Source organism: Poecilia reticulata, linkage group LG5, assembly GCF_000633615.1.
Source record: "Poecilia reticulata strain Guanapo linkage group LG5, Guppy_female_1.0+MT, whole genome shotgun sequence".
Lineage (NCBI taxonomy): Eukaryota > Metazoa > Chordata > Actinopteri > Cyprinodontiformes > Poeciliidae > Poecilia > Poecilia reticulata.
Window position 1 is genome coordinate 13,751,074 of NC_024335.1, and position 71,135 is coordinate 13,822,208.

General features: G+C 35.8%; 7 protein-coding genes and 1 long non-coding RNA gene across 12 annotated transcripts in view; 1 reads left to right on the top strand and 7 right to left on the bottom strand.

Moving 5' to 3' along the window:
• The window catches only part of draxina (dorsal inhibitory axon guidance protein a), a 19,245-nt gene extending 10,481 nt beyond the window's left edge, over positions 1 to 8,764 (bottom strand). For 2 of the 4 annotated variants that reach the window (XM_008409129.2, XM_008409125.2), the window contains exons 1-2: positions 8,577 to 8,762; positions 8,089 to 8,342 (exon numbers count right to left, since the gene is read on the bottom strand). The gene's annotated coding sequence lies outside the window, so the exon portion shown is untranslated. Of the gene's footprint in view, positions 1 to 8,088; positions 8,343 to 8,576 lie in introns of those variants that run through there. The other 2 variants (XM_008409126.2, XM_017305033.1) reach the window with 2 other exon arrangements.
• A 4,242-nt stretch (positions 8,765 to 13,006) lies between these two features.
• On the bottom strand, positions 13,007 to 27,404 carry pank4 (pantothenate kinase 4 (inactive)). Of its 2 annotated transcripts, XM_008409130.2 has the most exons (20): positions 27,245 to 27,404; positions 26,822 to 26,904; positions 26,511 to 26,719; positions 24,624 to 24,807; positions 22,959 to 23,051; positions 22,700 to 22,853; positions 21,248 to 21,429; positions 21,074 to 21,155; positions 20,440 to 20,540; positions 20,264 to 20,269; positions 18,779 to 18,934; positions 18,303 to 18,415; positions 17,791 to 17,878; positions 17,385 to 17,536; positions 16,250 to 16,305; positions 15,229 to 15,278; positions 14,959 to 15,063; positions 14,761 to 14,861; positions 14,612 to 14,680; positions 13,007 to 14,500 (listed from the first exon to the last, which is right to left on the bottom strand). In XM_008409130.2, exons 1-20 carry the CDS (start codon positions 27,366 to 27,368, stop codon positions 14,272 to 14,274), a joined length of 2,337 nt encoding a protein of 778 aa, XP_008407352.1. In that variant the 5' UTR covers positions 27,369 to 27,404; the 3' UTR covers positions 13,007 to 14,271. The 2 variants fall into 2 exon arrangements, with proteins under 2 accessions (XP_008407352.1, XP_008407353.1); XM_008409131.2 differs by lacking the exon at positions 20,264 to 20,269.
• A 5,458-nt stretch (positions 27,405 to 32,862) lies between these two features.
• On the top strand, positions 32,863 to 34,037 carry LOC103464779 (transcription factor HES-5-like). The gene is made up of 2 exons (XM_008409132.2): positions 32,863 to 32,952; positions 33,056 to 34,037. Exons 1-2 carry the CDS (start codon positions 32,890 to 32,892, stop codon positions 33,470 to 33,472), a joined length of 480 nt encoding a protein of 159 aa, XP_008407354.1. The 5' UTR covers positions 32,863 to 32,889; the 3' UTR covers positions 33,473 to 34,037.
• A 6,901-nt stretch (positions 34,038 to 40,938) lies between these two features.
• Positions 40,939 to 42,473, bottom strand: LOC103464780 (transcription factor HES-5-like). The gene is made up of 2 exons (XM_017304675.1): positions 42,369 to 42,473; positions 40,939 to 42,259 (listed from the first exon to the last, which is right to left on the bottom strand). The coding sequence occupies exons 1-2, from the start codon at positions 42,429 to 42,431 to the stop codon at positions 41,834 to 41,836; spliced, it is 489 nt and encodes a 162-aa protein (XP_017160164.1). The 5' UTR covers positions 42,432 to 42,473; the 3' UTR covers positions 40,939 to 41,833.
• A 2,911-nt stretch (positions 42,474 to 45,384) lies between these two features.
• LOC103464781 (transcription factor HES-5-like) lies at positions 45,385 to 46,612 on the bottom strand. Its single transcript, XM_008409133.2, has 2 exons — positions 46,529 to 46,612; positions 45,385 to 46,427 (listed from the first exon to the last, which is right to left on the bottom strand). The coding sequence occupies exons 1-2, from the start codon at positions 46,589 to 46,591 to the stop codon at positions 46,113 to 46,115; spliced, it is 378 nt and encodes a 125-aa protein (XP_008407355.2). The 5' UTR covers positions 46,592 to 46,612; the 3' UTR covers positions 45,385 to 46,112.
• A 1,653-nt stretch (positions 46,613 to 48,265) lies between these two features.
• Positions 48,266 to 49,971, bottom strand: LOC103464782 (transcription factor HES-5-like). The gene is made up of 2 exons (XM_008409135.2): positions 49,860 to 49,971; positions 48,266 to 49,753 (listed from the first exon to the last, which is right to left on the bottom strand). The coding sequence occupies exons 1-2, from the start codon at positions 49,920 to 49,922 to the stop codon at positions 49,430 to 49,432; spliced, it is 387 nt and encodes a 128-aa protein (XP_008407357.1). The 5' UTR covers positions 49,923 to 49,971; the 3' UTR covers positions 48,266 to 49,429.
• Positions 49,972 to 53,820: 3,849 nt separating this feature from the next.
• On the bottom strand, positions 53,821 to 55,248 carry LOC103464783 (transcription factor HES-5-like). Its single transcript, XM_008409136.2, has 2 exons — positions 55,139 to 55,248; positions 53,821 to 55,024 (listed from the first exon to the last, which is right to left on the bottom strand). Exons 1-2 carry the CDS (start codon positions 55,199 to 55,201, stop codon positions 54,593 to 54,595), a joined length of 495 nt encoding a protein of 164 aa, XP_008407358.1. The 5' UTR covers positions 55,202 to 55,248; the 3' UTR covers positions 53,821 to 54,592.
• A 15,205-nt stretch (positions 55,249 to 70,453) lies between these two features.
• The window catches only part of LOC103464784 (uncharacterized), a 1,737-nt gene continuing 1,055 nt past the window's right edge, over positions 70,454 to 71,135 (bottom strand). Inside the window, exon 2 of the long non-coding RNA XR_001776590.1 lies at positions 70,454 to 71,135. This exon is cut by the window's right edge and continues 733 nt beyond it. This is a non-coding gene — a long non-coding RNA (uncharacterized LOC103464784).

Consider the following 71,135-nt stretch of genomic DNA (forward strand, 5'->3'; position numbering starts at 1 on the left):
AGCTGGAGTATGTCAATGGACCTCTGGGAGTTCAACCAGCTGGGCTCTTTGAAAACTAGTGCATGTGGCTCTTTACTGGGGTGAGATCTTTATCTCTAAGTAGGCCTTCGGGGTGTCAAAGGTCAGGGTTATCAGCTGTGTGACATAGTCAGAGCTTAGCCAGAACGGGAATCTGTTTGTTTGACAKAAGAAGTGTTGCTGATGTTGAGTGCTTAACCCTGTAAGACCAAAAGAGGGATACAGTGGACAAATAAACTAACAAATGGACAGAAAATGGCTTAAACATGTATATTATCACGTACCTGTTTGACTTTTTATGCACATTWAAGTGAGACTGCTCTAGAACTGGATGATTATTTTCATGGCTGTTTGAAAAAAATGTTGACCAATTTTAAGATAATTTCAAATTTCTTTTTCACCAACTTCTCTAGTAAAAATATCACTTTTTATACTTTTTGGTCCCACGATAATATTAGATGACTAATGTTGAAGACGAAATTCATTGGCAATTTCTTTAAAATTTTTATTGCAGTGTCTTYTTTTCTGGCCAGCATCTTTAAGTAGATATATTTACTCCAAAGTTATGTCCTAATAATTTTACTTCAGATGCTAGTAACAAACCAGCTGCCTTGTAAAATAATCCAAAAATTGACCAAGTGAGAGCATGTTTGATCACAKCAGGTAGACAAATATTACAGTAATAACAGTTCTGGATATGAGGGATGTGGCGCCACTATCCGTGGACGGGGAACCAACAAAATTAATAAAAAAACAAAACAAGCATGACTAGGAAACTTGAAGTGAGTATTTACAAACAGCATATTATTTTTTGTATTTTGGAACAATTAGCAGTAAAGGAAAATAATGCAGCAGCAAAGTCAATACAGTTGGAAACAAAASACGAGTAAGTAAATAACATTTTTACACAAATCAATGAGATTTTTGGATCTAAATGGTTCAGCGAAATTATGAAATGTTTCTGTTTTGTTGCAAAAATGTTCAATTTGTTCTAAATTAATGCAAAAGTGCCATTTACCWGTAACACGTATTGTAAAGAATCATCCTAACAAGGCARAGACRGTCACTGTGTAAAAGCCGAGAGGTTCAAGTGTCGTTCTCTGCATACATACATAATTTCTTTACAATATGATCTTTGGTTCTTTGTCTGCATCTCCACAGGAGGCAGAAACAGCTGCAGGAGAAAGTCTGAATCCAAGTATAATTTTTTACCTTGAGAACCTAATCTTCTTTTATTGTTTTTCTGTTTTAGTCTCTTTTGATTGTTTAATCACAACTCATAGTTTAATTGTTTTTAGATAGCAAACAAATTTTAAGCGGTTATGGTTGAAAAATGAAAGCGTAAATCTAGCCTCGCACTGTCTTGCATGCTAATGACCAAATGYCAAAGTGATTAGTTAGGGCTGACGCATATCCAATAGCTAAAACAGATCGATACTTTATCCTGAACTGTGTGTCTGCAGCCTGTACATTATCATTGACAGCTCAGTGGTAAACCTGGCTGTAATTATATTCATAGAGGGAACAAAATCAGGCCAATGTCACACGAATACAGGAAGGCTGATGATCACTGTTAGCAAAACTTYGCAATGTATGTGACAATGTTTAGTACATTTTTAAARAGCGTCCTGCTGGTGTCATACTGTAGTAATTTGGGCTGCAAACATTATTTTGACAMGTCACAAAAACTCCAAAATGTATTTCCTAAGACTCTTCTGGGAACAGCAAAAAATGMAAGCTGTTTTAAAATAATTCAAGGTTCAGAACAACCATAAATGTTAGAGAACAACATTCCATTTTTTRTTAAATATAAAATTAGAGYAATATAGGTGTTTGAATATAAATGAAATAAGCACAAAAYGGCAGATTTTACAGCAGTATAAGTTGCCATGTGGTTCCTTTTTTGTATGGCATCATAATATCAAAATCCCACTTTTTAYTGGTACTATAAAGGCAGATGTGCATGCAGACAAGCGTTAAGGAAATTAAATATTCAACACCAATGAAATTCATGTATTGAATYCTTCTCATTAGTCAAAAGGAATCAAAGCTATATGGGAAAAAACATTTTCACTCAAGGAAAAGTGTTAGTGTTTTGCCTATTTTTCAAAAGAAAAATCCYCAATAGGATGTCTGAAAACYTATTAAAAGCAAGATTTCATAACTTGAAACACAGCTTTACAAAGAAATTTTGGCTTTCAGCCTGCAGTAAACATGTTTTACACCAACTGTGTCTTTTAGATAAGAAAAAGAAAAGCAAAAGAAATAAATAAATAAAAATCTTAAAGTGGAACCAGATAGTGGGAGCATTTTTCTTTATTTTTTTATTTTTTATTTTGCTATGCAAGACTCACTGGCTCCATTTTCACAAAGAGCAAAAATCGTCTTTTCAGAAGTATTTATTCTCAACCTGACAAAGATTGTTCTTTTTTTCTCCCTCTTTTGAGTGGAAGAATCAAAGGATAAATGCTCTGTTTGCAGAAACAAGTGCAAATCATAATCACCTGCACAGCAGATAAAAGCAGAAGCTTCACAACAACATGACCCTTCAAAGAAACCAGCTTTCTCAACAAAAAAAGAAAAGAGAAAAATGTGACGCTTACGTAGGAACAGAAGGCCTCCCCATCAAATCTGAGGCCTGAATAGAGCTGTCAGCTGAAAGGGAAAGCGACTGACTATCTCGGCGCAGCAGCGCCCCGTTTGCCTCTCGCAGACTTTCATGTGCTACTAAACAGGTGGCCCTTTGACGAGGCGCGGGGTGAGGGTGATAATGGAGCACTCTGGGTGGCATTCTGGGTTTCAAGCGCGGCATCTAGTGTGTCATAAACAACCACAGCCTCCTGCTGGTGCTATGTATTAAAACAAGCCTGTGTGCTGTTAGTGAAGCACAGCAGGACGAGCATCTGCACCGAGGTGATGGGACGCCACAAACTGGTGGCCTGACAGGTTTCTTTATCAACTTTCCTAAAGGGGATAATCTACCACTCGAATGGCAACCTTTAAATACCAAAAGGAGCTGTCAATAAAGTGTTTCAAGAATCACCTCGGACTTGAGGATGTTAGGAGAGTTCTTATCAAAAGAACTTAATATTCTGTCTAAATCATACTCTACATAGAGGGATTCAAAATGATGTTTGCCAGATTTTCYTTAATGCAGGCACCCTTTCACTGAATGTTAGCTGTTTAAATCAACTACGTACTTCTCAAAGTGCTGCAAAAAGGTMATTTTAATCTCTGTGTGACACAATGTAATCTTTTTTTTTTCTTTGAAAAAGACAAACAATGATGCACTGCTGGATTTCATTATAAACAACRGGAAGTTCCTACAAGATGTTTTATTGGTGACTTTAACTGAATTGCAGTCTTATTTGCTTTGTTTCCGTATATAGAACTATTTGTGATAAAACTGAGCTAAGTTTCAATACATTTGCATTAGGTGCATTGCACCGATTGCAGTTTTCTGACCGATCTCAAGATTATCGATCTTTAAAAAGGCTGACCTGCCGATTCTGATTTTGTCCGATATTTTTGGAAATGTCACAAAATATTGCAAGGAAGTTGCTGAGTTGGCTGAGTGGGATTAGTATTATTATCTGCAAAYGTGCAGACATGACCTGGTGGGCTATCAGTCAAACCTCTCTCACTGGAGAGCAGAAGAGGACATTGGTTGATTTTTAGATGTTTGCTGAGGTAGATAGGGTCAGGGGATAAGATCGGCTCCACATGTAAGTATCGACCAATTGCCAAGCTCCCAAAATAAAAGAAATCAGCACCGATAAATCAGCTGGGTGATAAATTGGTGCACCCCTAATTTGCATGTAAGTCTCTCTTGACAACAATCACATCTACATTGAAGAGTTACACAATTTTAACCTCCACTAAAGGTTTCAAAAACATGCAATATCAGACTTTCAAAGAATGCACTCACTCAAGAATATGTCAATCTAAGCTGGTCATTTATGTAAGACTAGGTTTGCCATTCTTACCTTCATGAAAATCTTTAATTTCTTACTTACTTAAATCTATTTGCCATATCTTGCTTTCATGCATGCATGACATCATTTAAAAAAAAATAAAGTTAAACATCAAGATATCGCAGGTACAGCTCTGTTACTTATAAAAAAAATTAGATTGAAAGCTCAATTTTAAAAAAAGCACACAACAAATTTTTCAATTGAACAATRAAGATGGTATCTTAGATTTTTATAAAATATTTATGTCTAACATTCACTCAAAAATGTGCTGATTTAATCGTTTGTCAAACTCTTTCAAGGCTCTTGTTTGACACATTTTACATTAGATGGCAAAACCTGGCTTGATTTTTATTTCAGCTCAATGAAACWAGAAAATCCTCACAAAGTAACAGGATATCTGCCCTCCTGCTGCTGCTTTTAAACAATGTAAATTTAAATATATATGGAAATACAAATGGTGCTGTATGGTGGACAATATGCACCCTGCATGAAATGTACCTTAAGGCATCATGCAATATAAGGCCASCTCTGGATTTTGTGTATTTAACAAAAGAAATGATGGTTGCGGTTAATAATCAAATAATTCTTTTTGGGGTTTTTCACAAATACATGGATTATTTTCTGTACCAATAAGCAGTACAAATGGATACTTTTATAAAATTAAATATAATTTAATTTTTCTTTAAAAGTATACTTTCCCCCCGCCCCCATAATTTTTTTAATGAAAAAATAATTTTTTTGTGTAGAAGCGTTTTTGTGGTGCTCATATGATCCAAATTTTATATTAAAATTTCAACATCAATTAGCTTACTCTGAACAATTCAGTTGTTGAATCATTGTATCTTCAGTGAAGGTGAGATTATAGCTGTGATTTTTACAGCAGGGGAGTGATAGCTATTTACATTTTGACAGATAAAGAAAAATCCTAAAATAAACATGACACAATTCACACAGATTTGATCTCTTAGACTCAGACTGAATTCTTGATCTGAATCTCAGCTTCTGACCGTCTGATACTGAATGTTTAAACTCGGCACTAGACTGAAGGGAAAAATGCGAGCTCCAATATAAAATGCAATAAAATCTTCAAATCAATTCTATATTTTTCGGAAGCCAGGGCAGGGAGGCCGAAATTGAGCTGTAATAGTTTACATTTGTAGAAAACACAATTTATATGTATGAGCGTGTGTGGTGGGAGCTTTCATAAGCACAGCACATGGCGCGAGATGGCCACCCGGGAGACATGAATCAAAGTAGAGTGTGTAAGTGTAAAATGATTGGTAATCTTGCAACAAATTGCAAAGCGGGCCCTATTGGAGTGCTGGATGATTAAGCTCTGATGAGATCAGAGACCTCTCTCCAGTCTGTGATCAACTGGTCAGTCCCTTAAGCAACGCTGTGCTCCAGTGACAGACTCCTTATAAAAATACACTTAACAGAGCCTGAACCCGGATCCGTGGCAGAGACAGAGAAGGTTGGAAAAAGAGAAGCGACGGGGCGGAACAGGAGGCGACCCTGGTATTAAACTGCTGCATGTGTGCATCTTTCAGCTTCACCTGCTGTGACACCAAACCTCGAGGAGCCATCTGCTCCCGTTGTTTTATCTCTCGGAGGAACCAGCAGGGCCATAAGGACCCAGCAAACAAAGACTCCAGAAACAGGCTGTTCAAGGAGAGCCGTCATGTTACACAGAGACACCTTTGCACCGTTTTGTTTCTGTATATGTGCAAAAAACAAAATTTGTGAATTTAAGATTAAGTATACTTTCATGATAAAATACAATCAASTCAAAAGCCWGCTCTTTTCCAGTCTTTTGAGCTATGCATAATGCGCTAATTTAAAGCAGTCTGTCAAAAAGAAACCACAGGTCACAACGTGGGTGTTGGTTGGCTTCAAGCTAACAAAAAAAATCCCCTTCAAGCTGCGTGGATCACTGAACTGTACACTTAAAACAGACTTAACATATAATGAGAGGGAAAATCTAAAATTAACTGCAGTAATCACAAGGAAAAATTTATGCTGAAAACACAAACAGGCTTTGCTCTGCATAATGCAATATCACTGTGCAATTAAGTAATAATGAAGCATGTTTGATTCATAAACACTTTACCTCTATATCTCTTTGCTTGGCTATAATATGTCTATTTGGTGCAGCATGGGTGATCAGAAATATCACCTCAAWAAAATTGGAGCAAAATWCYGAGATAGTTAATGGCACTGCTCAGTAAACACGTCTGCCAAGCTGCAGCTAACGCCATAAAACTTCATTTCCTCAGGGACCAATTCCACTGACTTCAGCACAATAAAACTGCTTTGTCTGTCAAATCCTCCACAGTCTTTGGTGGGATTCACACATTGACTGGAGGGGATTTCTGTAGCTCATAGGTGTGGAAAGCGAAGGCCATTGGAAGCAGTGATTTAAAAAAAAAAAAAGAGCCATAAGGAAGATCCATCTGTCAGCAACAGAAGATGAACAGAGCAGGGAAGACACAAAACAATTAGGTGGTAATTTGGTTGCAGGTACAACAGATGCAGGATGAAACCAGAACATTGTCTCCGAAGCGGCGCARCAGCAACAACATCTTGTGAAAACTCGTGCCAGTGCAGCAACACTTTAACTCTGCTTAAATCACTGCATGCACACAACTCACAGCAGGGAGACCTCCTCTGACACCCACACAGAGGCATGTTCCAGAAATGTTGCGAGACACAAGCAGCACCAAGAAGCGAAACAAGAGACGACCCACCGAGAGAAGTGAGAACGAGAGAGACAAATGGAAGGGGGAGGAGGAGGAGAGGGTGAGAAACTGGGAGGAAAATGAGAAAATGAGATGCAACACAGAAAGAGTAGAGGTGGCAAAGAAATAGAAATTGAGGGTTTATCTCATTTAAGTAAAGTGTCTAAGACACCAATTTATTTATAGCAGGAAGGAACACCAACTGAGTCTACTCAAACACAACGAAGCTTTGGCTGCTTCAGCCACCAACAAAACTTGTTCCTTCTGCTGACCCCTGAAATGTGGACACCTGTGTCTSTATGTGGACATTCCACGTGGGAACGGTTTGACCCACCAGCAGGGGGGAAACGCTYCTGTTTGGACATTATGAAGTGAAGCATGCAAACTAATTATATGAACCCCAAATTTTCTCTTCCCCTCGGCTTCACCTCCTCCTCCTTTTCACGGAGCGAGCAACACTCGCAGACGGATGCAGCCACATTTGGCAGCACTCAACACAATCAACAATGATCTCGCTCAGGATGAAACGTAGCAGGAGTGCAGCTCGTGCTGAGACCAAATGCAAAATTTCGAAACAATTTGTGAGATGGAGACAGTTTGAAATCACTGAAATAAGAAGGCTAGAAATAATATTTTTAAAATCCTAAAATAATACTTTGCAGAAACATTTTTTATTGACCCTCAAAAAATAGATTTTTGTGACAAACTTCTTAATTTTCAGAAAAATAACTCAGAAAAAGRACACAGCYTGAAACATAATGTCAGAGTGTCCTTGGGTGATTTTACTTATTCATCTTTCTGAACTGATAATCAGAGTTTCTGTTCACTCAACATTTAAACAGGATTTTTTTTTTGTTTTAGTCTTTTTCTGCTGACTAAATTCCTACAAATTCAGTCAATTTTTTTTGCAATGAACTGGTCACAATTGTTCCAACTCTCACTCAACACACGTCAACACTCTTTGATGTGGAGGACCAACAACAAACGGTGAAGAAGAGATAAGCTTTTCAATTCTTCGTGATTTTTCATGAAATTCCTGCCCCATTTCTTTGTTGTTTTTTTTTGGAAAAGCTATTACTTGAGCCACTTAAGCTTGGTAGTGTGAATCTAAATCGGATGCCTTTTCAAATTTTGATAATTAAGTTACTCCCTTCAAGTCAAACAGTTTTGCGCTGTAATCGGGGGAACTCAGTGGACACATTTCCGTGAATAAAGTTACATGCCACTGTAAACTCTCTCGAGCGTCTAAAAAACGCTTCAAAGCTAGAAAAAAAGCTATTCATTTACATTATAACATGCAAGGTAACAAACATTAACAAAGCATCTGAACGCAACGCCTGTGTTGAGATTGTTCTTACTTTACGTTGGTTTGTCGTTTTCCTTTGATTTGGTCTCGGATTTAAGCGGCAGTTGGGTCATAAGGCTTCAGGTGGGACAGAAACGCAGCGCAGCAGCAGCAGCAGAAACAGAAACAGAAGCAACACYCCGGTGGTCCGCTCTCCAAGATGATGTGCCGAGCATCCGGACACTCTCCTCCCACTTATGGAAGAGAAAAGACGCCAGATCGGGGTGCGCGCTCACGTTTGCGCGTCCGCTGAAGAAGTGAATGTGTCTGTGAGATTGCAGTGACCACAATGGCGTTATTATAGAAATAAGAAGGAAAWGGTTAACTTACAAAGTCAGAAACATATGAACACATAAAAATGTTAAAAAAAAMAATTCTAAATAACTTTCTATTTTCTGTGCGAACCTGAATATAAAGCATAGCTGAAAGGTCATTGCAAATGCATTCTTTAAAAAAYAAAAAAATATACATTGTATGAGTACATTTGTATTATGCACACACCTCAGATTTCAACTACTGCAGCTCTGTTTCCAGATCAAATCATATTATGTTACGTTTCTTTTTTTGTCTTATTAAATATCTCTCAATGATCCTCCCAAGCTCTTGCCTGATTATGGTGCAGCTCCAACTAACACGATATACAACAAACTTATTTTACTTTTTTTTGTTTTAATTGATCTTTCTTAAAATCTTTAATTGAAGTCTTAAAATAAATTTTCAAATTCTGAGAAATACAACTGGCGTGTCCAAAGTCAGTCCTCAAAGGTCAGTATCCTGCATGATGTCTCGCTGGTTCAACACAGCTGGATCAAATGATAGCTTGTTAGCAGCTCTCAGCAGAACATTGACATGCTGAGGAGGAGGAAGTAGCTGTCTCACCAGGGAGAGAACTACAACATGCAGGATACCGACCCCTGAGGACTCACTTTGAACACCCCGGATCTACAACAATGAATCACATGTGGGAATGGAAATAAGTCACCCCTTAGATTGTTTTTAAGGGTTAATTGGTTTATGCATTTATAAAATGCACCCTTTCTTAATATGACCCTCTTGATCATTCATGTTGAATGTCTTCAACAAAAGAGTAAAATTTGGACAAAGTGTTGAGCATCAAAAATGTGCCTCCCTTTTGAAGAACAGGATGTTGCTAGTCAGCCCAAATAACTGCATAAAAAATTAATTAAACAACCTGCAATCAAAACGTTTGCCATAAGAAGAGATCAATGWATTGCTGTCGTAGTTAWTTTGTAAATCTAGAATTATTGGAAGAGCTTAGAATAGTGGAAGAAGCTAAATTTGTTGGTCAAATAATTTTCTGTTTCAACCAAGYGTTTCAGACACTTTGCACCAATATGAAAATAACCACTTAGTAAATGTGCATGCCTGAATCTATGGGTGCGTCTGAATGAGTAATAAATGTTTTCAAAGTCAATAATCAGAGAGAAAATGCGAGAAATACTTCTACTGATATTCAGTAGAGAGTAAGGGTTTTCTACAATAGATATTCTCTGCAGTAAAACCCGGTCACTAAATCTTTCATAGGCTGCTTTTTCTCAAGAAGAGCTGCAGAGAATCCAACCACACTAAATCTGAATTTACACCCTGAGCCTTTTGTGTCCTGGCAGAGTTAAWGCCGTGTATTTGSCAAATAATTGTGCACAATTCACTTTTGGGAATCGGATGACATTTAGAAATGTAGGGTGCTGTTTTGCTTGTGACAAAATGAGCTTGTTAGCTTTATGGGAACAAGTGGAAAAGCTCTGTAGGCATGTAATCTTAACATTGACATAGAATTTGGTTGCAACTAAAGRAGACTGAGTGAGCCTGTTGAAGAAGATAACATAGACTTATAATCCCAGGAATATAAGTCTGTGGGTTTAGTTATCATCACTACAAATACTTAGGTTCTTATACTTTGGTACTTTTTTTTAGGTATGTGCTTATGAGCTGCCTCAAACTTTGCTGTGAGATGAGGAAATTGGTTTTTATCTTGAAGTTCAGAATACCACCTATATTTCTTATTTAAAACAACTGTGCAAAATTGGCAGCTATACAGATAAAAAGGATGACATTTAAAGAGGAACTCCTGCCGAGTGTGTGAYTTCCCTGAGACAAAATGYTTTTTTTAGAGATCATTATGGGAGTCAGTGACACATTTGCAGAAATCAAGAACTGTCTTTGTGAGAACATGTTGTCACACGTCTGTATTTAGCTGTGATATCAGGTCTCACACAGTAACAGAAGTCTTTCCACTTTCTCTTCTCTGCAAAAGCAAAAAAAAAAAAAAAAGTTGTTAGTTTTCTCAATAATTTCCTGCCATGGAAACTTGAGACTTGAAAAGTGCTTTTAGAGGCTGTATGATGACATTTTTAGTTTTTTTTGTTTTTTTTTATATAAAACTTTATATTAAAACTGGATCATAATTTGTGCTGAGGATGTTATTATTGCTCTCACTATTGTCAAGATACCCAATAAGTGTGCTGCTGCAAAATTATTGTATCTCCGTCCTCTACTTCCGACCTCCTTGATAAGATTATAAAGCCATGACATTAGAATAATCTAAATGGTCTATTTATTTCTGCAAATGCTTTTTATGTAAAACATTGTCTTAGATATAAGGACCATTAAGAACCATTTTCAGTATGTGATAAAAAAAAATTAAGTGAAGTATCTTGTWAATGTAATAATACTCCTTTAAATGTTGTTATATTTCAGTTACTAACTTTAACACAAAAATGGGAGGGGGATTTTTATGATAGACAAAGATAAAGTTAAGACCGGCCCAAGCCATAAGCAAACTGAGCGTCTGCTCATATATTATGGTCGAYCTGTCATTGTTTTCCATTACTTTGCCACTGCAGTGTACTGATTTTGCTTGTTTGTTGTTTTACTGTCCTTGCTGAAAATACAAATAAAACACATAAATTACCAGCCTTGCATTTTATGCAGCGTATTTAAGTATGTGAATTCAACTAAATACATAGACAAGTGTCAAATAAAACTAAGCTTTAAAAACTATGCCTATTTTTAATTTGACTTCACAACTATGTTCTATTTTGTGTTAATATATCACACACAACCACAACACATTGAAGTTATAAACTGCTCAAGAAATACACAACAGATGTATTAAATTTATACATTTATAAGTAACGTTGATTCACACTGTATTATTTAGGGGATCTCAATCAATTAAAGTTAATTGTATTGTTCACGAAAGCAACAAAGCTTCAGCTGCAGTGTGCTAAAATCACATCTAAAAAAAGTCCTTTGAAATCTTTGTTTACAGTAACTGCCATAATTAATGTTGTGCAAACAGTTACAGTCAATGCTGCACTGTTTTCTCAGGCCCTGTGGCATCTGTGTGTTTTGGGCCCTGTCTATAATTAGAAGGTTACWGAAACATGCAGAGTCTGGTCTGTATCACTGCAGCTACATTTCCACTGAATGTGACTTGACAGAAAACATCAAACTGTTAGCACAACTGACATAAGTTATATGAATGTTAATGTAATATCTTGATTTATTTTGCTCTCCCTTCATAAAGATTGAACTGAATAGTAGATCACTGCATCTGAACACATTTACAGTCTTGGTTTGAGCTGACTATTGATGTTCCAAAATTTACATTTTCATAATTTACCTATTAAAACTTCTGTGCACAACTCATCCTTCATTCTATAAGTTATTCTTTATGTCTTGTTTGAGAAGGGACACATAAAACAATATTACATCAAAATGTAATTTGTTATCTTATATCTCATTTGTCACGGTTTTTGAGCATGTTCACACAGAGTGATTATAGTAGGTGAAGAATGGAAGTGACTTTTTATGCCTTAGGAATTATGTGTAGATTTCATCCTGGACAGAAAATTAACAAAATAAATGGAAAAATGATCCCACAATGACAGACTTTTGAAACAACTTTTTAACATAAAGGCATACAATGTTCTACTTTTTGGGGTTGATTATTTTCCWACATTATTTGTCTGAAATTTCTGCATTTGCTATTCTTAGCAACAAGACCAGGAAATGGTTCACTCTTCTGTATTTCGACAAATTTAATGAATGGATGAGCTCAACTCAGCTTTTGTGTAAAATATTATCATGGGCCAATTTACTGTCAAATTAAATTGGAAGAAAAAAAAATGTGATTAATAAAGGACAAAGACTACGTTCTGCAACCAACATATTCTATCTAACACGTCAGTGAGAATCTTTCCATGAATAAAAAAAATGGTCAGGGCCACACAAAATCATTCCAATGGCCTTGGGCCCTTGATCTAACAAAAACAGATTAAATTATGAAGTTATGAATTATAAAAGTTATTAAATCTTGAATGTAAAACCACATCGTAGTATCCATCTGAATCAAAGGTTATTTTGTTTGTTTTAAAATGATCACTTAWAGTATGCATTGAAACATTTTAGCTTTGCCACATGTCTRGCATMAATCACACTGGGGCACAACAAAACTTGTAAAGCTGCAATACGGCAGTGTTGTGTTAGTAACCTATTGCCTGGAGGTCCACTCATAAATGGGTAAGGGCAGCATTGTTTCTGTCGAAGCGAAAAAAAAAATACTAGCAATGAAACAGATAGTGGAACCTAAACAAGGGGAGACAGGTTTCACAAAAATGGGGCCGATGGGGTATTAATAGGATCTGGTGGAGTACAATTTTAGTAGTCAGAAAGATAAGTGYGAGGAAAAGCAGGAGGACCCCCTGCTGATGCAGCTCATGCAATATCTGCTCGGAGCTCCCCAGCAGGCGCCAAGCACCCCATACCAGAGTGTCGAGCTTTGATTCTGCCAGGAACACGTTCGCTTTTCTAATAAGGGGGCAGATCATCTTATTTCTCCCCAGAYACAACCACAAATATAAATGAACACAAAGGCACACGGAAAAAAACCCACACACACTCTAAAATCAATGTTTTCACAATTTAATTAAAACTGATTGTCAGAAGAATAATACTCAAAATCTGTGCTTTGTGTGGCTAAGTGAAGAGATACAGCTGGATTTTATATAATATGTATATATTTACACACACACACTCACACTTGTATATCACATATGTACAAAAGAAGAAATAAAGCATTGAAACATGAGTCCAAGAGTTTTTGTGGAGATATTTCCACATTGGTGCTTTTCTAATCTATTTACACCACAAATCATACCTTTTTTTTTTTTTTTAATGAAGTTATACACCCACTAACTTCACTATGACAATATCGACCAGGTGCTGCAGTATTATTGCATCAAACTCTGATTATTTGTTTTTGGAAAAAATGGAATATGGAGTGTATTCTAGCATGCTAGTGAACTGCTGAAAATAAATGACATTTTCTCAGTATTGTGATGCTCRCAGAACGCTTGACCTGAATTATGCAGTGTTAATTTTGACACCAAGCACCTTGGGAAGGATTTGATCAAGATAAATATCTACACAGTAGAATACTGCCACCAAGTGGAGGAAACCATGCCGGTGCCTTTAACTAAAGTGGTAAAGTGCAGCTTCTTCCCCACTCTGATGAAATATTTTCCCTGACTCTTAACCTCTAAACAAATGTCAGAGACGATACTCAATTCCTTAATCTCCAATTAATTGCTGGCAGTCAAGTAGTGATTTGTTTTCTTTCCTTAATGTGCAACAAACATGAGCTGGACCAAAGCAGTTAAACTTGCAACAAGAATGAAACACAATCTGAGTGAAAGATGTTTGTATCACATCAAGCTTAAGGCACATTAAATACATTTCATGGCATCAATAAAGTGTGCTACATGGACAAGAAATGTTAATGATCCAGCTGCTCGTTTCCGTGGCAATCTATGCACCAACCAGAGGCTTCTATTTTTTTTTTTTTAAACAGAGGTTTCAGAATACATTTTAACTTCTGCAACAGTTTTCTAAACACAGACAGTTTTGATTYCTCAGGTGATGAATGAGATGAACGGGCAGTGATGACTGAACACACAGCTAGACAGGAACTTGGGAAGGGGAAGAGGGAGAACCATGAAACAGTAAAACCAAAAACGCGAGAAAAAAAAAAAATCTTCTATAAAATGATCACCCTTAAAAACAAACATTCATCCAAATAGAATTTACAATCCCAGTCAATACATTCGGTGATCCAGTCAAACTGATTCTGCGTTTAATTTAAACTTTTTTATGGCGTCAGAGCTGCAGTGTCCTAATGGGGCTTTCCGGCTCCAGCTGGAACCTCGTATTTAAAGACCACACTGAAGAGTTTTCCTCCCAGTCGGTCGGCCAACCATGAGTTCTTGATGACGGCCATCTTAAGGCTCTCACAGCTGAGCATGGCGTAGTAGTTGGTATGGATGGCTCGACCCATTCCCTCGATGATCACCAGGTCGGTCTGCCGCTCCCTCACCAACATCGCCAGCACCTTGTCCAGGCGGCTGAGGAACCACAGAGGAGTCAGTTTTGAAATTATGACTTTACTGCCATGAGGATGTCTCCAATTTTTGTTCTTAAATGGGATATTTGCAGCACCAATACTATCCACCCACCTCAGATCCAAACAGGGAGAACTAGAACCATTCTGGACTAATGTCAGCCTGTCCTCCCTGAGGGCCGAGCTACACAGACAAAAAAATGCAATTTAGTGCAATGCATGAAATAATTACTGATGTAAATTAAATCCTGAAATCCCTCATACTCAATCACAGGATCCATTGCTGCGATTCTTTCTGTCAGAATCTGGAGTTCGCTGTTTGTTACGTCATTTAAAGCGGGACCGGAATTACTGGCTAACACAACCTGTAATGTGAACACATATTACAAATTACATATTACAAATTTTAAGACACATTTCATAAAATGTAGCATTTCTGTCMTTGTGTCTTCAGTTCCTCACCTCTGTTCCCCGAGAGAGAAGCTCTCTGACAAAGGGCATCACCCCTAAAATGATGTCTACTCCACTGTTATCCACAAAAAACAAGGCACACCGATGAGGAGGTCCCTGCAACAGAGAACCAGGATGAACTGCATTGAAGCATTAATCACAAAGGGCATGAAGCACAAAAAAACATCTGTCAAGAAGGAGTGTTGTGACATTTGTTGAGTTTCCACTTGAAGAAGCTCAAATGAACTATGTTTTAACGAGCAGGCAGTGAAAATGTCTGACCTTTAATCTCTCGAGCCACTGATCAAAAGAATCAACGAGCCATGGCCGATCTGAGGAAAAACAAAACATAAAAATCACTTTGAGTGAAAAAAGACTTTTGCTGAAGTATTTGTTCCTACCAGTTTAAAGTAAGAATATGGAACACAGTCCTATCTGATAAATGTACATATTGGATAGAAGTGCACAGACTGAGAGGGATATAAAAGCTGTTTTTACAGCTTGTTGCATCAGGCAAATGTAGGCTTACATCCTTCAGTGAGATTCGTTTTGGATATTTGTGTAAGGGAAGACAGGCAAAGCTATTTACAAAAGCCATAATCACTTTACTCTTCGCAATGCAAAAGTATTAGTAAGCCTGGAAGTCCTTCACATTTTTTTGACAAACCATGTTTATTCAATCACTTCAACTTTTAAAAGTAGTGCTGTTATGTGTTCCCAGGCACATAGTGCACAATAAAGTAACTATGTTACCTTCAGTTGTTATAAAAATGCTGCACATATTAAACATGACTTAAAATAAATCTGACTTTGTAATTTTACGCCTTGAAATTGACTTCTGTCTCTGTGAGGAGCTCCTGCTCTTTCCGACTCTCTGCCTTCAGCAAATCATCACAACAATCTCTCATCATTACAACGTCGATTGGATTACAGTCCAGTGATTTCTTTGGAKCGTTGGACTGAAATGGTCTGTATTTTAATGGTTTCCTACATTTATATCCATATTTATAGGTTTRTGGTTAATAGCTGACACAAGGTTAAAAATTTAAAGAGTTTGAAAGACTAGCAAACTGGACAATAAGCTATGTATGTTTTATTTCTTCTTGCTCAACCCAAAAGCACAAAAAACAATGTCTACTCCAGATAAGAGATTATTAGAGAGGCTACATTGTCACTGAACCCAGATGCAAACTCAAAGTGGATGTTAAATATTTTTTGATTCAGAGATAAATGCTGCTACTGTAATATTATGYTGTTTTTGTTCCTGATTAACAGACAGAATTAAACAGAAACCTTTGGATACCTTCTAACCGTCGTTTAGCTTCTTCAAACCCAAACTCAGGGTTAGATTCCAGGACCCTGTATGTATAAAAACAAAAGTATGAGAAAACAGTTTGAAACAAACTTAAGAATGATTCCAATGGATCACAGTATTCCGATGAAAAAATGCAAAGTTCCAAATAAAATAAAAAAGGATTAGGACTGAACTGCATTCAGTCTAAACATTGTAGATTACAATGTTAGACTGTAATCTACAATGTTAGATTACAGTCYAACATTGTAATCTAACATTACAATGTTAGTTTACAACACCAGAAAGAGGAGCAAAGTTTATTTGAAAATTTGCCATGGTCATAGGAGTGAAACTAATTGTTTAGTTTCAYTCCTACTTTAAAATATTTGGAGATTACCAATGTACGGGTTGACTAAAGTTGAGAACACACTAAAATTTTAAAAGCAGTTTTACATTTGATTACCAATCAGGAAAAGTATGCGATTGTAGGAGCCASTTGGTCAATCAAGTTGGGCCAATAAATATGTTGGCGAGAGAGGATGGAAACTGAATTCTGCAAGTATGCGAGTGAGATATCCAACCCATTTCCATCACAGCCAAAACATATTGAAAAATTTTTGAGCAGAATTTCTTTGAGTTTGAACTAATTCCAAATTCAGTTTCTTAAAAAAAACTATTTGTTATTTATAAAACGGTATCAGCTGATTTTGCCAACTGTACTAACAAAAGTTAGTACAGTTATCTAAAAAAAGAAAAACTGGCATATAAAAATATGCCAGTTTTTCTTTTTTTAGATAACTGTACTAACTTTTGTTTATACTTTTGTTCATATCTAAATGCTACAATTTTGTTTAAGATGTAAATTTTTTTTTTGAATAAATCCAGCTTTGATTTAAGAAATTAATTTGTGGAATAAATTATATCATGAACGTTAACTCAGGGTTTCCACCATAGTTCAAAATGTTCAGTTTGCTGTAGTTGGTTTGGTAAATCATGTCCTCTGTGACCCTGTAGCAGGTGAGCAGCTGTTAGTATAAACTTCTCTTTTAAAATCTATAAACACTGTGAAAGCTGTGTAAACCATAATGTATGAAAGAAAAAAAAAACACAATCTCAAAATATGTACTTTATATAGTAACCTTACTCTGACACGGCCTTGGCTCCCCAGTCAAAAACATTCCCAGCCAACACGCCCCTAACCAGAGCAAACTGTCTGTCCTCCCAGCTCAGCTCCTCCAAGGACTTCACCGCTTTCTCGTAGTACTTGAGAGCAATGTCGTTTTCCCTTTCTTTAATCTGAAACGGAACAAAACGCAAGATTGCAGTCAATACATTAAACCAGAACCAGGCTTAAGTAAGTCACACTTGCAATTGCAAGAATGATTAAACTATGACAGTGCTTTGTTTAATTTTAACACATGGGAATCATTTGTGTCGCTGTAAGACTGCACAAGACTAAAYGAGTGACAGTATGGATCAGTGAGGACCGTACTAGTGTAGAGCACAAACATAACAAGGAGAGTAACAGATTAGACAGGTTTCACTCAGACCTTAGAGTAGGGATCAGGAAAGTTGAACTCGTTTAAACAGTGTTCCCTCGTGTCTAACAGACTTCTGACAGTGAGGGATCCATAAGCACTAGGTGAGAAGAGAAGCACTCTACATTAGCCAAAGAAAAACATAAACAGACAACAGAGCTGGGATGGAAGCACGTTTTTCTCGCAGATTRTTTGCAACAGACTGAATTTATAGAAACTGAAACTCTAAGTTTGACATCAATGATTGTTTTCCCAAATCACATACCCAGACATTCAGCATCAACAAACTAAATTACAAAATTACAAAATTTAATTACAACTAATGCACACTTACTTAGCACAGCTCACTCCTAAAACCCAAATAATAGATAGAATTAACATTAAACATTCCTTTGAAATGAGGAGGCAGTAGAAGCAAGTATGAAGGCATGAAGCTAATGCAGGCAATGAGAAGGTTTTTAGTTTGGATTTAAAGGCAACCTCTAGGTTAAGCTGAAGCAGACAGGACATGCAAGAACCCTTACAATGGCTGATGGCGCAGAGTTTGGAGTTTGTGTAGATACTTCTGACGAAACTTCTCAGCTCGCTCGGCTGCCTCCGGTATGTCCGGCTGGCTCGCTACAGCTCTCTTCACCACCTGCTCCAAGAAAGAAGAGCCGCCTTCAGCCCTGTTCACAGCCTGGCTGGACTACATTTTTAGGGCTACGACTGTCACATGGCGAACATACGGAAGAGGCCATGGGAGAAAAAAGTTTGAATTCGGACTTTAATCTAATACTGTGTTGAGATTTGTTTTAATAAATATTTCAAAACATAMAATCTTTCAGATAACCTAACTTCAAAAGTTAAAATCTTCTTAAACGGCTCGGAGAGAGTAATCCTAACTGAAAAAATAAGACATAGATCTAACGGTAACAGTTCTTGTTTTTYTTTATTTAGATTTTGAAAATATTTTTGCAACTGCTCACTAGTTTGTCTGAATTAATTTCAGTTATCTTACCCCATCTAAAGCTTCTTCAAAGCAGGATAGCCAGTATTCCCGGGCCTGAGCGTCCTCTGTGAGGTCGACTGTGTCGGGGATGTAGGAGGAAGGATCCTGGAGTAGAGGCAAATTCACCAGCTGTCTATCCAGACGGTCCATCTCTAACATGTCAAACTGGAAACAGCAAAGTGATATCAATCAACGCAAACTGTAAGTTTTTGCTCAAAAACAAAAAAAAAAAACTACAAACATTTGAACTGTTGAAAATCACTAAACCTCAGCACACATACATTAGAAGTAACTTGAAAGTACTTCTTGCAGCACTGGMAGTTTTTTCTCATGTTAGTAATTTTCCTCCAATTTGGCACAAAGAAGGGTTGGAGCGACAAGTTAAGAATAAGCAGCGAGTTACAGCAGGAGTTAATCCTAAAAGCCACTAACAAGACAATTCTCCCAGCTAAACCGTGAATCTCTGCAACTTTTCCAAAGTTACCACCAGCATCTAGGTTGCCACTTTCATCAATGCTCTCTCTGCCGGGCCGGTCAGGTTAGGTATTAGGTCAAGTTGTGGCATACTGCTGTCATTTTCAGATTATGGATAGAACAATGTGTGATGCTCAAAGCACAACTCCACTTATTCAAAATCTCATACCTGATCTTTCTGGTGTGCTCCTTGGTCTTTGTGATGATGTTTGTTCACCAGTTTTCTCTRGCAAATTTCTCAGAAAAATGAGTGTCTATAGTAAGACTAAATTACACACAGGCGGACTATCTACTAATGAGGTGATTAAAAGGCATTAACTGTACTTATTGCATTTGATTGTATTAGTATTTGATTGTATTTAAGAGAAAAAAACAGGCTAAATACAAATGGAAGTCATTTAATTTCAGACATTTAATTTAAAGGCTTTTGAACAATATATAAAATAATTCTCCTTCTACTTCACAATTACTATTTTATGTTCTTCAATCACATACTATGTCAAAAAAGCATATCAAAATGCAAAATCTATGGCTATAATGGTTCAAGATACTTTTGCGATGGATACTTTTGTAAGTTATTGCATACAAACTTTTCTGAACTGCATGAAAAACAACTGATCTAAAATATCATCTATGATGAATTTATTCCTAAATGGATGCAAAAAAAAAAAACATTCCTAGGGCATCTAAGAGTGAAGGAATATTCGTTTCTATTTTTCTACAGAAGAATAAAGCTTCGAAGCACCACATCAGGACACGAAAAAGCACARTACAACACTGTTATTGACCACTGGAAACACCAAACAAGTCATTTTAAATCATCCGGTTAGAAAATAACTTGGTTAGAAACAAATTAGAAGCAGGTGATTTAGAGCTAAGCAGCCTTACGTCAAATGGAGCAAACATGGTTTCTGCCAAGGTTTGAGAGTTAAGCTTTCACGCTATGCAACAAGGAACTGTGAGCAGAGGCAGTGCGTCAGTAAAGCAAGGAAAACACACGAAGCAGGAGGAGATACTTACAGGAAACTGAAGGAAAGAGTTAGGTGAACAGAAGAATGTGTGGAAAGGAAATGGATGATTACAATGATTATGGTTTTAAATAAAGAATTTTAAAAAATGAGAAAATTATATTGAAAAAAAAAACAGAAAATGGATGCCTTTGTGTGATAAATAGGCCAAAGGATCATATGACTTACTGTTCCACTGCGAGCACGCTGCATTGGATTCATGTCAGGAGAGACACTCATCAAACCAGAGCTTCCTGCATAATTTTCACCCCAGCTGTACTGGTTTGGATCTAAAGAAGAAAAACAACCTCATAATTACATCCATTAACATGTTGATGACATTGTAATAACATGATTTTTTGATCTTTTAAATCTGGCAAAACAAGAAGATATAAAATCTAATGACACTATTTAGTTAAATCCAGTCACATGAGCTGCCGGTATGACATTGAAACAGGCGATTCAGTCATTTCAGTCCTGAGGCCATCTCTCCTCTGATTATGATGCAATCACTGAAACTGGAATATGAGAATGGTTGCAACAGCACTAGCAGTTTGTGGGTGTGTAAAATGCGTCACTACATTTTTTTCCTGTGATTTGTATTGCTATTTATGCTGGTTAAGCATACTCGTATGATATCACTGAAATGTTAACATTTCTGCATGGCAAGCTGTAAAATAGCAGGATTCAGCTAAGATTTTCCTCAGCACCTCCACCGCCCTACATTCCTGTGCAGAAATTCAAGCTCTTACAATTTTCTATTTAGCTCTTTTTTTTGTACTCCGTCCTGATGGGAGAATATACCAGACTAATATGTCCTTACTATCTTCCTCTGCTCCTTTGAGGAAAGCTCCAATGGCTCCAAGATAGCCTTCATGTCTCAAAAACAAAGCCTGAACTTCACCCTGCAATCACAGAACATGAGGGGGCTCAACATATGAGCAACACATAGAGCAGATGACAGAATTTCTGTGTCATAAAAGTAAATAAATCTTACCTTTGTAAAGAAATTGATGCTATAAGTTATTGTGTGCATGGTGACAGGGTGTCCTCTGATAAAGAAGCCTCCAAAGTACACTCTGGACAGGTTGTGGAGTTTGGCGTACAGACAGGCTAGCTGACCGATGTCATTGCTGATCATATGGAGTAAACTCTTGGCCATGTCTTCGTCAGAGAACTCTACAATTCAAAAACAAATTATATGAGAAAACGGTCTTCTATATGAGGAAACATATGGTCCCCTGCAAATGTAGTCGTATCACTTATGACTGCCGTGTTACAACCAAACGTTTTAATACTGTGCTGCATGAGGCATCTAAAGCTTGATATACTGTTTTATACCCTAACCTTGCTTTAAACTTTGCTGCAGTTGTGTCCCTTGACTGTTTGCTCTGTTTCTTTACCTTCATGATGCTCTTTGTTCATTACTGTTCTCTCACAAACTAGATAACTTCTGAAGGCCGTTGTCTTCATTAGATTTTAATTGTGAGTATTACACTAAAGGGGGTGGAACAGAAATGCACACCACACTTTTCATAATGTTTGGGGAAAAAATGGAAATCATGTATAATTTCCTTTCCCAATTACAAACCTGCATTACTTTATTGTTGGGGGTGAAAAAATTAAAACCTAAATTGTTTTGTCACAGGTTAAATGCTTTAGATCGTGAAAATATATTAGACAAAGATAACCTCAGGCAAAATTAAATCCAGAATCCTCGAAGATCCTGGTTTACTTTTTGACAGAACTGCACTGGAATAAAAAAAGAATCATCTAAGTCTGTGGTGTTGTGACAAAAGGGGATACACTGAAAAAGTACTGCAAGCCAAAAAAGGATTTGTATCTATTAATAATATTGGAATTCGGAATAAAGATGAATAAACTACAACAGCAGTTGCTCAACAGCAGCAGCTTTGCTGCAGTTTCATTTCCTAACATTTGAAATATCAGCAATGGGTGAAAGGCAAACATTTTCATTCTTCATTATGACTAAATGAACCCTGTGTTAATGAAATAACGCAATGTACATAATGTATTTAAATAACACAATTATGTGTGTTTTAGATTTTAACACAATAATATGTTTAAAAAGGTTGTAGCTACTGAGTTATATCTTTAAAGACCCCACTAACTTTCACTAATGGTGGTTAAAATTGAGTTTGGTTGCCAATGTATTGAAATCTAAAATATGCAGGTCATGAAAAAACAGAAACCAAAGTCTAGATTTTCACTAAAAATTATGTTAATGAATTTTAAGTAGCTAATACACCACACTGCAGCTGCTATCAATTCAAATTGATGGTTCTTTAAAAAAATGATCCACACTGTATTTAGTTTTGTAATATCAATAAACTGCATATCCAAAATAATAATAATTCTTGCAGTCATCTGGGAAAATACGTATGCTCAAAATATATTTCAACATGACATCCGTTTGTCTGTGTATCACCTTTGTCAGCTGTTGCTGACTTCCCAAAACTACTTGCTATTAGATCTCCAGTCAACCCCAAACATGCGTAAGATCCTCCGTAGATGTCTTTGACAAGCATATCGACGCTCGAATGCTGTCCTTTAGAGGCCAACTGTAGTAACTCATCAAATCTCTGCACAAGAGAAAGATAAATGCAGTTCAAGGTGACTGAGATGCACCGAGATGGCAGTACAATAAACGAAATAAAGTAACAACTACAGAACTTTATTAGAGATACCTTTGTTTTGGTGAGCAACGCTCCAAGGCCCCAGAATGTCCCACCGCCTATTGAGCTTCCACCTATTCGCTCAAATTTGTCCTCTGATTCAACCTGTCAAAACCACACAAAGATGTGCATAAGAGGTTAAATATGTCAAAATAAGCAACATTTTCATCTAAAATCTTTCCTACATCTTCAAATACATCTTAAAGAAACGTTTTCAGATTCCTGTGTCGCTTCAGTCACCTGAAATCAATCTATTTCTGAAGGAAGGAACATTCAGAAACTTTTAATCATGTTATTTAAGACTATAAAGCCATGGGAATCAACATAATATTGGTTCCTGGATTGAGCTGTAACACATATCAGATGTACATTAAGATATGCCGTCAGGTCTTCTTAGCAGACATAGTTGTGCAGTAGAAATAGCTGCAGTGGATAGAATCAGCTCCAGATATCCATTTTCTTCTTGTTTAAGCTTTCAGTAAGGACCACAGATGGGGTTCTATCGTATTAAGAAAAACACAGTCTTTTCCATAAAGTTTACTTTGATAGTGCTAATAAAAACTATTAGTTTATTACAGCTCTCAAAACTGAACATAAAATATGAACACTCTAGTCAATCATTAAACATAAAATAAAAATAAATAAATAAAAAAATCAGCGGACATAATGGCTTTAAGTCAGTTTTCTCTTTTTAGCTCAGATGCTCAACATACAGTATTTATTAGGGGACGCAGTTGAAACCAGAGAACCTCTGAACAGCAGTGTTATTTATGTAGGATGGAAGCAGTGAATGTTCACCGCCTGGCAGGATTTAACCAGCTCCGACATGTTCTCGTCTGCTTTTCTTTTGTGTTTTTGTGTGTCAGTTTATTTCCCGCCTCTAAGCAACTGAGCCTCTGCTTTCCATTTTTATTGCAGGAAGTTTATGTCAACTGTTTGTCTTTTGTCATACAATATGCATTTGTAGATGCATAATGGAAAACACATCCATTCTGGTCAATCTGTGTATAGCCTCCAGCAGCTTGAGATGCAAATACCTGACTGAGATTAAGAATAAGAGAAAGTCCTTCCACGAATAGACTGCTTCGTAGCAAGATGTGAACACATTGATTTGTTGATAAATTATAACCGAATATCAGCATATGGCTAATAGGACACCACTACAATTTTAAACACACTGATTTTATCTTCTTATATGCATGCCATTCTCAGAGTCAAAACCTAAAATAAATAAAAGGTGCTGAAAATTCATGCTCACATCCAGTCTGACTGTCTGTGAGCAGTTTGGCAAAACAAACTACCTTTTGTGTTTTCCTGTTTTGCTTTCTAGATGAGCAAAACAGGAAAACACAAACAGACATAAGACTTACACCTGAAGGTCTTCAAAGAAATGACTTAAGGGGAAAAATGTAAATGCGTGCAACACTTTCAGGTTTTACTTGTAAAATCTTTCTGCTGCATAACTTTGCATGACTTTGTGTTGGTCTATCACATTAAATCTACTGAAGTTAATGGTAGAAAGAACAATAAATACAGTATCTTGACCTTATAAGAGAAGTAATTGACAACACTATTCAATTAGTAGTTTGTTCACAAATGGAAATGAAAATACAGCCAAAAGCTCAGAAGCTCCTATTTTATACATAAGTTACATAAATTTAAGTTCTCTATAATTACCTTGACTATTGAGACCCCTGAGCCGATGTTCACAAGCAGGTAGGGGAAGATGTCAGGATTAGTGGTCTGAAAGCGGAACTCTGAGTCGGCATGTTTGGCATAAACGAAAGCCTCATGAGGGATGTTCTTCAGCACAAAATTACAGCCCTTGATGAGACAGGTCATCTCGTCCTCTTTGTCCACTCTGCCACAGTGCAACACACAAACAAATATAAGATGATCTCATCGCTCTGTTAATTATCACCAGGAATCTGATTTTCCTACAGTGCTGCTAAGAGGACAAACATTTCAAAAAGCAGACTCAAAGCAGATCTACTTCATAGCTATACAGGCAGATTTTAAAAATAAATATCATCTGAACTTTTAAACTTCTACATATGCAGCTTCTAGAACAGTCAGGCTTTTCAATTTAATCTGTTTTGTTAGCTGGAAAATTAACTCTCACAACAGCAGAAATTATAAAGAGAAACAAAATGCTACTAAACTCTCAAAACTTATATCCTTAAAAACAGAAATACAAAAAGTCCATTCCACAACACAAACTCATATTACATTGTCTGCATCAGTTACAGTGAGAACTATTGTTTATTATAGTGTCGTTTTATTGACTGTGCCCAAATTAGGCTTTCTTTCACTTTGTACATGCAAACTTTCCAGTTCAGTGTTGCTGGAGTATTAGTATCACCAAATCCATTTGTTCTCTAATGACTCGATTCATAGCTGCACAAAACTGGTAAAAGTGGTAAAAGTAAAACTGCCATTGGTAACATAATCCATTTCCCCTATTATAGTAAACATCACACTCACAGTTTATCAAACAGTGTTTGATTTACTTGAAGATAAGTAGATTTCTTTTGAAATCAACAGTTTTAATAGTCTATGCATTTAAGCAGCTATTGATTCGATTGGGAGCAAGTTCTTCATTAACTCAGACAAGGTCAGAACTCCATCAAAAAAAGAAGTAAAGGATTTTATTTCAATATCAGAACTAAGCTATATTATCTACTTTGAAAATTACTGTTACTTTTTTAAGTATGCATCACTTTCCATTTAAATAGTGCTTGTTTATTGGGATCAAAGATGTAAAAGTCCCAATTTTTCTGCTTCATTGCCACAGGGTACATTACTTTTTGCTTAATCAAATTATCTCATATTATTATTACTTTGCTTGTTTACAAGGATAAACTTAAGTAAGAAAGAACCCCTTCTGTTCTAAGAATAGCTTCAAGTTGTCAGATGATTAACTATAAAGCGAATGAATCAGAAAGTAGGTTAAGTTGCCTGTTTTATTTTAAGTTTTAACCTTTCTATATACTGAGGTTACTCAGTATATTGCAATGCAATGTAATAATTAGCCATATTGCTGTGATATTTGAGTCCCAGTTGTGCATAGCACCACTGCTGCAACTCTGTAGTTATGATGCACAGTTGATGTGCCAGAATTTTCAAAAATGCCCCCAAAAATGTTTTACTGTCTGGCATGGATGGTGATACTACAGTGTTATATAAATTGTTCACAGTCAATTCCTGTGCACATTCTATTGTGTCTTCAAACTTCAGTAAATAGAAAAACACTTACATATTACTGGGACGGGGGTATTAGGTTGAATGAATGTGTCAATTAATTGACATTTATTCAAACTAAAGACAGAAAATTCACTGAAAGAGAATTTGTTAAACACTCCATTGCAATATATAAAAGCTAAATTTGGTAATAAAAGTTGCCATTTTCATAAGTCTTAGCATAAGTTAAAGACAAAAACAAATTAGTCAATAATTTCAGATTGTATAATGTAGCAGCTGTCTTAACTTCTAACCTTCACACATGGTCTTGTGAAATAAACATTTTTCTAACATACTCTCTACAAGGCATGTTCGCATACTCACTTGAGCCCAAGTTTCCTTTCTATTAGCTCTTTAAACTTGTGCGCCCCTCCACCTGTAGCTTTAATGACTTTGGTCTCGGTGTTGACCAGGTGGTCTTTGATAAAGTCCAAGCACGTCTCAATGTAGGCATTTTCAAACTTGATAAAGTGCAGGCGAGCTGTGACCTCTTCCTGTACTGCTATTTCATACAGCTTGTCGCCTGCTGCTTCCTGCGATTAAAGAAAGGATGATAAGTATTGAGAATCTCAAAAAGAAAAAAAAAACTCCAGAGGCCCCCCCACAGACTTCTGTTTATTTATTTACAACCGTACCTTTGTGCTGTGGTCGAAGGATCGTACTTTGGCCACTTTGTGTTGAACAGTAGAGTAGTACGCAAGCTTAGTCAGAGATCCACCTGTTAATGTAAGCACATAAGCAGTAAACAACAGAAGCCGTGAGCTAATGTGAAAATGACAAAACTAGTCAACAGTTCACCAAGTTGTGGTGGTTAAAACATCCGTTTCAAACAAAAACAAACGTTATTCAAAAAAATCCCCTCTAAGACCTTTTCCCAGAGAAATTACGCTACATCTGACACAATCGAGTGTCTTTTAAGAAGCTACGATGCTATTTGTTTTGTTTACTTTTATCTAAGAAGTCATGTGTTGCAGCAGCCTTGCCCTAAATGTGAGGATTAGCTACATCCCTGCAAAAGTTATTAATGTCTCCAGAATAGGTATAAAGTTTCCGATTACCTATGTCTATGGCAAAGCGCTTTGCGTTCTCCATATTACGGAAAATTTCATCCGGTGGAAGGGTAATGCTTTTATCCATGGTGTGACTACTTGTGTTGCTGTCAACTCGACCACATTCCGCCATGGTCGGCTATGATATGACGCTGCATACACGTACGTACACTCCTCACAGGAACCAATCAGCTTGCACGCAAAGTAAGAGAGGCGTGAGCGTAGTGGGGTTGCCTTTCATTTTAAGACCTTCAATGAAACAAGCTTGTAGGTAGTTTTCTCTAACAAACATAGTTTTAACGTAGACTGCAATATTGTATCTTTCAATATTTTTAACATTACGTTATTATATATATTTTTTGTATTTACTTGTAATTCAGTGAAAATAAGAGTCTTAATCTGTACAAAATTAGTCTCATTTTCAGCCTTGGTCACTGCCGTCAAAAAAAAAGGAAAAGATAAATAATAATAATAATAATAATAATAATAATAATAATAATAATAATAATAATAATAATAATAATAATAATAATTTTACATACCTGTATAATCTCCTCTTTTTTGTTCCAGATGTTGCAATAATTTAATTCGTAATAAAAAACATAAATAAATATAATTTTTGTTGAATAAAAAAAATAACACCTTAAAATGTGTCTTTTATGTTTTTTATATATCATGATAAAATATATCAAGTAAATGACTTTAAATCTTTGTGAAAGACCATTTTAATAGTTTCATTTTGTTGAAAAAATGTGTTCCTTTACACATGTTTGCAAAAAACATTTTCTTCACAGAGAAGTGAAGAAAATGTTTCTTTACTTCTCTGTGGTCACTACTGGTCACTAATGGTTTAAAACAACAAGTAACAAAAATGAAAAAATATACAAAAATTGTGACACTATCCCAACCCACATAACGTTACCTGCAGTTTGTGTGTTTTTTGTTTTTTTTTGCTTGTTTGTTTTGTTTTGTTTTGTTTTTTGTTTTGTTTTTTTCAAAAAATTATATTCAGGGCTGTTTTTTATCCTACAGATAAAGCCAGGAAAAACTGTATTCTATAATTTTGTGACCTCACAAAATCAGAAAGTATTATTTCAGGAAAAAAATAATTTTAACTCAGAAATAAAAATGTCAGAGTGACAACATGATGTATATAATAATATATTCTTAATGTATTTATTATTTTCAAACCAATATGGTTTTGTCTTTATTTATAGGTATTCACCAAGATCTCCAGAGGGCGCCCTTGTCTGTACTGTTATTGGTCTGGACTGTGGCGCTCAGAGGGGAAAATCCCTTTCAGGTTCAAGGGAAACCTGCAACTTTTTGTAATAGTTTAGTTGCCTTTTCTGGTTCTGTGGGTTAGCTCTTTGCTTTATCTAGCTTGGAAACTGGTTCTGTTTGAGGGATCGAGGTTTAAGCTGCTGCTGATTTGCTCTTTGCATAATTTTTTCATCAGACGTTTTATGAGCTGCGGCAATAAAAATAAAAGAAATACATGAATTCCATGAATGGAATAGAAAATAATGAAGGGGGTTAGTTGGCACTATAAGAAGAATAGTTGTCTTACTTCTAACGTTAAATTTACCTTGTTGTTTAGTGTCGGAAGCSCTTGAGAGTTGCTCCCTCCTGGAGTGATTGTAGGAGTCATGGATCTCTGGTCTATGCAGGTTTCTGTAAAGAAGAGCTGATTTTTTYCCCCCCATTCCTTCCTATTTATGAACATCTCCATCTGAAAATGAGAATCTTAATTTGTGCAAAGTTTCTCACAGTTTCAGCCTATCAGAGAGCCTTATGAGACAATAGGCAGTAACAGCYTATGTGCTGTTATTCTGCTTAAAAATGCAGGGACAATAGTTGGGTCTCAGGGGAACAGGTGGATGACTAGGGGGCATGAACAGGGACTTTAATGGTGCTCTGTGTGAATGTGGGAAACTGATGACCCTGGAGAGTTAGCAGATCTGTTGACAATTGCTGGGATCAATCACTTTGTGCACACAGTCACATATGAAAAACAAATGTCACAACGATAAGCCTATAATATTGAATTGGAATAGAAAATAATGGTTTATAATATAAATATATCAGCCCTGACTAAATATTAATTTCACAGTCAGGAGGTTGTAATACTATTACCGGAGTCAGAAATTGTTGATGTGCTAAGTATTAAAACAAGTACAAATGCTGTTACTAGGTTTAAAATTACAAGAAAGTCTAGTTAATTTAATAGTTCACAAATAGTTTAAAAATACTCTAAGTCACCAAAGATGTTTTTTTATCTTGGGTAAAAATGAGGGCTATTTTACCCATGTTTGTTTGAGACTTATATCTAAAAAAAAATGTGTGAGAACAGGACCTACGTGAGGCAGGTGAAAGGTCATCTTAGCCTGTTTGATTTGAGTGTTAGAAGGAGGCTGAAAGAGCAAAGTCAAGGGGAACTGGTCATGAAATATCAGTGAATGCAGAATTTACATTTTTGTTTTGGACTGCTCAACTTTCGATGAGTGAGCACTTGTCAAGGATTTCTGTGCTGGAAGTGTATGAATGATGCTAATCGCGAGTTAGCATTTACCGTTTTTACTCGAGCTATTGGTATATGTTACCCTTAACCAGCTATGCTAAACAGAGACCTTTATCCAGTGGACCAATAAAAGTCGGTCCACTGGTGTGGATTGAATGGTCGAGTTTTGCGAGTGTACTCCATGTAGTTGACGGTGAAGCAAATTCCAATTCAGCTGTTGACCTGGTGGTCACAGACAAGGCCTCATCCATCCCTCTGTGATTTGTCAGTAAACTAATGCACGTACATTGCTTTTATGTTTGTTGTCAAGTAAAGCGACCATTTGTGTTATTGAGTTACAACAAACACAAGCTATACTATCAGGCTTGCAACAAGTTTGCTTATTTCAGTGAAATACCTGACTATAAATGGTCAAGCTCTGAACTGAATTTAAAAGGGAACCATTTTGCCAGACTGTGATAGTCTGTGTTCTTATTTTTAGTTCGGATTAATTCTTCTTGATATCCCACCTGTGTTGGAACACACCCAAAATCTTGTTAATTTTCATTATGTCCATCCATCCATCCATTTTCTTTACACCCTTGTCCCTTAGTGGGGTCAGGGGGGTGTGCTGATGCCTATCTCCAGCTAACGTTCCAGGCGAAAGGCAGGGTACATCCTGGACAGGTCGCCAGTCTGTCACAGGGCAACACAGAGACAGACAGAATACACACACACTCACACCTAGGGACAATTTGGAGAGGCCAATTAACCTGACAGTCATGTTTTTGGACTGTGGCAGGAAACCGGAGTACCCGGAGAAAACCCACGCATGCACAGGGAGAACATGCAAACTCCATGCGGAAAGACACGGGCTGGGAATCGAACCCAGAACCTTCTTGCTGCAAGGCAACAGCTCTTCCAATTGCGCCACTGTGTTTAAGGTAAAATACACAACAACCCTAAATCATGTGCTGGAGAATAAATGGACTGAATGTAGTATAGAGTAAATACACATTGGCCTTACAGTTCATAGTTTTTTAGAATGGAAAACTATGAATTTTTAGTAGAAAAAATAGTAGGAAAACTACTATTTCATTGACGCAGTAGGTCAAGGAAATCTGGGTTCCAGCTCAATTATATTAAGTTTACAATAGATTCAAAGACTTTTTAAAATAACAACACAAAAGTAGGTTTTTGTCAGACTGTTCAGCAAAAATGTTTACAGACCATGTTATAAAGGAGCCTTTCAAGGAGCTTTGAAATGTTGCCATCCATTAGTGAAAATACATATGAAAAAGACTTTACAGCTCAATAATGACCCTTACACAGAGTGGAAATGAAGTTGGCAAAAGTTACAAAGTTGGCAGCAATGAGAAAAAGTAAGAAAATAGAAACAGTGGTGAAAGACGCTTTCCCCTGAAGTGTGCCAACTCCCCTTGGAGAATAGTCAGGTGCTGGTGGGGCCGAGGATGCTAATCATGCTGAACTGTGACTCTGCTCCTCACAGCTTTCCCACACTTGCTCCATTCAAGGAGCTCCCGCTCAACAATGGACATGTGCCTTGTTAAATGCTAATTCTTCCTCACACAAGCAGCTCCTGGCTCATCCCCCAGGGTAATGTTTGTTGTTTAGRYAGTCCTTTCAATGAGGATGAGAGAATGACAGAAATAAGCATAAATATTTTGGCTGGAGTGTAACAAGTACATTAKAATGAGGCAACAAGCAAGAATATTAAACTCTGAAGTTTCATGGTTTTGTAAGATTAGGTYCAGACTTCTGAGCAACTAATGTTTTTCTCAAGGTAACACAAAATTATTACTGCTTATAGTATTTACAGAAGAGGAAATTAAACTCTTAGATTTTTATTACTTGTGAGTTGTTCTACAAAATCAAATAGACAAAAGAATGCATGGCACTTTTTTTCTCCTGTATGCAGACATTAAGTGTTTGGGAGATTTATAAGGAAGCATTTTCAAACAAACGTGGTTGAATAACACATTCTGCAACTTGAAATAAAATAAATGTTCASCTTTGGCTAAAATATAGTATTTTAAGATTTTATCTTATTTTGGATATTCAAGAAGACAATTTTTAAAAACCGACAAAAAATATCTTCATGATGTTGATGCTACAAGACCCAGGTAAGCATATTCCCAGCCTTGCTAAGTAAAATATGTAACCTTTTACGATTCACCAGTAAATAATTCATCCCCCCCTTTCACAGACATCTTTGTCTAGTCGGCATCTATTGTCCCRGAGGGGCTCTGTGAGTGAGTTTTCTCTGGTTTCCCACACTCTGTCCATTTACTAYGCCCAAGAACAAAAGAAGTGTGTCTGGTTGCGCATCACATTAATTATGGAGTCAGTTTACGAGTTTTGTCCTTCTTCGTCTGAATGGAAATTCCTGTCATCCGGACTCGTCACKACCAAGCTTTTGTAAAATGTCGATGAGGAATGCAGACATCCTAAGGATTAATGAACATTCAAAAGCTCTTTTYCCTTTCTCTTAGATTCAGATTGTTCCCACTGAATTCCTGGGAGTTATTTTGATGGGTGGATGAAAGGGAACTATTTCTGGACTGTCCATGTGAGCAGAAATGTCCCAAAAAATACTTAAAAAAATAATTTCTCATTTGTGACTRATCCAAGTCAATATACACAATACTCTGCTAAGGAGAGTATAYCTGCTGTAAGACATTCAATGGAAAAAATCCCAAACATTTCTGTTAAAAAATTTACAGATTATAATCAACAAAATGTGATCTACTATTCCTTGTCAGTTTCAGCTGAGTGTGATGGGACGATGAGCGTGTGCTCAGTCAAAGTCATTGATCCCAGCAACAAGAAGCAGCTCTCCACACACTCTGGGGTCACCACTTTCCCAGATTCAAACAGCGCTTTGTACGTTCTCCCCCTTCAGTGCTCCTGTGGCTCCCCTGAGATCAAACCATTATCCTCAAGGCAATAATACCATTCAGCGTTTTGCATCCTGTATTGTCTCATTGCTCCCTCTGATTGGCCAAGACTGTGAGAAACTCTGGGCAAAGCAAGACCCACACATTCATATGTAAATGTGTGGCTATATAAAGGAGGGCTGCAGCCTCAGAGATCAGATTCTCTCTACTGAGACCTCTAGCACAGAGATCCAACAATGGCACCTACAATCCCTGCAGCAATGACCAACTCACAGGAGCATCTGACTCTGAACCACAAGGTAAATATAAAAATACTGAAAAAATAGTAATCTTTTATGAGCATTAGTGACATTTGCWGCATGCAGATTAAGTWTRCTAATGAGTTTGACCTTGTTTCTGCAGCACAGAAAGCCTCTGGTGGAAAAGTTACGCAGAGAGCGAATCAACAGCAGCATCGAGCAGCTCAAGTCTCTCCTGGGTCCAGAGTTCCTCAAACAGCAGCCAGACTCCAAGCTGGAGAAAGCAGACATCCTGGAGATGACTGTTTGCTTCCTGAGACGKCTTCAGCAGCAGCAGCATCCACATTTGGATGCAGGAGCTGCTGATCAGGGCTACTCCAGRTGTTTCCAAGAGGTGGTGCACTTCCTGTCCAAAGACGATCTGAAGACACAGTCCCAAAGAAGACTGCTGAACCACATGAACAAGCTGCAGTCTTCCTCTGAGAGGAACCTGAAAGACAATTTTCCTATGAACTCCACAATCCAGGCCTCTATTAAGAAAAAGAGCCCAGCCAACAGCTCCCTCTGGAGGCCATGGTAAAAAAGTAGGACTTGCGCCTTGGAATTCAAAGTGTCTGTACTTCTACTCACTTATTCTTTTCTTATATCTAAGAGTCGTTGCCTGTATCAAGGTGTTTTGTGTTGCCTTTTGTAAAGGCTAGAAAATGTKTTTTCTTTAACAAGAAATTATGTTATTTTGTTTATGAAACAGTGACAAACGTGTAAGTTCATAGTCTAATTCTGTGATGTAAACAACATTATTCTCAATGAAAGTACTCATAATGTTGGCAGTGATGACAACATTGTATGTTTGTATGATTTGTTCCATTTTGGGGACAGTTTTATGTTCATGTTTTAACATGTTTCAGATTTATATGTGTTTTCCACATTTTCTTCTGATTGATCTGGCCTCATTGGTTTTAAAAAATCTTAATTTCATGCTTTTTCTGTTAAGCGGATGAGATTCAAGACAAATGTGCTGCTTTATAACTCTGTGAGTGACAGCACCCATACCTTCAAGGAAGGAATCAATATTTGGAAAATGTCTCACAATGAATGTATCTCTTCGAACCAAGTGATGCGCAATAAAACAATCAGAAAAACAACATTTGCTCGACTCATTTTTAACAGATATGTGACTTTGTTTGAAATCAAGAATATTTAGCTTTGAAGGCTTTGGTTTATAAAAAATAAGGGAAAAATCTTTGTAAGTCAAATGCCTCAGTAATAACAGTGATAAAAATCTGGCTGTAGTATAATAAGTAGTTAGCAAATAATAATATGAAGCACAATAAGCCAGAGGACAGATTATGTCTATGCTGACTATAACTATAAATGAGTTGTACATTTGTTCTAATTCTACAACTGATGGGCTTTTCTTGATTATGTAATATTTTACAGACTTTGCAGTATTCATTAACTTTAAGATCTAGGTTTCTCACTGCTTATTATTAAAGTGCTTTGGTTTAACAGAAAGCAGGCTGATGRGTAATTAAAATGACATGCTTTTTCATATTTTATTAAAATATTCTGATTCAAATTTGAATAAAACATTTCATGTAAAATAAAAAATGTAAACATATTTGAATCCCTCATCCAAATGTCAAAAAGGAAAAAAACTGTTGGATGACTTTATTTTTTAAAAGTGTGAAAATACAATACATTTATTTAGTGCCCCTTATTCTGATATAACAACGCCTTCAGCAACTATACCATGTTCAAAGTCATTACTTGGGTTTGGTTCATTAGTAGTTAAAAAATAACATGCATTTATAAAATATAGGCCTTTAAGAGWCTTGAAAAGTTTTTTTTATGTTTTGTTTATGCCAAGGCATTTTTCCTCTTTTCAGCTATTGAAAGCATTAATTGGATGCTATATTTCTACATTTTAAGCTTTTAAAATGTTTAAGTTAGAAAATATAAAGTARGAAACAAAGATTAAATGTATGTCTTACATAATGTCTAAAAGTAAGGAGTGTATGGCTATAAATTCCACTAAACATTTATTTGTAGCTATTCAGTCTTATGGTTTAACTATTATATCATGCTGACATCACTACTCAAACAGTGTTATCCCTCAACAAAAGTGCTCTAATAGGCAYCACACGTATCCAATCATATAAACTCAATCCAAAAATGAGAGGCATTTGTGGTAACAAGAGTTTTTGGCAACACATAATACTATGTTATTTCCTTTAAGTGGTGGCAAATGTTAGGAAAATGTAGGACAATTTGTTTGTGAAATTTGTTTGTGAAATTGTGTCCCTGGAAAAACTTTCAAAAACATGACTCTCATTACCAAAAGGTTTTTGGTGAAGGAAGTGTGTTGGTATCTTTGTCACAAGGCTTTTCATCATTGAGAGCAATTACAATGATGAGAGAAATCAAGATGAAAAATCCTTTTTATCCCCTCCCTGGCACCAATCTCAATCCTCTGCAATATCAGTACTCACCCTCGCAGAGAATGGTTTCATTAAATAATTTAAATAATTACATAATTTGTGAGTTAAGTAGATGGAATAATCTGTTGGAAATCTTGACCTCAACCCAAACACTTGTGGGATCAGCTTGGGCTTGCTCTTCAATCCAGTGGAGCAAATGTTGGTTAACCAAGCTGGAGTCTAACATGCAATTCATCAAAAAAAGAAATACAGATAATTAAAATGTAATCGCTTACATTTGAATGTAAGCGATTACATTTTGAATCGAGTTATAATTCAAAAGTGCCACATGTTATACCAGTTGGTAGTATCATAAAATATTTGATAACTGAAAAGTGGGTTTAATTTCAGAGTCTGATTGAAAACATGCACAAGACAAGACTTTAATCTTTAGATATTTATTTACCTGAAGTATGCAACAACACAAAAAACTTAAAATCCACTTTGGATGAATACAAACAGAAATTAATAAAATAAAAAATATGCATACACAGCATACAAAGAAAAACTGAATCCCTTTTCAGAAGAAAGGTTGGCTTTTAAGGATATCACACACACACGCAATACCTTGAAACAAGGCAGAAATATACATGCCGTGTGTTGTCACACAGTGTTTAACTAGTCGGTATTTTCACAGCAGTCAGTTAAAATGGCACCATTTGGCAGTGTTACAATGTGCTCAAGTTGAATAGATAAAAAAATATTCTAATGAGATAAAAATGTTACTTATCAATAAAAAGAAAGTAATCATTGCATAGATAAGAGACCGGACATCTCTAATAAATCTCAAATAGCAGCACAACATCAGTAAGTTGTTGAATATTACACAGTTAATCTCTAAACTGTGACTTTACATCCAAAAATCTTATTCTGGCAACAGTTTAAACTACAACAAAATCCAATGATAAAAGATGAGACCGTTTGAGACCATCTTAAACTGTTCTACAAAATTCCTGAAACGTCCATACTTAATCTCTTCTTGTGACACATTTCTTTCATCTGAGCAGAATTTTATTACAAATATATGTCTTTTTTGAAATCGCAAAATTGCGGTTTATGAAAAGGAACCAGCTTCAGTCCAGCTTTGATGATATTCTGTAGTCCATTCTTGTTAATAGCACAGTGGAGTCACGTCATCCTCTGCATCAGGAAACAGACGCAAAATGTCTCTGGAGTACTTGGAGTAGCCGTTGAGGGACAGCAGGGCTTTCCTCAGGGTCAAGAAGGACTTTGTTTTCTCCAAGATTTCTGAAACAGGGAATCCGTTCTGCAGGTGGGCCTCAATAAGAGCCTTGAGCTTTTCCACTCCTGTGCAGCATTTCCTCTCCAGCGAGTGAAGCTTGCATCTGAGAGAAATAAAGTTACATTTTTATTAGTATTTTCATTAGTCTAAGAAAATGACTTTTGCAAAATAAAGGTGAAAACCCCATGTTTAACTGAACATTTGCAGGTTATAGAAAGTAAAAGTTTGTCTCACCTGAAGAGCTCCTCCTTCATGGTGTCCTGAAGAGCAAGGTCTGTGTAAAGAGCCATGTTCAAAGGTTGTTTCTTCTGTTGGGAAGTTCTTCAGTTGTCTGCAAAGGTTCAGATGATCGCTGTGATTTCCTCTGCATCTCTGCTCAGCATTTATGCTGCCGATCTGATGCTCTCTCTGCTGTTTGGCCAATCAGAAGCTTCATAGCTCCAGACAAAAGGCTGAATTTAATGGCTGTCATGGAGAACAGGTGGGATGCTTTATCTGCATGCCACTCATCAGAAAGGTCAGTGGGAAAGTGTTTGCCATGAGAGTGACATGGGAAAATTTAGTTTCCTTCAGTGATTTTTAAACCTGGATTTTGATCTTTAAACAAAAAAACACAAACACTATATAAAGAAACAAGTAAAAAGTAAAATTCTTAGGATGAGAACCAGGCTAACTGTTAACCGTAGAAATGATAAACAAATGGTAGAAATGATAACTATGTAGAAAAAATATACTCTTTGAATAATAAAATCTTATTGAAGTGATGCATAGCATTTCTCAAACTTTTTTTTATTTTTATGAAAAAACACAAGCCGCATATTTCTGAATGGCAGTTTCAGTTTTTATATATTATTTTCCCACTGAGCTTCCCAGCAGTGAACTGCAGCCAAAGCAGATGGTTTGTTGTTGGAGTGGCCTCTTATGCTCTCCTTGCCTGAGAACGGCTCCTCAGGCTTTGTTGGCACCAGACACACTTCCATTGTGTGTGTGGCTGAGCGGGCCGCATACTGAAGTGTGGGAAGCCGTGTGTCGCAGCAGCTCCCAGCAGCAGTGAAAGAGGAGGGCGTGTGACTGGGGCACAGCCAGCCTTGTGCAGGCAGCCGTGCTGGCTCAGAGGAGGGAAAATAGGAAACCTGAGTGAACCTTTGTGTAGATAGCACTGCAGAGCACAAACAAATGGGAGAAAAGATTAGTATGAAGGCGAACCCACATTAAAACTAGTTGGGATGGCAGTTTCAAGTGATTTTGTGTTGAACTTGTGAAGGAATAGTTAAAAAGAAGCCATTTATTACAGCCTTGAATGTTTAACCAAGACTAAAGTTACAATTATTATCAGTCGTACTATTAATATTAAGAGACAGTGTCCAAGAATTGTACTGTATAAACATGGATCAGATAAGTTAGATGTACTATTTTTTTATTTTTATTATTCACATATAATCATCTCTTATATTTTACCAAAATTTCAAACTTTTTAAAACTAGCATTTTGCATTAGGAAAAAACACTGCAATAGTCAACTTTTACAATGCTTAAAGGTTTTGCTCTTGCATTGATGCTGCTGAAGTTTGTCAAGAGTGACCTTTATCTTCTGCCTGTGGACTAGTAAAGCTGAAGTTACAGAAAGATCTGTTTATTTTTAGCCTTGTTTTTGTAAAAACTAATACAATCCAGTAATGTATAAAAAATAGATGCTATCCTCTTGGGGAAGTTGCTTCTTTGAATGTATACAAGGATTATGATCCGATTTTGGATAAATCTTCCTTAACTTTTAACATGACAGCCGATAAATGAAAAGTTCTCATTGTAGAATGTGTTGCCATGAGGCTGTGACTAATTTTCAGGAAACTGTTGATATACATCTAAACTAGAAACGTATATCAAAAATACTTTAGATGTGCACTGTTGTTTCATTTTGTAATTTGGAGAATGTTAAAAAAAATATTTATTAAAATAAATGGTTGATTGCTGCAGCCTATTTTATTTCAACAGTGAAGTTTACATAGAACAAGAAGTAGCTCAGAGCCCTTAGAGTGTGAATGTTTCTATGAATACATGACTGATTGTATTGTAAAACCCCCAGACTTGTAAAAGCACCTTACAAATTTGGGCATATTACCATTCATAGAGCAAGAAATAGCAACAGTATCTCAAAAATCAGATGCAGCACCAGCATAATCTAGAGTAACATACTCTCTTTTATTCAGAAAAAAAAATGGAATATGAATTCGGTCATTCAAAAACACAAATATGTTGTGTTTTAAGCTACTTAAATGTGCTGGACTATTTAGTGGTGGTGTCAATATTAACAATATTCATATATGATGACCTTACAGGGCTGTGGCTAATGGATACTTTCCTTTATTGATGTTGGTTAGAAGTATTGAGTTCAGATCAAAGGTTCTGACAAGAACTTAGTCAGCTGTTTGTGAAACTCTGAACCCAGAGTAACAATAGATGCTAATTGCTGCTCTTGAGTTATTTCTGCAGTTGTCAGCAAGGAATGGATATGTTACTACAAAATAGACAGAATAAATAAATAATTAACTTACAATTTGTCAATCTAACTTTTGGTTCAGAGTGAGGGGCTTTTTGAAAACGGCTGTTGTGATTGTAATTGTCATGCTAGATCTGTGCAGTAGAGGTCTCTACAGTGAGATCCTGATCCCTTCTGAATTCATTTCTCCGACTTACAGTCCAACATCTCATTTAGAAATGTGGGTCTTTGGTTGCATGAAGGTTCCCACAGTTTCAGCCAATCACAGAGCTGAATGAGACAATATGGCATGTGTGGCAGCAACACGCTGTCATCTTTGCCTGGGGCTTTATGTTTAGGTCTCAGGGGAGCAGATGGAGCCGACACACAAAGCGCTGTGTGAATGTGGGAAGGTGGTGACCCTGTAGAGAGTGCTTATCTGCTGGCTAATGCTGGGATCAATTACTTGAACTGAGCACACGCCCTTCATCCCAGCTCACACGTGGTGGGATAATGTTTACGACAAAGTTTTCAGGTAAATTCAAAATAAACCTTCATTTAGATAGGCTGATATAATTTTATTATGCTTCTTGTTGAACCCAAAAAAAAAAAAAGAATTAAAAAAAATTTAGTGTTAATTAGTCGGATATTTATTGGTTATATCTCACAGTAATTATTTATTTTTTCTTTATCTATGTTAAAAGAATACAATTTTAAACACTTTTGGTTTAAAATCTTGGAATTTTCTGATTTTTTTTTAACAAATATTTCGAGAATTATTATTTCTGGGGCCTACATGCTGTTATCTCACGGCACGTGCCCTCCTTTCCATGTGAGTAACAAGCTGGTCTCAGTTTCCCACACTAATTCCCTGCTCTATGATCATCAAACCACAAAGGGACAGCCTGTGACAGATGCTGGTTCTGTTTTCCTGAAGAAACTGGATTACATCACCAGGCATGCGGGAGGGAAGCAGTGCAATTGGCTGGCTCCGAAATGATGCGACATTTGAATAGGTGAAATAAAGTATATGTCAAAGTACAGCTAAGCGAATGTATTACAGTCGATATACAATTTTTAGTTTTAACAGTTAATGTTTTTACTGGTCATCAAAATTAATGTAGATAAAATCTGCATTCATACTGATTTTTGATGAATGATGTAGGTTATAAGAATTATTGACTTGTGTACATTAAACTAGTTTACAGTATCTTATTAATAGTATTTTGGGACTAAAACTGAATTATTATTGTTTATGATTATAGGTGTGAAGAGGTAAGGTACAGTACATATATAGAAATGACGAAATCAGATGTCAAAATCCTCAACTATTTGCTCTTGAAAGTCACAATTTAATGAATAGATTATATGAATAAACTATTTTTCCAACCAAAGAATTTTATTTAAAAATTTCCACAGTTTTGCATTTTGGATTCTACCCTCCTTGCTGTCCAGATACCCCAGCAGCCCTCCCCCCATAGTCACTATTTGTTAGAAATGAATATGCTGAACACAGCGTATTGCGGCCTCAGGTAAGAACAATGAGTCTAAATATTGTATAAGGAAATCTGTGACACCAGTGATGTATTAAAAACATTTCTTTAAATTACATATTTTAAATTCATATGATGTAAAAAAAAATCATGACATGTTACCATTCATACTACTATATGTTTAATCTTTATGCTTCTCATTTATCTCCTTAAGATTAGCATGTTTTAGCTGGATATTGATAAGGTGTTCCTGCAAGTGAAATTTAACAGTGGGCAGATTAAAGAACTGAAATATTAAAACACATGTGTATCATTTTCTACAGGTGATCTCAGAAAATGAGAAGAAAACTTTTCATCTGGTAGTATTTGTTTATTCAACAAGGCACAATGATCAATTTGATTTGTTAAAGCTCCAACTAGTGATGATACATCAACAACAAAATATAGACTTAAAATACCATGTAGAAGTAAATGAACATCTATCCTTATAAAAGACAAAGTACATTGTTTCATATGAAACTCACTCCGTATAAGGAGTAGAAAATACGGTTTTAATCAACCAAATAAACACCATATCAAAAGCTGACCTTAAAACAGATCATATCCATCATTAATACAACAAATGCAGTTTTTCTTTTTGTAAATACTGTCACAAATAAACTGTGACTGTTGTTCAGCAAATCTTTTGTAAAACAAAAGGAAGCAGTAGACCATTTTTACAAATAAAAATGAGGTAGATACTCAATGATACATGATCAGGATGATCAATTATGATTCCCCAATAGTAATAACTATTACTGATGGAAACTTGTAATCAAAATTACAAAATCAAGAAAATCTTTTTAAAACCAAAGCATAAATGTTTCAATCATATAACAGATTGTAAAGAAAGAATAGCGTTGCGCTCCTTCCAAATAATTCCAAAAAGGAACATATAAAGTGTAGAACATGATTATGAATAATCAAAACACAATCAATGCTACTGGGATTCCTATTACTACATTATCACTAGTGCAGTTATAGAAATTCTATACAAAAATGCATAAAAGTACGTTTGTCTTTTGTAAATCAAAGACAATGCTTTTGCCATTTTCACTGGAAACATAATCTTGGAAAATAAACACATTTACAAAATATATAGCATGTTCTGATTAAACAGAAATAATTTGATTTCAAAAAGAATTTAGTCCAGTATCTTTTAGACCAATATGGTCTAAGTTTCTCTTGTGGGAACTCAATGCTGTAGGCGCCTACCAAGGCCTCCAGAGGGGGCTGTGGAGCGGATTCTTGTCTTTACTGACGCTGCCTTGCTCTATTGGGCTCTGAGGAGAGAAGTCTGCTTTTCTCAAGTTCTTCTTGGAGAAAGACTGCATCATGCTGAAATGCTTCAGGAGTCTTCTTTGGGACTGTGTCTTCACTTCATCTTTGAACAGGAAGTGCACAGCCTCTTGAACACATCTGGAATACCCCAGCTCAACAGCCCCTGAGTCCACATCTGGATGCTGCTTCTGCAGTTGCCTCAGGAAGCAAACAGTCATCTCCAGGATGTCTGCTTTCTCCAACTTGGAGTCTGGCTGCTGTTTGAGAAACTCTGCACCCAGCAGAAGAGACTTGAGCTGTTCGATGCTGCTGTTGATTCGCTCTCTGCGTAGTTTCTCCACCTGAGGTTTTCTGAGCTGCAGGAACAAAATAAAACTGTTATTAAAAACATTCTGCTGTGTAACATTTCTAATAAAATTCACAAACTCTCATGAAGGATAGCCAATATATGAGCTTCATATTTACCTTGTGGTTCAGCATCAGATGCTCCTGAGAGTTGGTCATTGCTGCAGTGATTGCTGGTGCCATGGTTGGATCTCTGTGCTGTGGAGGTCTCTATAGAGAGAATCTGATCTCTGCTGGCTTCATCCCTCGTATTTATAGTCCCAGATCTCCATTTGAATGTGTGGGTCTTGGTTTGGCTGGAGTTTCCCACAGTTTGAAYCAATCAGAGAGCTCTGCAGGACAATAAGGCATGTGGGGCAGCAACACGCTCCCATTATTCCTCGAGGGACAATGGTTAGATTTCAGAGGGAGCAGGTGGAGCACACTCAAAGAGCTCTGTCTGAATGTGGGAAAGTGGCGACCCCGCAGAGGGAGCAGAGGGGCTCCCTGATGCTGAGATCAATACCTGTGACTGAGCACACGCTGATGAGCCCAGCATGCATCTGGATGAATAATGCTTTTAATGTAGTGCGCACTTTAAATTTAAGAAAAAAAAAAGAGTTCTAATGTTTTTTAGCAAAATATGTATTTGTTATGAATTATATTCATGACGAATAAATAAAAAATAGAAAATTTTAGCTGATTGTAAACCTGAAACTGTACTGTCAAATTTCCAAAGAGTAAAAAAAAAATGATTTGATCAGAAACAACAATGTCATTTTGAAAAAAGAAAGTGAGTCAGATACAGTACTTTGAAACAGGATTTTATATTTACATTATTTACATTATTATTTACATAGAAAAGTTTATTTTCATCTAATTAATATATAGAACTTAAAATCTATGCATTGTAATTTCATTAGAATTAGATTCAAAAGTTTGTTCACATAGATGCTACCATCCAGATACAGACAACTTATTTGACACGTGCCTAGCAGGCTGTGTGAAGGTCAGGTTGATGTGAGATTCCTGCACTGACTGCCTGTTTTGTGCAGCACAAAAGGATTTCTTAAGACAGATGCTAGCTGTATGTTGCTATAACAACAAAATGTTGCATCACCAACCATCTGGAGGGAAAGAACCCTATTGGTTGGCTTTAGAAGTGTGTAAAATATGAAATACTTCTAAAAACTCTTAAAATGACAAAAATATATTTGAAGCTGGAAAACCTTTAACTGATATATTTAACGGATTAGTGGAAAAAAGAGCATTTGCAAATTATACCTCGTATTTCTGTTTGGCTTTTAAAAACATTTTTACAATTTCACGTTCGCTGGACAGTTAATGTCCAGATCTTCATCACTACCTGTATTGCAGCATATTAAGAAAACATATTTTACTGTCTAAATTAGCTTATCAGATCTATATTAACATTTTTTACATGGCGAAAATGTTAAAAGCTGGTAGCATTAATTGTGACAGTAAGAGTGGAACAACATCACTTGCTTAAGGGACGCGTTCCCATTTAACTTCCATCCCTTCAGGGCAAAGGTCAGGGTCTATTGTCCCTGAGGGGCTATGTGAGTAGCTTTATTCTGGTTTCCCACACTATGTCCTTTCACTACTTCCACTACGTGTGCCCATCTGAGACACGTCGTTATTAACCTCCTGTCACCAAAAATGTTAGCGACGTTGCTGTGTTTTAGTTCATACAGACCATGCATTTCTGTACATGCCCCAGATTTGTAAGGTATTTACACATAAAACTATTAATCAGATAAAATGACCGTCATGTCTAAATAAGAGACATTTATGATTTGTTGTTTGGAAGTCATTGCCACACAAAATGAATGGATATCACAACTATCACAACTAGTGAAATTAATTCATTTCATTTTTTGTAAGGAACCATATGCAACCACCTGGAGGGTTGCATGTGATTGAACTTCAATCAAATAATATAGCAAGTAAAGAAAGACCAACATCTTTTCTTATCAACAGTTGCAGTATGAGAAGTAAAAATAACCTTGTGTCTGATCTTAAAATAGATCATTCAAATAGATAATTCTATGAATTTCATGTTTACCTGAAATTCAAGTATCATTTGATACTGAAAAAGGTGTTTCAGTATCAAATGATCCTTAAAGTTGGTTATTGCTGCAGGTTTGAACCATGCTTTGATTAAGTCTGGCACGGACTCAGTCAGAAAATCTTCCTCCCTCAGGTAGATTTCTATCATTTACTGTGGCCTGATTTTCAAAGATATATTGTTGGACTATGAGTTTATGTTTGATTTTATTCTCGACTTTTAAATTAATAGTGCTACATTTAACCTTAGTGCCTCAGTTTGCTGTTCTTCCACAGCAGTCATTTACTCACCCATGTAGCATTCATTTATAACAGTTTTCACATCTAGGACACAGCCTTGAAGCCAGTTCAGTCTCTCCTAATGAAACTCAATATCAACTTTTGTGAAAAATCTGGAAGATTATTATTTCACTAACGTATAAAGTAAGTTGGGTTAATTTTTTTTTTTAAGTTTACATCTTAATTGGTCATATATATTGCTCGAAAAAAATAAAGGGAACACTTAAACAACACAATATAACTCCAAGTAAATCAAACTTCTGTGAAATCAAACTGTCCACTTAGGAAGCAACACTGATTGACAACGGGGACCCTCGTCGGGTCAATCAGTGTTGCTTCCTAAGTGGACAGTTTGATTTCACAGAAGTTTGATTTACTTTGAGTTATATTGTGTTGTTTAAGTGTTCCCTTTATTTTTTTGAGCAGTGTATATTTCATGCAGTGTCTGTGGAAAATATCAGTACATTTAGGGCAGTATAGCAGTGGTTCTTAACCTGGGTTCGAATAAGAAGGGTTCGGTGAATGCGCATATGCAACTGGGGGGGTTCGGTACCCCAAAAAAGGTTAAGAACCACTGCTCTACAGGGTTTTTTGTTTGTTTGTTTGTTTTTTGTCAAATTCTGGCTATTTTTAGATAATACGGAACACCCATGATACTGACATTGACTGTGAAAGTGAAGCTGAGTTGACGAGTAGTATAATTTGAAGCATCATTTCCCGATCAGGTTTCCAGAGAACCTGTTTATTTACAAATAAAGTTGTCAGAAATATAACAACACACTTTATTTTTTATTTTTCATTTATTAACTTAACCAGCAGAAGTGGTGAGGTCTCARATAAATCTGTTGAATCATCAAACAAATAACTTGTAGGTTTTAAAAGGCACAGTGTACTCAGAGAGTGAAACACCTTTATAAAAGATTATCAACTTACAGAACTCGTATTCTTTTACATTTTAGAAAACGTGTAAGAAAACAACTTTAGACTTTCTAAAAAAGTAAAGGACACCAATCATTTGACCCTGAAACAGATCACGATTCTTTACAATTACTGAATTCAATTAATCATAATTAATTGGCAAACAGTATTACTTCATGCAACATGCATCAGTGCTGTTAGTTATTTCAAAAGAAATGTATAGCTTACATTGAAAACAAGTCAATAAAGAGACTCCCTAGATAGAAGCAATTCTTCTGTAGAAACAGTAGAACACGTCTAAAAAAGACATTTAGTTCAACAATCTTTCACCAATAAGGTCTTTTTCATTGGTAAGCACACAATGAATCATATCGATATTATTATCAGTAGTGTTAGCACAGAAACAAAAAAATTCTTACTCAATTAGTAAAATTTTATGCAACATGTGTTATAAAATCTTGTCTTTCTTAAAATGAAAAAAAAAATGTAATTTTCCAAAAAGAAACAAAACATATATACATTATTAAAAGAAGCTAGTAATATTTGACCAATGTGATCTTCGTTCAGCTTTCGTCAGCCTAGTAGAGAGTCAGTAGGCATCTACCAAGGCCTCCATAGAACGTTAGGATCTGGATCTTCAGCTTTAGTCTGATCTGAGGAGCTCAGAGAAACTTCAGCCTCATTGGCATCAAAACAAGCCTTGGGGTTTTTAAGTCGGTTCAGCTGTTTTTTCTGCTGCTGGTTCTGCTGCAGCAGCTTGGTCAGGAAGCAAACTGTCATTTCCAGGATGTCTGCTTTCTCCAGCTTGGACTCTGGCTGCTGGTTGAGGAACTCTGGACCCAGGAGAGAGTTGAGCTGCTCGATGCTGCTGTTGATTCGCTCTCTTCGTAATTTTTCTACCAGAGGCTTTCTGAGCTGTAAAAACAAGAGAAGAATCATTACTAAACCTATCCTGGAATGTGCTTTTGTTATTAACATAAAAAAGCCCAAATAGTAATTAAAAGAATCTGTCCTACCTTGTGGTTCAGAGCCAGGTGCTCCTTAGAGTTGGTCATTGTGGCGGTGGTTGTAGGCGCCATAGTAGGATTTCTGTGCTGAGTGTTCTCTATAGAGAGAATCTGATCACTACTGCCTTCATCCCTCCTATTTATAGTCCCACATCTCCATATAAATGTGTGGGTTTTGGTCGGGATGAATTTTCTCACAGTCTGAACCAATCAGATGGCTCTGGGTGACAACAGCAACACGCTTCCATTCATTTATTGAGGATAATTGTTGGGTCTCGAGGGAGCAGATGGAGACCTGAAGGAAGATACAGAAAAACACATGAAGCTCCTTAACTGTGGGAAAGTGATGAAGCTGCACATAAAGGACATTTAACTTTTATGCCTTGTATTTCTGTCATCTAGACCTCATAGGAGAGAGAACAATCTCTTTCCATGGAAGAAAAAAATCATTATTAGTCATTCATAAATCTCTTTGATATTGCATAGCATATACAAAAAACACACATAAGACAATAGCTCTGTGATATTATTTGTACTGTCAATGTATTTTTCATCAGAAAAACATTGAAAAACTGCAAACGAAGGTGCAGATATCCAGATGCAGACGGCACGTGCCTTAGAGGCAGCGTGAGGAGAAGATCGATGGGAGGTTCCCACACTTCCTCCCTGTGCTGTGGTTAGTGGAGCACAAAGGGATTTCTGAAACAGATGCTGGCTATGTGTTGCTATAGAAATGGTGTTCCATCACCAATCATCTGGAGGGAAATTGCCCCATTGGCTGGCTATAGGAATGTGTCTAATTTAAAATTCTATGACAAAATATAGCTTTGGTTTGCTCTGTCATATTCATTGATTGTAATAATTCAGAATCACTGGTGACGGAATATTATCAATTAGTGATTTCCAGATAGACGGTTGCTTGCTGAAGTTTGCCAGAGCTGGCTGGGTAGTCACTTCTGCTGCTGTGTAATTGATTCTCATTCAGCTCCAGAGTTTTCGCTTATGTCTTTTTGATAAACAGAAAGAGAGACTTCCCTCTCTAGAAGGAAAATATAAACTGTGGCATTAGCAGCATGATATGGACATTGGAGTCTGAGACTATTTCTGGGGGGCAGAAAATAGAGGAGGATATTTAATTTCTCTAACAAACTCTGTTCTTATTTAAATTGTTTAAATTTGGGCATCAACATGTGAAACAAGTAGTCTAAAATTGAAAGTTGGGGAACCTTCAGTAGTTGCACCTTGGGAATCAAATGTAATCTGATTATCTGCAGTATTCAAATTACATTCTGGGTTAGGCTATCAATACTATTCACAAAAAAGCAATTTATTTTTCAAATGTTGCTTGTTATGATAATTAGAGATGGCATAAGCAATCATGGTAACAGAAAAAACTAAACTGTTTTCACCTGAGATTTACATGATTTCAGGAAGAGGTTTCTAAAGATCCTCCCTTCAGGCTAAAATATGATTCAACTCTCCTCCAGTAGTTTTCTTGAGTGAGATTATTCTGATTTCTCACATTCAGTCCATGGTTTTACTGGGGAAAGAATACAAATGCTTCTCATCCTGTATTTAACTTTCTTCATCAAAATTGGAGAACATGTTTCTAATTACTCAAAATGTGCCAAATGGCTGTTTTTTCTAGTTTTACTAAACATATAGAAATGAAAATGATTAAATATAGAAAAGGAACCATAATGTATACACAAAGTTGTCAGAAATACAGCAGAAACACCATTATTGAGGATTTGGTTGTGTTTATTACCTCAAACACTTGAAGTTGTGAAACTCCATACAAATCTGATGAAACATCAAACATCAACTTGTAGATTTCTACAAGACACTGTACTCAGAGAGAGTAAAGGAATAACATCTTTATAAAAGATAAACAACTTGAAGAACTCACTGTTCTTTGAAATTTTGCAAAAGTTGCGTAAAAAAATCTCTACACTTTATAAAGAGAAGATAGACATCTTCTTTCTGACCTAAACCGATCACATCAGTCTTTAAAACCATAATTTGATGAAGCAAATATTATCAGCACAAAAACGTTCAACATGAAACAGTAAAAAAAAAACTGATCTTAAAATAGATCATGCCGCTCTAATCCCTCAAAGTGGTAACAAAATGTTCAGAAAAAGAACATTTTTGATATCTGATCGAATATGATCAAAGTGTCCACTGTATCAACCACAGAAAAGAAAGTACAATTCATAAAATTGCATTATTATTACACTTTTATGAAGTAAAGTATTGACATAAGGATCTCAGAAAAGATCTGTTTGGTATAATCAAAGAGAATAAAAGTCAAAATAGGAAACTCGTCCTTCAAAAGAACTTTTCATCAAAGCAATAAACAGAAATCAAACCATAGCAGGTGTTACCTTAGCATTATAGTCAAATAACATTGGCAACAAGAATTAGTTCATGCAATATGCACCAAAACTCTTCATGTTATTTCCTAAGAATAATACATCTTGCACCGAAAGAAAATGAATCATGGAGCTTCATATATAGAAGCGATTCTTCTTCACAAACAGAAGATCAAGTTCTTAAAATTTCCCAATTTAGTTCAGTAATCTTGACCAATATGGTACTATTACTGTACAGAACATGATAAATGTTATCAGTATTATTATTTACCCTAAGGTACAGTAAAAACAGATTGCAATTCAATCTATGAAATTTCATACAACATGCATAAGATTATTTTCCTTCTCAACACAATAGATGCTGAAGCAATTTCTGCTGGAAATATAATAAAAAAATGCAACAAAAATACATACGCAATAAAAACTCTGTTTAAACAGAATAAAAACTCTGCTTAAACAGAATAAAAAAATCTATTTTTTTCTAATAGTCATGTTTGACCAACGTGGTCTAGTAGCATCTACAGTCAGTAGGTTTCTACCAAGGCCTCCACAGAACTTTACAGTCTGAATCCTCATCTGTGGTGCTCTGAACAGTGGAGCTCAGAGAGATTTCAGCCTTGGTCAGGTTGTCATCAAAACAAGCCGTAGTGCTTTTAAGACCGTTCAGCTGTCGTCTCTGTCGATGGTTCTGCTGCAGCAGCTGGGTCAGGAAGCAAACTGTCATCTCCAGGATGTCTGCTCTCTCCAGCTTGGACTCTGGCTGCTGTTTGAGGAACTCTGGACCCAGGAGAGACTTGAGCTGCTCGATGCTGCTGTTGATTCGCTCTCTGCGTAACTTTTCCACCAGAGGCTTTCGGAGCTGTAGAACGAATAGAGAAGTCATTAGTAAACCTATCATGGAATGAAATGTTGTTGTTAGTAGAAAAAGCTTAAATATTAACAGGTTTTCAGAGAATCTAACTTACCTTGTGGTTGAGAGTAAGATGCTCCTGAGAGTTGGTCATCGCTGCAGTGATTGTAGGTGCCATTATTTGGTGTTGATGCTGTGGAGGTCTCTGAAGAGAGAATCTGATCTCTGCTGGCTGCAGCGCTCCTATTTATAGTCCCAGATCTCCATATCAATGTGTGGGTCTCTGTCTGGTTGAGCTTTCCCACAGTCTGAGCCAATCAGATCTTCGAGACAGACAATGGGCATGTGGGGCACTAACATGCTGTCGTTAATGCCTGCAGGGCATTAACAACAGCATGTTAGATTTGAGAAGGAGCAGGTGGAGCAGACTCACAGCACTTTGTGTCAATGTGGGAAAGTAGTGACCCTGGAAGCTGATATGCTCCCTACGGTGGAGATCAATGGAGATAGAATAACAGCACACTTTTAGATTTAACATTTCCTAACAGAAACAAAACAGCTTTCAGACTCAGAAAAAATAAACATTTATTGGTTAAGACTAAAAATAATATACAAAGTAGCAAAAGTTTCTTTTTCCTTATCCTAAGATAATTCACGTTATCTTAGAATAAGATAACGTGAATTATTAGTTTTATAGCAGAATTGCATGAAAAGGAGGAATCCTATGAAGCATCATAAATAATTTACCATGGTAGAAATCATTAAAGATACAATTCATGTCAATTAACATGCTGAGGTCCAGATGCAGCTGAGTTTTGGCACGTGCCCTCTTTGAGCAGCAGTGTAATTATTAACCGACACGTGCCTTGTAGCCAGTGTGAGTAGCATGTCGAGCTGAGTTTCCCACACTGAGTCTGCTGTGATTAGAGAACCACAAAAGGCACGTCTGTGACAGGTGGTGGCTCTTAGACACAGAGCATTACATCACCAACCATCTGGAGGGAGAAGCACCCATTGATGGCTTTGACAATTTGTATAGGCCAAATTCAAGTAAGAACTCCATACTAGACTGTACAAAAATGTTTTTTGTTCAATTTTAGCTCTGTAATTATCTCAAATTGTTACCCCATGATCAAAATTGTAGACACCCTCATAAAATGTAGTCTGGTTCCACTTCTGAACAATGGAACAGTCTTTGGGGACACAATGTCTTGAAGTGTGTCAGATCCCTTGGGAGAACTAGTAATTTGCTACAAGTGCATCTCATTCACTTACATTATTAGTATCCAGAGTTAGTTGTATTACGTTGCATCGTTTTCTGTAACATTTCATTGTTGTGATCTGTTGTAATATGTAGATGTTGATTTTATTTTCTTACGTATTTATGAAACTTTACCTGAATGTAAGTAGCCATAGAAATTTGTCTATATGGTCAATAACAATATAAAATGCACTTTAAATCAATTTAAATAGAAAGACGTGTATAAAAAATGTTGCTTACATAAAATCCATCATAGGCTCTAAGTAAATCAGAGTTCAAAAACGCTTTATTCTAAAGATGCTAGATAATTTAAGATATGCAACTTTCTTTAAATGTCAACAGTGAAGGATATAGTGCCATCTAGAGGTACACATGACAAATTGTAATTTACTGAATTAGCTACACCTTTCCACTAAACTAGTGGCACCAAGAAAACAGTGTAAGCACCAAAAAGTTTGTAATGAAGTTTGAAAATATTTTCTTTGACACCTTTTTATTCATTTTATTTTTCTTTCTTTTTGTTTGCTATTGTTTCAGCCATGTCCTGTACTCTGATGGAGGAATATATAACATAGAAATATGTGAAAGTGTCAAAGGCAGTTTCAAAAATATTTTCCTCTACATTATCCACTTTCTGGTCAGTGATCACAAACTACAAATTTGTTCTGTAAACTTGTAAATCAGTTTTGTGTTGCATTTTTTCTTCTTGTATCATCAATGATCCTATTTAGTCTGAATGGCAGTGAAGTGCCAAACAGGGGATTGAGAGGTTATTTTTATGAGTAAACTATTGTTTTTACTTTAGGTCTCTCCTTTGGCCTCTGATCTTTATGTTGCTTCGGTATTAAAAATCCTCTATTCAGAAAATGTTTAATGGTGAATTGTCTTTTTCTGTCTTTTGTTAAAATCAATTTGTAACTTTAAGCCAGAACTTCACATATATATGGAAGTGGTAAGATTCCTGTGAATAAATACATTAAAGAAACTGAATTGACAAAAAATATATATATTTGGGAGAAACAAACCTACAGAAATTAACTTTGTAAAAAAGTAACAGATTTTCTAAGTGAGGCTTTTCTAAGTGAGGCTGAAAACAACGTGTGTATTTGGAGCTGGACTCCTTTTTAATCTGTCTCCCTTCAGGTCAAAGGTCGGAATCTATTGTCCCACAGCGACTCTGTGAGTGAGCCTTTTCTGTTTTCCCACACTCCGTCCTATGATGAGAGGAACAATAGAAGTGTGCCTCATTATGCAAAGCATAAGGCAATCATGACCTCTTTAAGGAGGGCCATTGTTATTCAATATTTCACTTTCAAACATCTAAAAGTGAAGGTTCTGCACAAATACATAACAATCTTTCACAGTTTAGATTTTTTTTCAATACCAAGAACAAAATGGCATTGAAATTGTTACAAATCAGAGCAGAATCTCCTCAGTATGTGCACTTTGTGCCACTAAATAGGCAGTTGCCTCTGTTAAACAAGCATAATGAAATTTGTTCTTACTAAGAGAAACATATATAAAAAATTTACATTTATGAACTGCAATCCCAGTTTAATTTAGTTAATAAAATATTTTTGAAATTATTGGCTATTTTAAATATTTTACATATTGTCATACTTTTTGGATTGTAATTGGTATTTTCTTCCATAACTGGATGAAATGTTTAAACACATTTAAGAAGGAAGGGGCTGCTTTTCGACACGTGGCAAATCCCTTTGGAGATTGGTCGACTGCTGGTGAGGTTGATTATGTTAATTACATTAAACTTCTCTCCCGGGCTTTCTCATTCACTGTTGAATTAAATGAAATCCGCTCATCCACCTAAATCTAAATGAACCCTCTTTCCATATTTCTTTAAAACATTTAAAGTTGTTCAAATTTAAAATTTCTTAAAAGAAAATCATTCTCATTTCTATCTCAATTGAAATTAAGATTTGACAACATAAACTGTATCATCATCAAAGAGGGATACTGTTCTATAAGATTTAGCTTTCAAAGATTTATGTTTTAGCTTTAAAAAACCTTTGAAAGTTGAAAAAGCTTCAGTATTGAAGTTTGTATTAAGCAGGTAACAATTCAATAATACAAAACATTTAGACAACACTGAAGCAAAATCACAAAATAAGGCAAGATTTCACTATATTTATGTTAAAAATCATTTTCTCTTTGAAGAAGGAGCTATTTTTAATGTTCAAAATGAGTCAAATAAAGAAGTAGATATCAACTGGATTACTAAAACATGAAAGAATGCATTCTGACATAGGCCTTTTACAGTTACTGCTCAGTCTCTGAGTTAGCCTGTGTCTCCTGAGGTCAAAGGTCCAGATTTATTGCCCTACAATGAGTTTTCTTTGGTTTCCCACACTCTGCCTATTGATCTGTAGGGACAATAAAAGTGTGCATCATTAAGCATCACATTAGATACACTGTCATGACTCTTTTCAATGGGGGGACATGTCAAAATATTTCTTTTTGTTTCTAACACTGGCATTTAAACCAACACATAAAACTGTGCTGTGACACAATTTTCAGTTTAGTTTTGCTGAGTATTTTTGAGACCTTTTATACAGAGGTAACTGAATATACAATTGAAACCAGTTTTATGCAGTGTTTTATAGATTGCATAAAACACCCTTTTTCCTCATTGTCTGAGTTGCTGCTCAACCTACATAAGTAGAGTTGTGAAACTTAAGTCATCGATTATCAATTTCTGTTTATTGCCTGCTCTAAATTTATAAATTTTACTTATTTGTTACTTAAAAATCCAAAGGTAGTAAAAAAAAAAAAGTGCAAGGATGTGATTTTAGTTTCAGCTCGGTTGTTTATTAAAGGCACAATGAGACAGAAAGTACAGAAGTTCCCGCAGGAAGTGATGATACATCACAACAACTTGTCGATTTCAACAAGAAAATGTCTAAAGATCAGAGAAGCATCTTTTTAAAAGACAATTGACAATACAGTATATTCAAATACAACTCATATTACTGATTAAATGTTTAACAAAGTTAAAAAATAGACTGACCTTACAACAGATCACATAATGACTCTAAGACTTACTTAAATGTGACACACCAAAGCATTTACAAAGTAACATTAGAAATGAACTTTCTATTGTCACAGATCCTTCAGTAAATTTTCAAGCATCAGTTGAAAAAAATCACTCAAAAACCAACATTGAGCTTTCACTGGGAGGATGTTGTAACTTATTAGGTGACTTATTACGTAATATTTTCACAGAAGATAATTCTACTAACTCAGGAAAAGTTCAAAGGAATTTGTCCTAAAAAAGGACAATTTAATTTTTGACCATTATGATCAGCATTTAACAATTTGTAGTAAATCACAGAATTACAGAGAAATTCCAATTGCAAAGACAATATGATTTGCAATACATTTCTTTTGTTAAAAGAAAACACAATGTTGTTGTTTCCACAGGAAATGTGATAATATGCATCATAAAAGCACAATTAAATCAAATGCTTATTTTCATTCAATAGAAGCAGTCCAAAGAAACACGTGTCGGTACAGGTTCTGTCTACCAGTCTAGTATACTTTTTCAGGCAATAACCTCAGGCTGTAGATGTCTACCATGGCCTCCAGGGGGTGCTGGTGGTTGGACTCTTGTCTTTATTGATACTTGTCTCGACTGTGTAGTTCACAGAAGAGAATTTAGCCTCTTTCAGGTTCTTCTCAGAGGAAGTCTGCAGCTTGCTGAAGTTGTTCAGCAGTCTCTTCTGGGATTGCGTCTCCAGCTCGTCTTTGGAGAGGAAGTTTGTCATCTCTTGGACACATCTGGCATAGCCTAACTCAACACCTCCTGTGTCTAGAGCCGGATGCTGCTGCTGCTGCTTCTGCAGGTGTCTCAGGAAGCAGACTGTCATCTCCAGGATGTCTGCTTTCTCTAGCTTGGACTCTGGCTGCCGTTTGAGAAACTCTGGAGCCAAGAGAGACTTGAGTTGCTCGATGCTGCTGTTGATTCGCTCTCTGCGTAGTTTCTCTACCAGAGGCTTCCGGAGCTGCAGAAATCAAGAACAAAGCAGTTATTAAACTCATTCTGCAGAGTGGCATTGGTATCAACATTTACAAACTCCCACAGATAATAACTATATTTCTTTGAACTTCATATTTACCTTGTGGTTCAGAGTCAGATGCTCCTGAGAGTTGGTCCTTGCTGGGCTGATTGTAGGAACCATATCTGGATCTCTGTGCTGTGGAGGTCTCTGTAGAGAGAATCTGATCTCTGCTGGCTTCGTCCCTCCTATTTATAGTCCGACATCTCCATCTGAATGTGTGGGTCCTGGTTTGGAAGAGGTTTCCCACAGTCTGAACCAATAACAACACAGGCCAAGAAAGAATAGAAGTCTGCCCTGCCACATGCTCAGGGCTCATGTTAGTGGGGGACAATAGTTTGATCTCAGGGGAACAGGTGGAGAAGTGGTGGGAGATGAAGGGGAAGAGGCACTGAGCTCTGTATGAATCTGGGAAAGAGGTGATTTCTCATGGAGATCAGATCTACCACTTGATTCTGAGATCAGTTACATTGCACCAATTATCCTTTCTAACAGGTAAAACATATAGTAGTTTGTTTAATTTTTTGACATTGAACATTTGTTTTATGTCATAATTGCAGCTGTGTTTAAAATTAAGTTTTACTTTTCATGGTTTCTATGAGAGGCTGTACATTGCATTTTTTTTTTTTACAAAAAAAACATTCCACATCATTTATAATCTGCTTTAAGCTGAGGTTTGCTTTAGCTGAGTCAAAATTTGCAGCAGGTGCACCCATCAATAGACTTGCCAACATTCTTATGGTTTGTGGTGTGAGCAGAAAGTTTCTCCCAGTTTCCCACACCCCAGTCTTTATTGGTGTGGTCAGTGCATCACAAAAGGACTTTGAAAAGAGTATTGGGTGACAGATGCTGGACGTGCGCTCTAACAGAGACAGAACCTGACGTCATCAACCATCTGGAGGGAAACCGCCTGATTGGTTGCCTATCTGAGACACATTTTATTGACTTATTTAAGTCCAGCTTTACTATGGAGGTGGCAAGACACAACTGAAGTCTGCCAAATTTAGTTTTTGGGGTTAAAGACACACATTGGTGTGCAATTTTTAAATGTATTTTTATTGTCTGTAAGCAGATAATAATAAAGAGAAATAAATAAATACGTGCAATTTATATATATATATGATTCGGTAGTTTGGTAGATTTTAAGTTTACAGTCAAATTACTTTGGATTTGGTTTTTGTTGGATTGGGTTTGTATTTATTTAACCTAAAACCACCTTAGGTGTCTTTACATAATCATTATGACTACTTTATAGAAACACTAGTCCTGTTATATAATTATAATTGAATTATAATTCATCAACAAGCATTCCACCATTTCTTAAATATGATCTGTGAATCTGTTGTCCTTTAGGGACTCTGTGAGTGAACTTCTTCTGGTTTCCCACAACCTGCCCTTTCACTGCTTTAACTAAAGGAACAAAAGAAGTGTGTCACCTTACCCAACACACTGGCTGTCCTAAAAGTTTTGATATTCAACACCTGGAGTTGAAGATTGCTCTAACTTGATGACCCAGCGAGTCTGTCCTACTTACTTCCTTTCTTTTTCAAATATTAATTAAGAAGAAACACCACAAATTCATAATATAGAGGACAGAGTTTACTAATAGTAGCAATAGGGAATGGATTTACAAATTACATTACTAGTAAAAGGTTTTTATTTGTGTTTTTTAACCAGTTAAATTACTTTATTTTGGAAACAATTATACAGAAGCATAGTTGTCATGTGAGCACATTGGTTACCATACAACTGACCAATCAGCATCACATGTTGGCTATAACTTGGAAACATGTTGAAGACTGCTTACTAAAATTGAATGAACGACTAGTTTACTTTACAAATGACTCAATTGTCTTAGTTGACATTTAATGTCTAAGATCCTTTCCTGAAACATTTGCAAAACTGTAGTTATATAATTATTTTTTATGTTGTCAATTTGAAATTACACTCATGCATCTCAGTCAAAGTTTTATCGATACATGCAACGAGTGCGATAGCAGCTGCTTTATGACACGAACCAAATTGACAGGACMGGTGGTGCTGATCATAAAAAATGCTACTCTCCAGAGCTTTCCCACACTCCATAAAGACATGTGACCAAGAATAGATAAAAAGATTGCAGTTACCACAGCAATCTTTATTTAATTTTTTGCTTTATTTTGGTTTTTTGTTACTTTATTTGTTCATTTTAGAACTGATTTTTGTTAGAAAAACACAATATCAGAATAACTAAAAATATTTTACTGAAGCTTTTATTTCTGAATAAGTAAGTAAGTAGTAGGTGGTTTTTTATGTCATACTGTCTGAGCAGAAGCCTGACTTGTATAACATAGTAGCAGAACATTTTATTTAACATTATCCCGAAAAATTCCATTGAAATGAAATAACTAAACCATTTTTGYTCATTTTCAATTTAAGCTGACATAAAAAATATACAAATGAAAGGACTGCAATAATATATAAATAATATTATATAGACCATATGATATGATGTATATCATATTGATGGAGGAAAAAATATGAAATTTTTTCTGCCGAAGGAAACATTCATTTGGGTTTTGAGGTCTGCCAGTGCCCTGTTAGGGCAAAGGTTGAGCTCTATTGTCCCTCAGCGGTTCTGTGAGTGAGGTTCCTCTGGTTTCCCACACTCTCTTTTCATTGGTGGAACAATAGACGTGTGCCTCATTATGCATTACATTAGTTATACTCTGTGGCCTGTTTTGGGCAGAATCATTTAGTAACTTTGGCTACATGTCAATTTTGGTCAGTATATATGCTACATTTATGGCTTATGATTGTTTGATTGATATCAAGGCACTACATGGCTTTTGTAAGCCCACTGCTCATGATTCAACATGAAGAAAGAGCAAATATAGCATCTTTTCATGGTCAAACCACGCTTGACCAAAATGATCACAAATGTTTGTCTCATATTTTCTAAGAAAACATTTTAAATATCTTCAAGTATTTGGGGAATTTTGGGGAGTATTTTCTCAAAAATAGATAGAAGTGAAACTTTTGAAAATAAGAGTTTGACATGGCCTATTCAAATTTTGGACCTGTTTATACCTGTTTAAGATGCTGTAACGTGACCTCAAGCAGACATGGTTGAAAAGTCATCATGGTGTCATCCTCTCTTTTGCCTCCCATGTCAATAATATCACTCGGTCAGCTTATTTTCATCTCCGAAATATTCGCCGTCTCCRTCCTTCTCTYACTCTGCACTCCACTGCTGTTCTGGTCCACAGTTTGGTCACATCTCGTTTAGACTATTGTAATTCTCTACTTTTTGGTTTGCCACAGAAAACTCTGCATAAATTACAATTGGTTCAAAATTCAGCTGCTGGTATCATTACACAGACCCCCTTAATTCATCACATCACACCTGTTTTACAACAGCTCCATTGGCTTCCAATCACATATCGCAACAATTATAAAATACTTCTAACTTTTAAAGTAGTTTACAACCTCACACCTCCATATCTCTCGGACCTCCTTCACATTGCCACACCCACCCGTTCCCTCAGATCCTCTTCTTCTGTCYATTTCACTGTTCCCCCTGCTCGTCTTGTCACTATAGGGAGCAGAGCATTCAGCCGCTCTTATCCCAAACTCTGGAACTCACTCCCACCTGATCTCCGGAACATCGAGTCTTTGCAATATTTTAAGTCCAAACTCAAAACCCATTTGTTTGAACTAGCATACAACCTTTAATTATCTTTGTACTGTCTTATAAATCTTGTTTGTGTTTTTATTACCGGTATGTATTTTATAATTTGCTTGCTTTTATGTCAAGGTGACCTTGGGTGTCCAGAAAGGCACCTACAAATAAAATGTATTATTATTATTATTATTATTATAAAAGTTTCCAGTGTGGATGATTTAAAACAATCTTGCAAAAAAAGAAACAAGAAAAAGTGGGTCAAATTTTCTCAACAGTGATGTAAAAAAAAAAAAAAAAAGAAACTGCCATTTTTCACGAGCATTTCTTTTATCTTAGTCAAACTTAAAGAAAATTGGAGAAAAACCCTCACTCTATCTATAAGGGGGTAAATGCTTTTTCACAGTGTTCTTCTATAGGGCATATACAACAGAAAGAACATACAACATAGGTCTTAATTTATTTCAAATACATTTATTTAACACATTTTGTACTCTGTACAGTAGAGTCATAAATCAGATGATACATCACAAAAATGACTTGAAAACATTTTCAAGACAATTTACTCAAAAATTAGAGTAGTCTTTACAAAAGACACATATATGATGAAAACAATAGTAGTTTTGCTTTACATGAAGCAAATAAGAGAAAATTTTCAACTTTTAAAAAAGCAGGGTTAAAAATGACCTTACAACAGATCTTTTCAATATCATCTCAAACATATGATGGCAGATTATTAATTATATATAATTTTCCTTTGAAACTACTATAATTCTGACAAGATCTATTTTTAGAAAAAAGGAAAGTGTAAAAAAACAAAACTCATTACAAAGTAACTCACAGTTTACTTAAGGAAATACAAATAACATAAACACACATAGTGAGAAATAGTGAAAACTTCCAGTAAATTCTGAAAGACATCTTAAAGTATTCAGTGTTTGTTTGTCCAAACACTTGTTTCATTTTCTTTTTCCATTTAAAAGATTTGACTGCTATTTCCTTAGGAAATATATAGGAACAGTAACACAAAAAATGTGTTATCATTTGTAGCATTTGTAATAACATACACCAATATGGTCTTATGGATATAACCTCAGTCTACATGCCCCTACCAAGGCCCCTAGAAGGCRCTGCTGTCTTTAAAGATGCTTGTCTGATCTATGAGTTTCACAAGTTCTTCACAGAGGAAAACGACTTCAGCAGTTCTCTATGGGACTGTGTCTTCAGTTGGTCTTTGAACAGGAAGTTCACCACCTCTTGGACACATCTGCCGCTTCTGCAGTCGTCTCACGAAGAAAATCAGAATGTGTGTTTTCTAGGTTGAAGTCTGCAGGAAAAAGGACAGTCATTAGTAAACCTGTTATTTATTATAGCATTAGAAAACACAACTAATAACAGACTCTTTCTGAGTCTGATATCTACCTTGTGGTTCAGAGTCAGATGCTCCTGACAGCTGGTCATCGTGGCAGTGACTGTAGGTAAAATGGTTGGATCTCTGTGCTGCTGAAGAAGTCTCTGTAGAGAGAATCTGATCTCAGTTGGCTTCATCACTCCTATTTATAGTCCCACATCTCCATCTGAATGTGTGGGTTTTGATCTTGATTGCGTTTCCCACAGTCTGAACCAATGAGATGCCTGAACAAGACAGAATAGAAGTGAGGGTCCTCCACATGTCCATGATTAGAGCTCAATAGTTTGATCTCAGGGGAACAGATGGACCATATATCCAGTGCTGGTACAAAAGCATTCCTTAAAACAGATAGTTTGACTGTCGTGAACTAAAGGAATGTTGTTGTCTTACCTTTAGCTAGTTTGAAAAATAATTTAAATATATTTACAGGAATGCAAACCTTTGTTGTAGACAGAAATATTTTGGGGTTGGTACCTGACCGTGGATGTAAATATTCAAAATAACAGTCATGTAATGATTGGTCAGGATCTTCTCTGCATGTGCCAAATTCTTTTTTGGGAACAGTCAGCTGGAGCTGTGGTTCATGAAACAAATCAAACTGATTATTTTCTCATATAGTCACAAATCATTAGGCATGATGACATGGGCAACCACTGATTTTATTACCATAAAAGTTCCTACATATACAGATGTTATCAAAACAGGAAGTCTTTTCTTTAAAGTTTACTGTTGAAGTAATGAGTTTATGAATATAATTCTAAACTTTTGAATGTAGTGCTTATGACTAAAGTGTATCAAATCAATTTAAAAGGCTTCAAAGGTTTTCTTTTTTCTTTTTTTTGGTGGAAAAGATTTTGAATATTTCTATCATATAAGTTAAAAAGTTGATAACTCTATTTTTGACCATGTCACTATCTTTTAGTTTGTTGTCCCAGTGTGATTTTGAGCATGAGTTTCCTCTGTTTTCCCACACTCTGTCCTTTCACTCCAGGAATAATAGGAGTGTGCCTCATTATGGATCACATTAGATACACAGTCATGCTTCTTTTGAACAGAAAAAATGCTTTATAGTTTACAGTTCTCCACAAATACAACTGAGTCATGTTGCAGCAAAAGTTCAAGTTACGACATTCTCATTGATATTTATTAATACACACATTTTTTTATTAAATAATGAGTGTTTCTAAGTATTTATTTCTCAAACATGATTTTTTTTCTTTATAAACTACTATTACAATTGTTTGAAATTTGACATACATGCAAAGACAGTCTTAATTTTAAATATGCGAATATAGCATGTATTATCACAATCAAATTTTCATTTACTTTGTCTTACTAATTAAAAGTTGTTTTTTGCAGATGGGCAGTTGGGTTTTGTGACTTGTAGTTGGCATCAACAAGACGTTTCTTTCATATTCCCCACACTTAATGACAAGTGTGGTGAGAACACCAGAAAAAGATTTTGACAGCAGCTTTTGTGATGGAGACCAGCTGTCTGCTCCAACGACGTCACCAACCATCTGGAGGGAAACAACAAGTCTGATTGACTGCCTTAAATAACTAATTTCAATCTCTTAAATATAGTCAAGCAGTGTTAGCTATAAGTGGTTTTACTAACTTTTTATCAAACAATAAAACTTATGACATATAAGTGCAAAGTTTATTGTTAAAACATCATTTAAATGTTGATGCTGATTTTATGCTGATTTTATGCATGCTGATTTTAAAGACAGAGAAGTGTGCCAAATCCCCCTGGAAACTGGTCAGCTGTTTCAGAGGTTACGGACCCTAAACACTATTAACTTTAAGTCATTCATCAAAACATTTCACACACACTTTGTTTTCTTTTAAAAACAAAGTTAATGATTAAGTTAATGAAGTAAACTATGAATCTTTTAAGCCTTGAATTAAGTGGTGGCCAGACTGATGTTTAATCAGTAATTATTCTAATGGAGAATAAAATGAATTTGTTACAAAAACAAATCTCTAGAAATTTGAGGAAATATTTCAGACTCCATTAGGTTCCAGTATGTAAATATTGTTATGCTAGAGTTCTATTCATCTTCTTTAAAAATCACTTCACTTTTGGAAAGTCTGAACAAATCTTTACATTTAAGACCTAATCAAAATATGTTGATGGTGAAATGGTTGTGATTGACCAGTGAAGTCATAGTGGTTTGCTTGTTATGTCATAGAGTTTATAAGTAATCTTGAAAACTGACATTTCTGTAATCCTCGAAAATACCGTTTGCTGAGTTTATCTACATATTTAGGTCTATGTACAGAAATATAAAAGAACAAAAATTAAACCAGATGATTTACATCTCTGGAAGCTCACTGGACAACAGATATGGCAGTACAGTCCACATGTAGCAGGTGTTCTTTATTTTGGGATGTAAGTGTGAGCGGAAAGCTTCTCCCAGTTTCCCACACGTTGTCTTTCATTGATGTGTTCAGTGCACCACAAAGACTTTGAAAGCAGCTTTTGTGGAGGCTGTTAGTCATGAACCTAGTCATGTGAGAGCGCCTGACATCACTGACCATCTGGAGGGAAACAACAGGATTGGCTGCCTCAGAGTTTAATTCTGGAATTATTTGTTAAACGTAATCTGGTCAGCTCTTCTGTTTAACTTTTCAGAAGTTTAAAATTTCCCCTGACGTATCGTTACTCTTGGTCAAAGTTTCACATCTTTACTAACAAGAGATCAGGACAGATGCTTCATGGAGGGTGCTAAATCAACTATTGTGAGCTTTTATTTGTCAACATGCAAATTAACTTGAACTTTTAATTTTCCTCCTGCAAGGTTTTCCACACTTTCCTATAATTTAAGTTTGGCACGGGCTGTGTGAGTAATGGCTTTAACTGTGGTTTTATTTTTTTGCATTTTTGTTGCTATCATCTTTGAATCAGCTTCCTCACTATTCATTTAGAGAGGTAAATATTATTGCAAAGGTTTTCAGAAATGCAGATCTTTGCTGACCTGGACTTGACTTTTTATGTTTTAGGAGACCAGAAGAAGCAATCTTTAGAATAATCTTAATCATTTTGGAGASTAATCTCTTTCTATTTTTAACTTATAAAAAATAAAATTGTGTTATAGAACTGTTCATGCATGTTCYTCTTGGGAATTTGGGAAATTTAAAATAAATTATTTTAACTTTCTGAGCTTATTGTGAGCAACAACCCAGGAACAAAATGTTTAATAATAATTTTACACAGATATAAGTTTTACCAATTTTCAAGTTTTATTTAGAAAATAAATAGTTATATAGTTCCTAGGGGCTCTGGGAGTGTTTATTATTTACTCTTTCTCCAAACATATATCACTCATGCTTTAGCTCACAAGCTTAACATTACCTAGGGTTCAGGTCATAAAACACTCTGATTTTGTATTAACTCTTTAAAATTAGTGTTTATATGATATATGTGTATAGAACTTTAAGCCGTGTGGGTCAGACAAAGCAGCACATCTGCATCTGGGCAGATTGATCACTAAAGCAATGTGTGTGACATCACTACAAGAAAACTGTGCATTACGTCTTTCACACAATGAGCCGTTACAAACCAAACAAAACAGCATTTTTTCTTCTTCTTGTATTTCATTTTTCTTAACAAAAACAAATTCAGTCAAAATCATGACAATGTAATAATACATTATAACAATTCTTGAAAAATCTCTAAGACATTCTATTCAAAACAAGTGGAGGAACAGCAGTCTTTACAAAAGACAAAATCATCATGACAAAAATCATTCTTAATTTTTTTCATAGAAAATGTTTTAAGATGTCACTTTGCAGAAGTGCTAAAGTAAGCAAACTGATCTTAGAACAGATTAGATTTTAGGTTCACAGGTCAAAGGTTATGCATAGCATTTTCATGAAATGTAAATCCAGRACATTTTAACAAAAAATAAAATGTCAGAGTCTTTACAGCCACAGGCTGAAGGGATYTCCCTTTAGATAAAAGGTATAAAATAACATTTTAATGGTATTTGAAAAAGTAGTTCCTGTGCAAACAGAAAAATAATCTAAACCAACATGGTCTATTATTRTTCAATGGTAGGATTGTTTTCCTTCGAATTCTCATTTCCTCAGGAAATCAAWACAATATTTAATTCAAAAGAATATTCTTATATTTAATAAATCAAATCAAACAAGTTTAGTTCAGCTAACTTTAACCAATATGGCCTTCTCTATTTGACTGTAACTACAGTCTGTAGATCTACTCTGTAATGACGGGTGAAATAGCAAGAAGAATGAGTTTCTTCAACAATTTTACAAATATTGTAAAACAAATAAAAAWACATGATCAGTAGATCTCCAAACAGATCTTTGTGATATCTTGATTAAATTAAGTTCATTAAGAACGCTGTTTAGCTTTACAAAAGGAGTAATAACATTTTACTTTTGATCAATATGATCAGGAATGAGCAACCAAAAATGTGATCATAAAATTACAAAGGAAACATAATTGCAGATGCAATCAGATTTTGTTCTTGTAACAYGTTTCTTTGTTAAAGAAAGCATATTTGTGCCATTTCCACAGGAAAAAACAAYTMTGTGCAGAAAAATGCACCAATAAATTCAATTATTTTGTTCCTTCAGAAGTAGCAGTCCATAGAACTATGTATAGTTCAGTCAGTAATGATTTACCAACATGGTAAAGTAAGTTTCTCCATWCAGCTTCAGACTTCAGGTCTCTTTCAGTGCCTCYAGATGGCGCTGTATACCGGTCTTCTGTTCTGACTGATGCTGATCTGGACTTGGTGGAGAGAGGTTAGCCTCCACCATATTCCTCTCAGAGGAAGTTTGCCCACCATATTCCTCTCAGAGGAAGTTTGCTGATTGTTGAAGTAGTTCAGCAGTTTTCTCCAGGATTGTTTCTTCAGGTCATCTTTTGCTAGGAAGTGGCCCACCTGTTGGACACATCTGAAGAAGCTCTGATTAACATCTGTCCGGTCCACAGCAGGATGCTTCTCGAGGATGTCTGCTGTGTGGCAGCTCAAATCAACTCAAACTTGAGTCTCCTGATGCTGCTGGTGATTTGCCGCTTTCTGAGCTGCAGAAGCAAAAACAAAGTCATTATTAAACTTATTTTGYCATGTACATGTAAAGTCACGTAAATCTTGGCATGATTTTCCATGAATCTCATGCTTACCTTACSGTTCAGAGTCAGATGCTCCTGATAGTTGGTTATCGCTGCAGTAAGTGTAGACGTCGTGGTTGGGTCTCTGCAGAGAGAATCTGATCTCTGCTGGCTTCATCCCTCTTATTTATAGTCGCACATCTCCATATGAATGTGTGGGTCTTGGTTTGGAAGAGGTTTCCCACAGTCTGAACCAATCAGAGCTCAGGAGAGGAGAGAATAGACGTCTGCCTTGCCACATGCTCACTGCTCATGCTGGGATTCAGCTTTTAAGTCTCAAGGGAACAGGTGGAGAAACTTGGGTGGGGGCCCCTAAACTCTGAATGAATGTGGGAAAGCAGTCTTCCTTTATGGTGATCCGATCTTTTCCCTGATCAGAGACGTAAATACCGAGAAATTAGCCAGATAATAGCTGCTGTGCTCCCATTGATTATTTTGGTGCCTTATTTTATTTGATTTGACATTGAGCATAAGACTTTTAAAACTTYAATTCTGACAGGTAGGTATTATAAATGGATTTTGAAATCACTCTAACTGTAATCACAAAACCACAACACTTTAGTGTGACTTTTGTCAATTTATATACAGAGATACTGGAGCCAAAAAGAGAAAACATCTGTTTTATWTAATATTATAGAGGGATTTCAGACCCATCAAACAGCCTTTGAGTSTGCTGCATGAACATTTGAGATGGGTGTACAAGGGCTGGACAATTAGGCAGCTGCTACTACACACGTGCCAAATCCCTCTGGGTGGTATTCTCCCCCCGGTGGGGTTGATCATACTAATCATGTTAAGTCTTTGTCTCAAAAACATTCTCACASTCTAGTCATCTAGATGCATCTAAAYTGAAATAACTTTTTAAATGTAACWTTTTGATAGAATTTCAATATTAAAAAACATCAACATTTTATGTGCTGACATGCAATAAAAATTACTTTCACTAATAAACAGCAAAATAGATAATATCCATCTTTTAGAATATGTGGCAGCTTATACTACTCTGACTGATACTCTTATGGGGCAACGATTTGTCGGTTTTCTGTTTAGTTTCATCTTTTTTTTCAACTTACTTGAATGCCTTAATAGCTAATAATAATAATAACTGACATGAATCTAAACATGCAACTTTAAAATTTGTGTGTTTACCGTTGAAAGACGTATTTGCGAAGTTTAGATTTTTGCTGTGAGATTAAAGAATTATTTGTGGAAAAAAATGCAAGTTTAACCAGTGATTAAAAGTGTGTCAGAATGTTTCTTTTACGCCGCCTCTCCTCAGGTCAAAGGTCTGAATCTATTGTCCCTGAGCGACTTTGAGAGTGAGTTTCCTCTGGTTTCCCACACTCGTACTTTGACTACAGGAACAATAGAAGTGTGCCTCATCGTGCATCACATTAATAACACTCTTTTGCCTCTTTTGAAAGCCGGAAATGCTTTAAAGTTGATAGTTTTATTTATACTCTAGCAAATGAAATCCAGCAAGTTAAATATCGGATTATTCGTAGCCTGTCTTCATATTTGTTACAACAAATATGGTAAAGCAACAGCTTCAAAGTTTCAATCACTTAAATATTTTTATTATCTTTTAAGAATTTATTAGCTGTCATATCTTTGGTTTGAAAAATGTTTTTATTTTCAAGGATAATCTGAGTCACAACGCCACAGTCACTGAATTTGTTTTACTTGTAAGAATGAGTTGATTTAGTTATATAATAACCGTTTGTTATTGTTTAAACTTTATTTTATTGCTAGTGATTTTCTATAAATGTTTTTAACACCATTTTCATTTGCATCATTATCCTTGCTGTCAAATTTGCATGTATTTATTCCTAAAACTTCACAAAGTTGTTTGGTGAAGATGTAGCAGGTGCGTCCTCTGTTTTGTGACATGTAGATGACATGAGCAGAAAGTCTCTCAGTTTCCCGCACTTTTTCATTGACCAGTGTGGTCAATGCACTACAAAAGCCTTTTAAAGGCATCTTTTGTGATGTATGCTGACCGTGCTCCATCGGAGACTGAGTCCTACGTCATCAGCCAACTAGAGCGAAACAACAGAACTGGTAGTGGCAAATAATTGATAAAATTTTAAAATACACTTAAACATCAGGAGTGAGAATTTGATCATCTAGAATTAATTGACACCACTCTTCGCTTTTAAAAAAATCCTCTATTTTTATTCTCTTGGTTTTAAAAACTTCTGTTTTAGTGGTATGAATTTGTTTAACAACTTGCAAGATTTTGCACAATTATATATTGTTTGCAAAATCCAGAAATATTGGCGTAACTCTTTTGAAACATAACTGTTTACATGATTCTACCACAGAGCATCACCTTTATCGCCACATAGGGTTTAGCCTCATTCCTCCATATTATAGCCAGTGTCCCGGCAGGACAGAGGTCAGGATCTATTGTTCTTCTGGGCCTCTGAGACTCAGATAWTTTTGGTTTCCCACACATCCTTTCACTAAAGGATCGATGCAGTATTCCAATTAACATGCATTCATTAGCAGTTTCCGACCTCTGCTTTATTATTATTAAGAAATAAAGTGTTAAAAGAGACATGTTGCTYACATATTTTCATAGCACAAATATGTATTTTTTAAGTTTGTTTTTTCACCCAAATATATCTACACACATTTTGAATATTTGAGACTATGATACTATTTATCTAAATATATTCAAATAWCTATATTTAAATGCTATCTATCTGTATCTATATATCTATATTTAAATGGTAAATGSATTATTGTTATTTGGAGACTTSGGTACAAAAACAAGATGTATTGGACATATCAAATGATAAGGAATCTAGAAGATAGATTTTTTTAGTTAGTAATGACAAGATTATGAAATGAGTGATACMTATAGATTGCATATATGAAAAATTGAAAAAGTAAAATGAAATTTGAAGTATCACACTGATGGAAACCGCTCAATAGTGCATACTGCGATGGAGTCCAGAGGTAGCAGGTGTGATCCCTGTTTTGTAATGTTGGTGTGAGGAGAAAGTTTCTCAAGTTTCCCACACTCAAGTCTTTCATTGATGTGCTCGGTGCACCACAAAAAGACTTTTGTGACAGACGCTGGTCTTTGGCTCTAACAGGGAGAAAGCCTGACGTCACAAACCATCTGGAGGGAAACAGCAGGATTGGCTGCCTCACAAGCATTTTTCACTAGAACATATARAAACAATATAAAATAGCCTGTTGGCAAACACAAATTACCCGCTTTTTCAYAAATTTTTCTCAGAAGTATTTCTTGAATATCTGAAGACTTGTATCTTTACTTTAAGAAGAAATCAGAGCAGATGTCATTGCATGCAGCGTGCCAGATACCTTTCATGAGTGTCAGCTGCAGTTTGTTAAGAATGCAAATCAACTTGAACTTTGACTTTTCTCTTGGAAGTTTTCCCACTGTTTCTGTTGTTGAAACTTTGCTGTATGCCAATTCAAGAGAACTCAAATTTGAAATAAAAAGAGCATTATGCCGATTTTATTTTTCTTACTGAATTTATAGAATTGATCTATAAGTGAAGAGCACATTTTACAGACATATTGTATCTGTTTCAGTATTTATTTATTTATTTTTTTTGTACAAAGACCTGTGTTTATTATTGCGCCAAGTGGTTCTGATAAAGTTTATGCTGGTTTTGTTCTTCTGTTACTTTTTGTATAAAACCAGTCAGAATATCATTCACATCACACAAACTTTAATGTGTGACATTTAAAAATAGCAACTAAAATTGTATTCAGATGATGAGTCACTGAAGGTTTGTGTGCTGAAAGGGCCTGTTTAGCTGTTCTGTGACGTGTCAGATGACAAAGACTCTTTCATTATTCTGTTGACATCCGATCAGTCCATTCAATCTATTTTTAAGTGCACATTAACTATCACCAGTATTCAAAATTAAATAAGCTATAAACAGAGATTTAAGCAAGCAGTCCAACACCACACGATAATCTGGAAAGAATGATCTCTTCAAGAGTCATACTGTTATAAGGGTAAGCATTAAAGGAAGAAAACATAAAGATAGATGTGGGTTCAGTTCTTTTCTTTTTAATGAATAAATGAAGTCAGAATTAAGTACAATTAGACATTTTACTGCAAGACCTTCTCACACTTCAATTACAAAATTATATCAGGGACAAAATGAAACTTTTAAACTTGTAGGACTTTAACAAATTCAGCACTTTGTTTCTGCCTCTATTTAACAAAATTACATACATTGACAAACATGTCAGGAGTCAACAAGAAGTCTAATTATGTCTCTCATGACTAAATTATGATCAAAATGCATAGTAATGTGTTGTATTGCAATCTGATTAGTGTAGGTTAGAGGATGTCAAAGCTGACATTATTTTATTGGCAACACATTAAATTTCAGCTATGAAGAATGATTGTGAATTTGTGAAAATATAGATTTAATTATTTTTACCTATTCATGTTCATTACCTTTATTTACTTTTATTTCTAATGAATATGACATACGCTCTACATTTTTATTCCACATGGAGAATAGATTAAAAGTAACATTTTTTTGTAACAAAATTAAAAATGTGTAGATTGGAAATGCAAAAATTAAAACTGAATCTGTGAACTGAAGCATGTCAGTACATTTGTGTTTGCCTGGTTCTCTTTAGGTTCTAAGACAAAGTAACATTTCAGTTTTTACCTGTAATTACATTGTATTAGTTCTCAGACACTGATAGAAACAAATTCAACATGTGGTGAATGTGAATATTACATGTGAATGCTTCGTTTAAAAGAGTGGGATATTTAAGGTATCCACAGTTTTTCACATGACTGTATCAATATTTGTTTCTACTATGTGTTAACATGCTGAAATGAATGGTGAACTGTCTTCAACCGATCAATAGAAAATCATTTTCCGTGATCAATTTTGCTTTGACTTTGGTTTGATTTAACTCACTAAAATCCAAATGATTACTATTYTTAATGTTATTTGAGGAATTTTCAAAGTTTCTTTTTGAATTTGGTGAAGTTGTTCCAGCATGTATGTCAGCTACTTTGTGATGCGTAGTTGTTTTCAGCAAGACGTTTCTCTCTGTTTCCTTCACTCAGCCTCTACAATGATGTGGTCAGTGCACTTCATGCCTGCACTAAAATGCACAATGAAGGAAACAAAAGCATTCAAGTGCAAATGTATCTGATTTTATTTTATATAAGGTGTTAAGAGAAACTGAAATAAAAGTACGACATCTTCCACTGAAGTAACAGAACTATGATGATACATCAGAACAACAACTTGGGAAAATCTCCATGACGCTTTACTCGGAATGAGTGAAGGGACAATTGTCTTTATGAAAGACAAGAACATTTTGTGATGTAACATTCACAATAGGCTTCACAACATGAGAATTCAATATTTCTTTTTGCGAAATGCAAGTTCATAAACAATTAAGACAGAATCGCGCTTCCTAGAAATCCTTTTAAATAAAAGGGGGAAAGTCTGATTTTCTGAAAAGTCATTATGCAATGATTCAGTGTTTCCATAGGACATGAATTTACAATTTACAATGCAAGAATAAAATATATCTTGAGTGAACTCGGTACACTCTAAGATAAAACTTGGTATCTTTTAAGACAAAAGAATAACACTTTCAGATTTGAGAGATCAAAGCTTTCTGAAAATAATCAGTTTCTGCTCAGTTAAACAACCCTCTGTACAACAGAGGAATCAGTTTTGAATTTCAAACATTTCAGTTTCATTTATCATTGACCAACATGGTCGAAAGTACAAATTTAGATCTGATAAAAGATCAATACCCAGAGACCCGTCTTTCCATAAGAAAGAAAAACTTAAAGTAAAAAAACATA

Bases quoted from the DNA above. Each gene is read 5' to 3' on its own strand.
- pank4 (XM_008409130.2), bottom strand. From the start codon at position 27,368: ATGGCGGAATGTGGTCGAGTTGACAGCAACACAAGTAGTCACACCATG. The intron at 17,537-17,790 runs GTCTGAGTGAAA...GTTCCGTTTCAG, and splicing joins TTCCTGATCCCTACTCTAAG to ATTAAAGAAAGGGAAAACGA. The intron at 16,306-17,384 runs GTAAGGTTACTA...TTATACATACAG, and splicing joins GGAGCCAAGGCCGTGTCAGA to GGTCCTGGAATCTAACCCTG.
- LOC103464780 (XM_017304675.1), bottom strand. From the start codon at position 42,431: ATGGCACCAGCAATCACTGCAGCAATGACCAACTCTCAGGAGCATCTG. The intron at 42,260-42,368 runs GTAAATATGAAG...TTGTTCCTGCAG, and splicing joins ATCTGATGCTGAACCACAAG to CTCAGAAAACCTCAGGTGGA.
- LOC103464781 (XM_008409133.2), bottom strand. From the start codon at position 46,591: ATGGCGCCTACAACCACCGCCACAATGACCAACTCTAAGGAGCACCTG. The intron at 46,428-46,528 runs GTAGGACAGATT...TTGTTTTTACAG, and splicing joins ACCTGGCTCTGAACCACAAG to CTCAGAAAGCCTCTGGTAGA.
- LOC103464782 (XM_008409135.2), bottom strand. From the start codon at position 49,922: ATGGCACCTACAATCACTGCAGCGATGACCAACTCTCAGGAGCATCTT. The intron at 49,754-49,859 runs GTAAGTTAGATT...TTCGTTCTACAG, and splicing joins ATCTTACTCTCAACCACAAG to CTCCGAAAGCCTCTGGTGGA.
- LOC103464783 (XM_008409136.2), bottom strand. From the start codon at position 55,201: ATGGTTCCTACAATCAGCCCAGCAAGGACCAACTCTCAGGAGCATCTG. The intron at 55,025-55,138 runs GTAAATATGAAG...TGATTTCTGCAG, and splicing joins ATCTGACTCTGAACCACAAG to CTCCGGAAGCCTCTGGTAGA.